The sequence below is a fragment of the Pinus tabuliformis genome, chromosome X (assembly GCF_031772625.1).
Source record: "Pinus tabuliformis cultivar Carrire ecotype Pingquan chromosome X, CPIR1, whole genome shotgun sequence".
Classification (NCBI taxonomy): domain Eukaryota; kingdom Viridiplantae; phylum Streptophyta; class Pinopsida; order Pinales; family Pinaceae; genus Pinus; species Pinus tabuliformis.
Window position 1 is genome coordinate 1,512,227,687 of NC_142308.1, and position 72,089 is coordinate 1,512,299,775.

Here is a 72,089-nt window from a genome sequence, read left to right on the forward strand (position 1 = left end):
GGCTTCCCTTCGTAGCCTCAGCCTTGTTATTGGCTTCCCCGATCGTCGCAGAATTGCCTGTCTTTTGTGTGATGTTGTTGCAGCTGTACATGTCTTTCCTACGACGAACAACGACAAAAAATATTCGCGAAGTGATATAGTGACCTCGTCGGAGAGGTACACTAATAACCGACGATGATTTCAGAATCATCACAGTTATTCGCCTTGCAACTGTGATGATCTTTGTTCAAAGAACCACCCACCAGCCAGAGTACACATTCCTTAGCCCTGAAGCTTTGATACCATGATAAAAATGGTAATGTTTGTATTAATAAAATAAAACCCACTCGTGAGCTCTATGAAAGAGCATCTGAACGAGGAGAGTCTAACTCTGCAGAATGCTCTACACTGTTCATGCACATTACACATTAGATAGAATACATGGTTTTAGGGAAGTTAGAACAACATCCTATGAAATAGAAACTAATTCCTATCGTGAGGTTAAGTGAACCAACTCTACCTATTCTAGGATACTCTCCATTATCTTCAACAATTATAAATAAGGTTGAATATTTTGATTGTCAATTTATAAAGGAAATTTTCTTAAAATCATAATTAAAATTAATTTGTTTATTAATATTGTTATTATGAAATTATAAATTTATAAATTTCTTTTTTTATTGGTGGGACCAAAAAAACTTAGTTTTATTTTTTTTTGAAACTTTAGTCACTCTTGTTATTCTATATGGATATCACATTTGGGATTGTAGCATCTCTAGAGAATTTTGGAGAAAGATTGAGCAAATAGAGAAGTGTTTTATAATGTATAATTTCAAAATTAAAAGCAACACACCCTATCCTATTCTCCTTATAGAAGTGGGTCATTCCACTATCGAGATCCTAGCTATTACTAGGCTTCATTTGTACAAGCACAAGCTCAATAACATAGGAGACCATAGACATCTTAAGCTAGCTTTAAATTCCATCCAAAACCACCTAATGGTCAAAATAGGTTGGTATAAAGACACAAGGGCCTCATTAAACCATTAGGAGATCGACTAGAATGTTGCATTGCAAAACATTAATAACATTCAAGATATTTTTACATTTAACTTCAAAGAAAAATGTGGGGTGAGAAAAAATTAGGAGCTAAAAGAAAATTAAGATATCATAAGGAGGTAATCAACATAGTAGAATATCAAAAGTATGTCTTTGTTTTAGCTAAATCAAAAAAAAAAAAAAATATAGCCAAGATTACAATGAACTCTCATGAGATCCATAGTGAAAGAGGTGGTTGGTCACTTCCTAAAACACCATGGATGGAAATGTTATGCCATCTCCCTCAGAATATGAACATCGATGATGAAAATCACTTCCTCTTAGAGTGGCCAACATACAACCACATTACATCTCAGTTTCAAAACCTTTGTTGCAATAGTGACCTTTGTTGCAATAGTGACCTTGGCATACAGCCACATTAGATGTAAGGTTCAAAACCTTTGTTGCAATAGTGACCTTCCTAGACTTTTACTTAGAATGAGCTCTCTAAGATTTTTGAGCATAGGAATAAAATCTTAAATCAAACTAAATAATTAGTTTTAGGTTAGGTCTCATAGATCAAAGTTTCTTAGTTGACTTTAACCACCACCATCATCATCATCATGTTTTCTTTTTCTCCAAAATCATAATTAAAATTTATTTTATTATTAATATTATTATTATAAAATAATATGTTTATAATTTTTTTTAATTACAAAATCATAATTAAAATTATTTTTTTTATTAATATTGTTATTATGAAATAATAAATTTACATATGTTTTTAATTACAATTCTGATTCAAAGGTACAAATTTCAATTTAATTATATTTTAAATTTTTTTAATATGAATATTTTTATCAAATAAATAATTTTAAAGTGATTAACATTTTTTTAGGGTGTATAATACTTTTTAAAAACCAAAAAAAACTAAACTTACACAATTAAGTTGAATATATAGTTATTTTTTGTAACCAAATTGGGTTATTTTGTTATTAGGTTGATCTTAATCCAAGATCAGCCTATATTTTGGATAGAAGAACAATGAGTTTATCTATAGCATGTTATCACTAGAATTATATACTCACCAATGAAATATTATTACCAATTTATTTTTATTTTTTTGTTATGGAAATAATCTGCATTATCATCCTTTGTTAATATTCAAATATGAAAAAAATTAAATAAACATTCTCTTCAACGCACAAAATATAATATATGTGTATATGTGTGTGGGGGTAAATCTAGTTTTATTAAGCTTTTTTTTTGTACTTTTATAGTAAAAGAAACATTCTCTTCAACACACAAAATATATATATATATATATGTGTGTGGGGGGGGAGGGGGTAAATCTAGTTTCATTAATTTTTTTATTTTTTTTACTTTTATAGTGAAAGGGTATCTACATAAATAAAAGCAGCATGTGTACTGATGGAACCATCCAAATTATATGGAAGGGATGTAAATTGAAATTTACAACACCATGATTGAAATGGTTCAAAGAGTTGTGTGGTAATATTAATATTAATATTAAGATTAATTTATTGGTGTGTGTATATATATATATATATATATATATATATATATATATATATATATATATATATGATCTAATTCCATGAAAACTTTATTTTGATTTGCATACAAGAGTATTATGTACACTTCAATGTAGATGGATTAGACTAGTGGAGTGGAGTCATGCATGGTAACCTTGTTATCATCACTAAGCTCATTTCCCGAAGTGCATGGATGAATTTTATTTATGCCTGGATGAGTTTTACTTATCTCCACTTGAGTGACACAAACTTCATGACTACTTCACTAAGAGACTACATGACTACTTCACTAAGACTACGTGTAATTTTCTTGAGTGGATGTCCTCATCTCTCTAAATTCAATCTTATGGTGCTTTGTTTTATATATGTAGACTATATCATATGTAATTTGTATTCATTTATTTATTTCCTCTCAATATAATTCATTTATTAATTTTCTTAATTTTTGGTTCTTCTTTCCGACATACAGGTTCTTTTCATGGCCTTCTAACTATATCCACTATGTTACAGGATATCAAAGTCCACATGAGTTGAGAAGAAGGAGCATAAACAATCTTTTTGTAAATACTAAAAATTGCATCTATTGGAAAGAATGGAGTTTATAGCTTCTACAATAATCACACCATATGACTATTTGAAATTGAAGTCAATAATTCTACTTGTACTTGGAAGTATACTCTTGTATCAAATAGCCATGGTAACTAGGATTGATAAATTTTGTAGCTGTGAATTCTAAATGTTTCAACTACAAAATGGTGAAGCCTTAAATCTCATATTCTTATAAAATCATTTAGAATTTTTGTTTCATGTTGAAGCATGCACCACTTCAAATGAAGTTTGGACCACTATGGAGAGTCTCTTTTGGAAGCATGATGGGATGCATGGTCACATCCTTGAAATGAGCTAAACTCATTATATCTTAGTAGTTTCCAAAACACTAAGACTAGGTGTAATTTTTAGTGAGTGGATGTCCTCATCTCTCTTAATTCAATCTTATGGTACTTTGTTTTATATATGTAGACTATATCATATGTAATTTGTATTCCTTTACTTATTTACTCTGAATAGAATTATTTTATTGATTTTCTTAATTTTTCATTAGTCTTTCCTACATACAAGTTCTTTTCATGGCCTTCTAAGTATGTCCACTATGTTACAAGATATCAAAGATCACATGAGTTGAGAAGAATGAGTATAAACAATGTTTTTGTAAATACTAAAAATTACATCTATTGGAAAGAATGAAGTTCATAAGTTCTAGAATAATCACACCATATGACTATTTCAAATTGAAGTCAACAATTCTACTTATACTTAGAAGTATAAGCTTGTATCAAATAGCCTTGGTAACTTGGATTGCTAAATTTTGTAGCTGTGAATTATAAATGTTTCAGCTACAAAATGATGATGCCTTAAATCTCCTATTCTTATAAAATCTTTTAGAATTTTTGTTTCATGTTGAAGCATGCACCACCTCAAATCAACTTTGGACCACTTTGGAGACTCTCTTTTTGGAAGCATGATGGGATGCAGTGGTCACATCCTTCAAATGAGCTAAACTCATTATATCTTAGTAGTTTCCAAAGCACTCAAGATTCTTCACAAGTTGAAAGCCTTGTTACTCAAGTCCAAAGGATATAGAATCCACCCATCCAAGAAATAAATCCGATTAGTTATCATCATATTATCCAAATTGGGTCCACAATATGCTACATTTCTCTCCACCTTTCTCACACTCTTGAATTTTAATAGCCTAAACTTGTAAGATTACCAAACTTGATGCTTGTATTGAGTCACTATACACCATTGCAATAAGATCATAAGGGTGAACATTGAAACTTTCAAAAGTCCATGCACTTATTTTACATGAAAGAGCCAATACCAACTCAAAATCAAATTACAAATCCCAAGGAAAAGAGAAGGTGAAGGGACATTCAAGAAAGGAAGGGTTTGGTGCACATCTAAATGTAAATGTATTGGTATTTCATGTGTAAATGTATTGGTTCAAATGTGATTCTTATGGATGTTATATACTCATTATTTTTATTGGTTATATGTTGATTATGGGTATGTTTTATCACAGACTTATGTATGGCTCTCATCATATTTTGATTACAAAATGAATGTACAATAAATATATGACGTAACAGATGATAATTCAACTATTATAATAAGTCATCAATACTTATTTATTTATGAATCTCATATAAATATAAAACCCCTATCATCTGGATTGCATACCAGGGCATCTTGGTTGGTCTACATGTCCATGTCAATGTGTGAAATAAGTATTGTGGTGGATTAGGAACAGAGCGGATACCACAGAAAATATATATATATATATATATATATATATATATAATTGATTATAAAGTATGTGCGTTCTTCTTATTCTATTTTATGGATTAAATACGATATCATTTTCATAGTAATCAACATAGAGAAAACGATAACGCTGGTAGATTTTAGAACCAATCACAAAGATTTAACGATTGGCCAGCGCGATTGCACTATGAATTTTAAAATTCGGAGAGCACATAAGAATGGCAATTCTACACTTAAAATGAATTTATGATGATGATTTATTTATTTATTTATTTAAATGTAAATAAGGTTGAATCTTTCGATTGTCAATTCATAAATGAAAATCATTTTATTTTATTCTATGAATAACAGTATAATTTTTTTTGCCGGTTTGGTTACATATTGCCCAGAATTTATTTATTTTTGTTTTATTTTCCTCTAAAATTATAATTAGAATTAATTTTTTATGTATTTAGTTATTATTTGATAATAAATTTATAATTTTTTTTATTTACAACTTTAATTCAAAAATACAAATTTCTATCCAATTAAATTTTTTAATACGAATATTTTTACTATTTTTTAAAAATAAATAATTTAAAATGATTAAGATTTTTTAGGTTGTATAATTTTTTTTAAAAACAATAAAAGAACTAAATTTACATAATTAAGTTGAATATTTATTGATTTTTTTAATTAAATTAGGTTGTTTTGTTATTAGCTTGAGGTTAATTTAAGATCGGGATAGAAGAATAATTGGCTTTATAAGATGTTATGACAAGAAGCGTATGCACTTCAATAAAATCCTATTACCAATTTATTTTTGTTTTTTTGTAATGGGAAGAATTTACAATATAATCTTTTATTAATATTGAAATATGAAAAAAATTAAATAAACGTTCTATTCAACACAATATATGTAGATTTATGGTAAATCTAGTTTCATTTACTTTTTCTTTTTAATTTTTACTTTTATTGTGAAAGGGATATCCACATGAATAAAGCCAACCTGTAATGATCTTACCATCCAAAATATATGTAAGGAATGTAAATGGAAATTTACAACACCATGAGTGAAATTGTTCAACTATTTGTGTATTAATATTAATTGATTGTTGTATGTAAAGTAAATTGTTCAACTGATTTACTTTACTCTAAGGGTTATAAGTAAAAAAAAAATTATCTCATTCAATGGAAAGTTTACTTTGATTTGCATATAAAAGTATTATGTACACTTCAATGTAGATAGATTAGAGGAGTGGAGTGGAGTCACCCATGGTAACCTTTACCAAGCTCCTCTCCACAAGTGTATGAATGAATTTTATTTATGCATGGATGAGTTTTACTTATCTCCACTTTCCTGAGAGATAAACTACATGACTACTTCACTAAGACTAGGTGTAAATGTTCTTGAGTCCATGTCCTCATCTCTCTTAATTCAATCTTACATTGCTTTGTTTTATCTATGTAAACTATATCATATGTAGTTTGTCTTCCTTGACAAACTACATGACTACTTCACTAAGACTAGGTGTAAATGTCCTTGAATGCATGTCCTCATCTCTCTCAATTCAATCATATAGTGGTTTATTTATTTGTGTAAACTATATCATATGTAATTTGTCTTCCTTTATTTATTTCGTGTCAATATAATTCATTTTATTAATTTTTCTTTCTTCTTTCCTACTTACAAGTTCCTTTCATGGCCTTCTAACTATGTCTGCTATGTTTAGATTCAACTACAATTAACACCATATCAAGGTCCACATGAGTTGAGAAGAAGAAGCATAAACAATATTTTTGCAAATTATAAAAATGCATCTTTTGGAAAGAATGGAGTTTATAGCTTCTGCAATAATCACACCATATGACTATTTCAAACTGAAGTCAATAATTTTACTTCAACTTAGAAGTCTAAGCTTGTATCCAATAGCCATGGTAACTAGGATTGCTAAATTTTGTAGCTGTGAATTCTAAACGATTCAACCACAAAATGATGAGGTCTTAAATATCCTATTGTTATCAAATCCTTTAGAATTTTTATTTCATCTTGAAGCATGCACCACCTAAAATGAAGTTTGGACCATTTTGGAGACTCTCTTTTGGAAGCATGATGGGGTTTATGGTCACATCCTTCAAATGTGTTAAACTCATCATATAATAGTAGTTTCCAAAACACTTAAGGCTTCTTCAAACTTTCAAAACCTTGTTACTCAAGTCCAAAGGATGTAGAATCTACCAATCCAAGAGAGAAATGAAATTAGTTATCGTCATATTATCCAAATTGGGTCTAGAGTATGCTACATTTCTCTCCTCCTTTATTACACTCTTGACTTTTAATGGGAGAAACTTGTAATAGTACCAAACTTATGCTTTTATTGAGTCCCCCATACACGATTAAAGTAAGCTCATAAGGATTGTAACATTGAAAAGATCAAAAGTGAATGCACTTATTCAACATGAAACAGCCAATACCAACTCAAAATCAAATTACACATCCAAAGGAGAAGAGAAGGTGAAGTAACATCCAAGAAAGGAAGGGGTTGGTGTGAGATAATGCTACCTAATTATGACATGTTAGTAGCAATAGAAATATGATAATTAAAACTAATTATTAGAGATATATAGAAATATTTTTAATACATAGTGTACAAAGATGAAAAGTATACAATAAATTTTCTTCCTATATAACTTTTACTTATAGAAAATTCTTCTAACTTTAAAAAATGATATTTTTCTAAGATTAAAGTGTTAGTTTTTCTCTAAAACATAATGCATATCGTTGTGTTATGCCCTAGCTTGGTATAAAAGTGACTCGATATTTTGAAATAAAATTGTATGTTTGTATATAACAAATGGATCTTGTGAACCATTATTTTTCCACACACACACACACACACACACACAGAGTTGAAAGTAATATATCTAGTTTTTGCACACAAATATCTATAATTATGTTTAGTTTCATTAGCAATGAACTTGCAACGCATGTAGAGAATCGTGGTAGAAAATTAGGATCTTGAAAAAGTGGATGTGCCTTTTATTTATTTAGACCAAACCAAAAGGTTTGTCAAATGAAACCTAAAAACAAAATGGCCACCTCATGCAGAACTTAAGCGAAAAATGTATTATTTCCAAACATTATTTCAAACTAGTAATGCATGCACATGAATAAAATGTGTGCATGCTAATAATGAGTATATGTTATATTAACATGCACACATTGTACAATCTACATGCTTTATATAATGCACATGCAATCCATTTCCATCCTCATCTATCTTTGTTTCGCTCTCTCTATATATATCTCTCCCTCCTTCCCCTCTCTCACTCTACCTCTCTCTTCATCCTATTCACTCTACTTATTTATGTCTCTATTTTTCCTTATTTATCCCTCGTATATGGGTCTCTCTCTCTCTAAGACCCCCACATCTCTCTATACCCCACACTACCTCTCTCTCTCTTTCCCTATCCCTTTATAGCTCTTACTCTCCTTGTGTTTCCATCCTCCATCTTCCCCTAACCTCTATCTCCCCCTTTACCTATCCCTTTATTTCCCTCTCTCTTCCTATGTCTCACTCTTTTTATATTTCTCTCTACCCCTCTCTCTTCCTACCCCTCCCCCTCTCTCCCTCCATCGCATCCCCCTCTCCCCTTATCTATTTGTATACCTATGCTTATGCCTTCCTCTTCTCCGCCTCTCCCTCTGATTTCCTAAGCCCCCCTCCCTTTTCCTATCGAATTCTCTCCCCTTTTCTCCACATGCTTCCCTCCTCTCTTCCCCTTTCCCTATTCGTTCTTTCCCCTCTCCTGAACTTTTGACTCCCTCTTTCTATCTCTGTTCCCCATTTGACATTTCCTCATTTCTCTCACCCCTCTCTTCTCACATATCTCTCCCTCTCTCCCTCTCTCTCTCTCTCTCCATTTCTCTTCCCTCATATCTCTCACACTTTTTGTGTCTTCCTTCACCCATCTCTTTATCCCTATTCCTTCTTCTTATCTCTCTCTCCCCCTTTGTATGTCTCCCTCGTCTTTCTCTCTCTAAATCTCTCTCTATATCTCTCTCTCTCTCTCACCTTGTATGTCTCCCTCATTTATCAGTGTCTCTCTCTCTCTCTCGCCCCCATTCTTAGTCTCGAACTCTCTTTGTTTATCTCTCTTTATCTCTCTCTCCCTCTCTGCCTATGTGTCACTTTTATCCATCTTCTCTCTCCCCTAACCTATCCCCCTTTTCTTATCTCTCTCCCTCTTTTCCCTCTCTCTCTCCTCACAAATGTATCCCTCTAATAATCGTCTCTCTCTCCCCCATCAGTGTATCCCTCCTACATCCCCCTCTCTGTCCCCTACCTAAGCCTATTTCTGTATGTCTCCCAATAACACACAAAATCTCTCTAACAACCTATTTTTTTCCCTCATTTCCGTTTCCCTATCCATATTTCTCCCTCCCTCTATGCCTCTCCCATATTCCTTATTGTCTCTCCCATTATCTCTTTCTCTCTCTCTCCCCTTCCCTAATTACAACTCTCTCTTCCTTCCCTCATCTCTCTCTCTCTCCTTCACCCCACCCTTGTATGTCTCCTTCTATTGGCACGTGGTCCACTAGGGTAAATTTTGTAATTAGTTTATTTAATTATGTAAAGTCTCCTCATTTTGAGGGGAGGAGAGTGAAGTTCATAAGAGTCAAAAGGGACTTTAGTCCCTTAGTTTGTTAGACGATAGGATGTTTTTTGACCAGCCTGTGGTCTACGAACCATGGTATTGTGAAGGAAGAAACTATATAAAGGAGACATAGCAAGTCATAGGAAGTAAGCTAATAATTGAAGTTCATTGTATGGGCGAGTAGTGTGAGGAAGAAAAGTTTGTTTTCTGTACTTAGGTGAAGGGGAAGGCTCCTATAGCTATGTGCGTGCAGAACTTGGTAATTATGCAAGTTCAGTGTGTGGTCCCTTGGAATTGTGTGCGCAAGGAAGAAGAGTCTACAACAAAATGATTATATCTAATAAAGACTATTTGGAGGAATAATAGCGTATGTGTGCTTTTATATTTACTTATGAAATTTATGTATATTCGCTTTGTTTTCTGCATTTATCTGAAGAAACACTTAATTTATGCACGAAAGTGGTATATCTACACGTTTTCTTGATATTATGAATGTTTAAGGTACTCCATGAAGGGTTAGATGCTATTTTTCATAAGTTACTCTCATTTCTACATTTTAAGGGTTAGGGTTCACGAATGTTGGGATAAAGCCATAGAAGTAACATAAACCCATCACACATACCTTTGTATATAGAAACTTGTTTTTGTGATCCCCCAATACTGCTTCAGATGAGACTACATCTTGTGCTATGCAAGCTGTTACACAAGGGCCAGCGGTTTAGGGTTTTCTTGGTTGCACAACTAACTCTGAACATCGGTGAGAACAACTCGAGCCAAAAATGGTTTCGTTCACAGAACCGAGATATATATGAGGAATGTGTGATGCTGAATAAGTTGCTCCCAACTAAGAAATAAATCGAGAAGTGGATAGATAGGAAGCTGCACGAATTTTGAGTGAAGGAAAACATAAATCTACGACTGTCGAAGGAAGACTGGCTAATAGATATATGTATAGAGATGAGCACACAATTTTCTTTTGCTCTTTTCTTTATGAATTACACCAGTGGTTGTTGAAATTGGCATATATCCAAGGCACGTGGAAATTGGACAACCCTATTGTGTGGACTCCAGAGTTGGTAAGGCATCTCAAAGCTTCAGAAAATAATATCGCGAGGGTTGTCGATTAGTGGATCAATAACATTTTGGGCGGATTCATCACTGAGTTCATGACCGATATATCGGAAGGTTATAGAGAAGTTGAATGATGAAAGCTTCTTCAAAGGACCTATAGGTAAGTATCTAAAATCCACGAAGACTTCGATTAAAATGTTATTGTGTGAGAAAAAGGTTATGCCATTAAATTAATGTTTAGAAGAGATATGACGAGAGCTAATCAAAGTGGAAAAACATTAAGAATAGATCTCGATGGAGTTTCTTAATATAGTTCTTTGTTAGGAGCGTCTGATAGTGATGAAGAAAGTAGTATTCTCAGGACACCTCTAGGTACGCTGTAAATGGTAAGGCAAGGTATCACACATATACCAAATCCATCTACTCCATCTCCACCATCATCTGTGCCTCACACACCTACACCTACACCTTCACCTCCACTATTTAACATGGACAACGCGATGAAGATGCCCATATTCAAGGGTTTAGGGACAGAAAACCCTAAACAATTGTGGTTTGTAGCAGATGTTGCGTGGAAGTCACAGCAGGTTACACATGATGATTTGAAGAAAGCGCAGTTGGTTACAACACTGCAGGATAGAGAACTAAGATGGTATATTAAGTATTTTCGAGCTCATCCAAATGTAAGATTGGAAGAGAAGAAGAAGGCATGTAACAATGAATTCAGGAAGCTTAAGTCACAAGCCCAGTCTCTGAGGGAGGTTAAAGAAATACAATAGAAGGTAAATGAGTCCGTATGGGAGTTTGATCATAAACTGAAGTGTCTATTGCAGCAGACTAATGTGAAGATCATGGATGATCAACATAGGGATTGGTACATTGCTTCGCTATTTATCCATTTGATATTTTCATTGTCACAACATAAAATTGGCACGCAGGTTGAAGCATTAGATTTTTCTACGAGATTGGAAACTTCAACCATTCAGGATACGAATATGGGGTTGCAACAAATTCAGTCGCAATTGGCTAACTTACATATGGATTCGCAGAGCCTCAAAAAGGGAAAGGAAGTCCAAACTAAGGTTCACACAAAGTTTTGGTCCTTGAAATGCAAAGGCCATGGTCATGATAATGACCATTTCTTGGTCTATTAGAATTACCTTATTGGGGGAGGCCCTATCCCCCTAAAGGTAGAAAATACCACTAGGTCGAGCACGAGAGTAGCACCATGGTGCGCTATTTTTTAGGTTATAGGAAAACATGTGATAGATAATTGTCATCTACTACATAAATTTCTATAGGCCCCCAACTGTTGTTTTGCAACTTCTTGAAATCTATAGTTCATGATGAGTGCCATTATCGAAGTTATGAATTGACGATGGATAGGACTCCTACGTATAGAATGCAGGTAGAGACTCATCTTCAAGACGATGAGGGTGCCACTGTGGCACATGGATGATTCCACACCGAGGAAGAGGAAAGGAGGAGGAGCTAGAAGGGGTCTTGGTCAGATCATTTGTTACAATTGCGGGGAAGTAGGTAATTTTGCACATGATTGTCAAAATCCACCAGACCCTTCCTCTCAATATTTTCGACAGTTTGACCATGTTATAGAAGATTTCCCATTACTTATCTCAAAGATGCAAGAAAAGAATACTCAAACACAACAGCCTATGCAAAACATACAAATGATGAGGTTGGAGCCTCGTGAAGAGGGGCCTAGTGTTAATATTGTTACACGAAGCGGTGTAGATACTGGCAAGTATAAGGGGAAAGAGCTAGGAGTCAATGTATGGGTTCACAAGACTGTTGATAAGGAGATAGGACTCGATGTAAATAAGGTGAAGGTAACGTTTATGTAAGCAAAGAGGAGCTTCGCAGATAAAGGAGCTTCTACATCAATGACTCGAAATATGGGAAAGTCTATAGAGACCAGCACTGTGAAGAAGAGAGACCCATCATTATTAGCATCATTTTTAGAAACCTTTATGAAATTCCTAAGGGATAAGAATGCAGTAAGAGGACTACAGGAATTGATAGATAATTTTTCTCATAAAAATAAGCCTCTATCAGAACAATGCATAGTACATAAGGTGGGCAAAAGTGAGAAGAGGATTGGTTGCGAAATGAGATTAGCTGCCTAGATTGGGGAATACGAAATGGACTAGGCAATTATTGATTTAGCGTCTGATGTAAATGTTCTACCAAAACAAACCTGTGGAAGAATGTGAATACCAATGATATAGTTGTCCTTGATCCAACTGAGAATGTTCAATCAACATAAGATTATTCCTATGGGGCACCTACATGGGGTGACTGTGGATATTGAAGGGGCGCACGCCAAAGCTGATCCCGAAGTGATTAAAATAGTGGACGATAATAACCCATTTACAACACTTCTTGGAATTAATTAGGCAATTGATATGAACGAAGTCATAAATCTCAAGAAGTGTAGTATGGCATTTGAAAAGAAAGAACTAAGGGTGATTGTACCATTAGATCCAGCCGAAGGTGCATGACATACTGAACCAATCTGTGATTATGAGGAAGATGATGCCATTCAGAAGATCTATAAGCTGACTGTGCAGGTTAGGAAAATCACATGGGAGAACGAAAACTCCTCTAATTTATATTCAGATGAGGAGCTCGAGCGCAGGTAGAACCGATTGCATGAAGTATCATCCTTACGTTGCAATAGGCTTACTAAATTGCTACGATGTATATCCACCGATGTACAAAATCTACCATATTATGATGATTAAGAGGATGTCAATTTATTTTTGGATAAATTTGAAAGGGATGTACTAGAGGAACATCAGTTCCAAGCAATAGACATTGCGTTGCACATGTCCATTGGTGGGGCATGCATGATAATAGCTTCCCAGATTGGAAGGAGTATCAAAGAATGATGAAGTTGAAGTTTGGGTACGCTAATACCCACATTACGGAGAAATACACACGGAAGGATGATCTGCGCAAGAACTTACCTCGTTGGACAAAATCATGGGGAGAAGAACGCAACTAGAGCGGGTTCATATCTTTTTCCACACTTTCGATACAACCTTGATGAATTGGTATCTCGAAATGGAGCTGTGACACGGGACCTCAAAATATTATGTTTTGAAAGAATGTTTTTGCTAACTTTTAGCTTTGAAGATGGGTTTGATTGTATATATGAAGTACTGCAAGAGATCAAACCTATTGTATTCAAAATGCTTGAAGAACTAGTTGAATGGGTACAACCAAATTGGGGTACGCACATATGCCATGCTCTCAAATGGTACAATGTGACCGTGGAGGATGGTAAGGAAGATCGTAGGAACATCGCCATTCCTGAGTCTGAAGGATAGAGCAAAGTCAAGGGACCTAAGGAAGAAATCCCTGATATATCAGAGACTTTAAAGACAAATAAGGTGAATATTTGATCGGAAGCACAGTCGAAGTTCACGAACATAGGTGACTATTGGGACGAAGATATAGGAGATAAGGTCATGTATCTATTGCGAGAGTATCATGACTTATTTTCCATCAAGTTCTTTGATCTAAAAGGGATAGTAGGGGATTTGGGAGTCATGAATATCACTTTGAAGCTAGATGAAAAGCTAATGAAACAATGCACCTTTAAGATCGATGATTTAGTGTTGTTATATGATAGTAAGTTCACAAAGTTCCCAAGAAAATTTTAGATGCATTGGCTAGGGCCATATGTTATTGAAGGAATTTACAGATTGTAGCATAGTTGAGTTCGTGGAGCTAAATGGGCAATTATTTCTGGGAAAATTCAATGGAGTTGATTGAAGTTATACAAGGGTGATCCTGCCACTATGCAATGAATATATGATTGCATGATAGCCTTAGTACTCGAGGCAGCTGCAAGGAAGTATGGGATTATAAACTACAGTGCCCAGAAGTTTGAAATGAAAATTGAAGGTGGTCTATGACAAGTTGAAGGAGGGCGTCGAGGGGACCTGCGGAAAAGGAGTTATACTAGGTGGATGAGTCGCACGTAGCATGGCAGAAAAATTACCATTGGATGCACTATAATTGATTTGATGGCAATTTCTTCTTTGGAAGGAGCAGGCAAAAATCATTTATGGCGCATATCTTTGGAAATATGCCACCAAATGTGCATTAATGACCATGAATTGGAGGGAACGATTGGATTTCAATTCAAGCTGGTCTATAAATATGATATACAACTCCATATTCAAACATTGTGCTTCCTAAGAGTTTTCCTTAAAAAAATCACCTTAATTTTCACCAAGTAAAGTTTTTTTTATGTCTGAGCCAGATTGGGAGGAACTTCTTTCATGACCAGAGTTTGTAAACTACCTGGACTCGAACCATAAGGTCTTCCTTAAGAGAATGAATGCAACTCACCCTGAGATGGAGCCAACCCCACCTCAGACAACGATGACCCAACCTATACCAACAGGATTTCCTACTACCATGGCTAGGTCACCAACGACTAAGCCATCTTCTTTTATGAACCAGAAGAAACATCAGCAAGTGCCAATGTGGCAATCACAGCGAAAAATCTGACAAAAATCTGCAGGAAGGGAAAGATGGATAAGTCCAAATTGTTGATGCAGCCATTGGACCTGGATGAGGAAGAGCTACAGGAGGGCATATAGGAGATGGATGCAGAGGAGGCTGAGCTAATAACTCAGCTGCTGAAGTACATGCCACCTAGAAAATCCATGGCGAAGGTGCCCAAATACCCAGATTTCTATGAAGTTCATGGTCTCTACGCCATTGCTACAGGAGAAGGTGCTATTTAAGGGACCATTGTTGGATCAAATACAAAATTTGAAAGTGGAGGATTGGGACCTAGGGGACCACGAGGAGTTTCCACAGTTGGCATTGAGTAAGTAGCTCAAGAAGGTCTACTATGAGGAGTTGGATGTCATGTGCCTTGAACCAATGAGTTGGGTGGCTAGAGTTGGGGGCTTGGGGCTCTTAAACATGTTGTGGGTGCCGCAATCCAGTCACACCATCATAACATAGTGTGTGCGCACCAATTGCTAACACTTGTGCATGACAGGTGTCTTTGGTTAGGAAAACCCATCCCGATCATCGAAAATTTTTCTTTGTCATGATTATCTTTATGAGGACATTTAGCAGCATAATGAACAACTCTACTATAGTGAAAACATTTGAAGGGTATCTTACCTCTGAATCTTTCAGAACTCATTGGAGTTTCTTCACAAAGTTTAGCTCGTATTCTTCTAATATATATCCTAATTCCTTGAGATCTTCCTTTTCCCTTCCCTTTGCCAAGGCTATGAAGGCAGCTTCTCTGATATGTGATGGACCTCCTTTCCTCATTTCAAAGGCAGTTAGAATTCCATGAAGTTGAACAACAATAACAGATTGTAGATCTTGCTTCTCTTCAATGGAAGATACCTTTGACTCAAATTTAGAGGATAGAGATCTCAAAGTTTTCTCTACTAAAGTAGCCTCCTTTATTTCTTCACCTGGATTCTTCATACAATTTACAATATCATCTACTCGTGAAAAGTAACTAGCAATAATTTCATCACTATGCATCTCGAGAGTTTCATATTGAATTCTGTGAGTTTGGAGATTAGGACGTTTTACCTGGGAGTCTCCTTTGTACCTCTGAATGATTTTGTCCCATATTGCATTCACTACATTGAACTGCATGATTTTGACAAATTCTGATTTTGATAGACTTCCCAATAATGCATTGACGACTTTGGTATTGTTATCATATGTTTTCTTTTCTGCTGGATATCTAGGGACTACTACTGGATATTGGTACCTTCCTTCCATAATTTCTCAAACATCAACTCCAAGTGAGTGAAGATAGGCTCTCGTTCTTATCTTCCAACAATGTAAGTTATCTTCATTGAAGATTGGTGGTCTGATAGATCCCATTCCTTCGTGATTTTTCACCTTGAGAGATCTCCCTTCAAGCGATGAAGCTTCTTCTCAAGGACCTTCTCGCATACTAATTGTTGGGAAAAAGACTGAGAGGGGGGATGAATCAGTATTTTAAACTTTCACAAAAATCATTTTCCTTTCCAAACTGTATACGCTATTATACTAAAACGAACCAGTGTATGTTTGTGCCTATAAATAATGAAACAAACTTATAGATAATAAAATTTGATAAATAGTTAATTAATTGTCTTAAACCAGAGTGTGATGCATTTATTAAGTAGTAAACAGATGTAATAAGAGAAGAATAAATCAACACACATAAGTAGCACACATGAACACCAGGATTTTTCAGGTGGAAACACAATGTAGGAAAAAATCACTACTCTTGTTGTCTCAATCTTCAATCTTCTTATAATAATAAGTGTTTAGAAGATTTGTACTGGTACAAAATTTTTCGAGTATGCAGGCATCTACCTACTGAAAGGGAGCTCCAACACCCTAGCTCTTGTATTGGCTAATATGTTTAACAGTACATAGCTGCCAACCTATAGAAAGCTACTACCTTAACTCTTCCTCTAGGGACCATGTTTCATAAAATTTTAGATTGGATACTCCCAGTACACTACAACACAATATGTAGGCCATGTTTCATCAAATTTTCATACTGGACACATCAATAACATTGAATCTCAAAATCAATCATCATTGCAATACAACCATCAAATACAACTACATCTATCAACAATCAGTCAATCTGAACAATCAAATCACTATCACTAGAATACAGAGGTGAGCCTAGAACACTGCGTCAACAACTAGAATCAACTGCAACCTCAAAAATCATATGCCAGAATGTATACGCTACTTCAATGAAGTAAACCTACATGTATACACTACTTTTTGTTACTCTACCTATGTATACCTCTAAAGATACTAAATTATAAAACCTCTGAACAAAAAATTGTACCAACCAATGACATTTTGAAGATCTACTATCAGATTGAATAGTTCTAAACAGATAGCAGCAAAGGTCACCCTTCTTACTCAATAAATCAATCAACCAAACTTAATCTCCTTATCCAATCAGTTTTGTTTTCAAATCTAATGAAGAAATCATTGACAAACAGTAGTAAAATGACAACAGTGATGAGATAGATCGGTCATCTTTGAACAACAAGATTTTCTTCTACATATGCTACTTGGAAGTGCCGAATTAGTGTGTATATGTGCCTTCATCAAGGAGAACTAGCGTATAGATCTGCAAATAATAACTTATAACTTGGTAGATATTCCAAACTTCAGAAATACCCAGATCACAACATTTAAAGGATAAAACATGTGTTAGCATTCCTATCTATCCCATCCATTATCAGATCATAAAATGATAAGTCATTTCAGGTCTCATTATCCTAATCCAACATTATATCCAAAGGTGCACAAGATATTTTAGATCATGTCATAACCATAGCCCTGACAACATAAAATATAATTCAGATAGAAGTATTCATGAAAAACCCTTTTACTTGGACACTCAGCCCTTTCGTCTTCTCCTCCTTATATACTTAGAGCCTTTTCCAATACCTTGGACCAAAACAACAATTACAACTTGTGTTATTCTTAGGCAGGCTCAAGTAACCATTACTCCGCTCAATATTGTGGGCTAATACCATGGTATAGACCCTTCGTATTATTTAACCTTAATTTTCCATCTCATACATGATTTTCCTCTTGTGAAAGTGTGTGCATACGTATACACTACTTTTTTTCTGTGAACCTGCTTGTATACACTACTTGGACTAGGTGAACCAGTGTATACAATGTAAAACATTATTTTTCTTCATTTGCATGATCCTTATCTGTAATCCTTTGTTCCATCATCCTGTTCTTCTATGCCATTTACCTGTTACCTCTTAATTGACTTGTTATAATGGGAGTTTCCCTTTATCAATTCTGAACTCACCTGTGAGTGGGTTGCCATCAAGGACATCACATATACCATAATGCCATCAATGTTATGTGACATTTTTTGTGAACAAAATTTCGATGATGATTTTGTTCAAAAATTAGCCTCAAAATAAGTCTACAACCTTTGAAAATAATAAAAACTAATATATATATATCAACTATGTCAATGTTATATGATGTTAAGAAATATATATGTATATATATATATATATATATATATATATATATATATATATATATATATATATATATAACTTTATATATGTACTTTATAATATAGTCATATAATTGTAGAAAATCTTGTAGATTGACAAGCTAATGCAATTTGCTAAATCAAGAGACAAGAATCTGCTTCTACTCTTTAGAGTGGAAGCCCGTAAACATAGAACAAGGAATAATCGATAGAGGAACAAAATCAAAGGCACATAATAGAATAAATATCTGGGTAATGCCACAACTCAAAACCCCACTATTTGTTTTGTATTACTCCGGAGAATCAAGATGATCTAATTATCAGTATTATACCTCGGCTTGTAAGGTAACTTTGCAGCCTAAAAGATCCTTTGTGACATAAATTGGGTAAAAATTCTAGGCATGGATAGGGTTTCAATTTCCTTAGGTTTTGCTGATGGTAAATTGATCTATTTGATGGAAAACTATGTCAAAACTTTGAGTGGAATTTTAGCTTTCTATTTCCTAGAAGAATAGATGAAAATTTTGATGGGTGGAAATTTAACTGTTTGTATTATTAAATTTAATTCAATAAGAATGCGACATGATTAAAGTACCACCAAAATCCCTATGGCGAAACAATATTTTAAAGATTTTGAACTGAACCCAAAAAAAAAAAACTCAAATTCGAAATCAGTAAAAGCTTAACTACAAATAAATCTTGAGTCTGACAATTAACAAAAACTTACTACAGAATTAGACTTCTCGCACACATAATAATAAGTGTTAGAATTGTAAACTCCATCTAGGCCGAACCCTGCGTCTGATTGAATAAATGAGGGTTTCGATAAGAAAGAACAAAAGGTAAAGATTTCCAAAGGGTTGCCATCAAACTCCACTCAGGAATGCCAATTACAGTATTCACTCGAAAATATCAATAATAATGTAAATACCCACAACCAGTCACAAGAATAAATCGTGATTGGGCAAAATATATTAAAACTCAAAAGTTAGAACCCTAGAATCCGTGTTGTCATACATTTGGAGGAATGGCATGGATGATAGTGTGATCAATAAGCATCATGTAATCTTAAAAAAAAACAAGTCAAGTTAAATATTTCTACAAAATAATTTTTTTTTTTAGATGCCCATAGGCCCTAAGGGTTGAACTTGGCTCTGATACCATTTGTAATAGTACAAAGTGAAAAAAAGTTAATTTCTTAATTAAAAACATAAACATATAAATAATTTCATACCTATATTACCTGTAATCGAAGTGTGCCAGATGGCAACAAGGTTTTGGGGACGATTCTCCACCCAACCGTAGGCTCAATTGTGAAAGGATCTGCAACAACTGGCCACCCTCGAGCCCTCAATCAATGTACTACTGCCAGTGACTCCTAAGTCTTAGAACATCATTCTCCCAAGGGAATGCAAGATAGAAACTCGGAAATATGGAATGCAGGAATGCCTCTCCTCTCTCTCCCATTTATTAAATAGAACAATATTGAAAGGGAAACCACATGCACACACTCCATGTGTCTACATGCAACTTTCTTTTGGTTTTTAGTTTTTTTGTTTTATTTCCTTCTTTTTGATAGTTTTATTTATTCTTATATAGAGCTTTAGTATGGTTATTACAATTTTTATTTTTATTATTTTTATTTATTTTCTTTGTATATATTTTTAATCTTATTTATTATTTAACATTTATGATTTATTATTTTTATTATATATTATTAAGTGATTTATTTATTTATATTATTAATTATTATGTTTGTATTATTTATTATTTTTATTATTTATTATTTATTATTAAGGGGAGGGATATTACATCGACTTACTTTCTCTGTTCTCTGCTCTTAGCTTTCTCACTTGCTTTTCTCACTGCTCTCTAGCTGCCTGCCAGCTTCTTCTGTCAGTTTGTGGCTTTAAAGCCAATCTACTTTCTGATGGTTCCTTTCTGCTTCCTGGCATTCTGGTTCTTCTTCCTCTGCCAGTTTGAATTCCCCTGTTCTTCGTCATCATTATTGTGTAACGCTTCACAGGGAGGTGGCCACCTGTTTCATAACAAACTAAGCATCAGTTCTCTTGGAAATGTTTGAACGGTCGCTATTTTCATTTAACTCCCAGATTTCCCGTGAACATGATTCCCCTGGCAACTCATCATTTACGTCGGACTTCAAACTTTATACAATTTGGCCAGTTTACCCTGTTGAATCCACTCATCCATCAGATTGCATGTCCGCTGTCGATCTGGAGCCTCTAGATCCTATGGTCTTCATCCATATCGGGTGGGTAAGTTTCATGACGCGTGGCACCTATTGTGTGGCATTGGGCAGGACTCGGTTGAAACCGCTTACTGCTCAAAGCCCTTCCAATATCTTGTCGGTTTTCATGTGGGACTTGCCTGTGACAAAATCGGTGAATTTCGTATAGTTTTGAATTTCCAGTTCCGGTTGCTCAGGGCTTTTCCTTCTCTGAGGCGTTTGCCTGCATATCAGATACCTCCCCTGTTTCCTCAAAAGACCTCTTGTTTCACTGTTTCGTGGTAGCGCACGTTACCATGGGCCAATGGTCTTCGTGCTTCACTGAGGGTCCTCGTTGCTCTACGTTGCTCACAATTACAACTATTCTAACGGTATTCTTGAGAAGCTCAACCTTTGCAAGTCTTTGAAACTTTGGCATTAATTTTACAAAGCTATGAAAACTTAGAGAGTGTTTTTAGGATCCAATTCAGATGATAAGGTGTGAGTTTTCTTGTCGCATATTTGGTGCTTTATCGTTTGACTATGTCATCTTTTGGTGTTTGAATATTTGGTATCTATTATGTTGTCTAGTTGATTAATTTAACATGGATGTTTGGAAGTTGTTTGAATGTTTGATGAGTTGGATAATATGAGTATGTGTTCCAATAATCGTGTTTTAAGATGATTGTATTAATACATATGTGTTGGGACAGTTGATGGGTACTTCAATGTAGTAGGTGAAAGTTGTAGAATTATGTCTAATGATTATGAGTTGTCTATGGATTATCACATGTTTGTTAGCCTTGGTAAAGTTTGATTTCAATTTATAGATATGATTATCTTGATATTCGGAAAATGTGGTTAACATGTGTGAGAAGTTGCAGGAAACATGCTTGGTATTAGCGTGATGAGATAATAATTGATGTATTTATATAACTAGTAGTTGGGTGACATGATAGTATATAGTAATATTGAGTTGCAGTAGGGTAAAGGTAAAAGAAAGGAATTAGGTAGGAATTCCTTTGCCTATGTTTGGATACCCTAATTCCAAAAAAATGAGTTCATTGCATAGAGGGAGTCCTCTTAACCTTGATTGTTTGATATTATCTGGATATGTGTTAGATTCATGAACATATCCTTGACAAGTATATTAGATAGTCTTTAATTATAAGTGGATCCGTCAAAGGATTGGAGTCCCTTGAGAGATGGCGTGGATGTGTTTAGTTTCAAGCAATGTGCTTGGAAAAACAAGGTAAAATGGTATGTTAGTATATTTATTTATGCACTCACAATTATGTGTTAGTTACAACATGATTTAGGGAGTTTCTTGGCAATAGAGATTGCCGTCAAATCTCAAAGAAGGCTCAGGTTGATCTTTCCCTATGAACCATGAGATTGAGTCATGGTGTTTGTTGTGAGTCTTTCTCTTTTGTTCTTTCATGATTTGTTGTGTTTGATTATTGGTTTTGTTTATGCCCGGGGCAAGGTGTTGCCACTTTGTTCTCGTGTCATATCGTTATTAACTTTCATGGTTTTCTTATTAGTTGTTTCTTATCTTTCCTTTTATGTTTTGAGCATTGGGAATTGTTTGGGAAAGAGGAAAGTTGATGGAGCTTGCTAGAGTTGTGTGGTACCCGAAAGGTAATGTAAAATTCAGATGAAACTATCTGCATGAGTAACCGTAGCGGATGGTAAGCTATGGCTACCAGTTCGTCTAGTCGAGTCCGTTGGTGTAAATGGATAGTGGTAGTATAGTCATGAGAAAGGTAATCAAAAAAGGTAAAGTAAATGGATCTAAGGTATTAAATGCCTTGGCTATGATTGGGAATGATTATTATCAATGTTGTACATGAATAAAGGAATTTCTCCTAACCTAGACCTTATGTTATCTAGTAATTATGTTATGATCATGATTACGTTGATGTTTATATATGTATACATGTATGTATGTATGTCGTTGTATGGAGGGATGATGATTTTTCTATGTTGATGATTATATACGTATGTATCCATGTATCTATGTTACTGTTTGACAGGGTCATCAGGAATCATTCTTATGAAGGAATGATTGCTTATGCATGTGAATGACATGAAGATGTTACTGGTCTTACGAGGAATCAAGTGGGAAGAGTAGCCTGACACATATATGAGGTCAGTATCATGTGGTTATGAGTCGATATTATGCGATTATATTATGTTTGTGTTATGGACATGTTATACCAAGGGATACATTACCGAAATGAATGTCGTGTAGTCTGCAACATGCTAGGATAAGCATGGATAAGGCACTAGAAGAAAAGTTCCTTGGTAGAGACAATGTGCTTTTAGATGTGAGGTATTAATGTTGTGCATATGTTGTATATGTTGTTCATGTTTCATCTGGGATGATTCTATGCATGTGTTATTGTGCATATGTAGTGCGTTTACATGTTTTTTATGCAATATTATATACACAGTGTTATTATAGATAGCGTTGAATGAATGTTGCATATTCAGTGTTGGGTACGGATGATGCTATGTACATATTGGATATATGGTGTTGTGTACATATTTTACTGTGTGCTTGATGGATATACACTTATGTATGCATATGGTGCTCTGCGCATGTTGGATATGCAGTTTTGTGTACATATTATGCTATGTGCATGTTTTATATGTAGTGCTAGGTACATGTGGTGTTGCGTGCATGTTGTACATGTGGTCCTATGTAGACATGGTGTGGTGTGCACGATTGTAAAAGTGGTATTGTGTACATGTTGAACAAGTGGAGTTGTGTACAAGCCATGCATCTAGCATTATGTACATGTGGTGTTGTGTACATGTCATGCATGTGGTAATATTTACACATGGTATTGTGTACACATTGTACCAATGGTGTAGTGTACATGTGGCATTGTGTATATGTTGTGCAGGTGGAATTTTCTACATGTGATGTTGGCTACACTTTGTGCAGGTAGTGCAGTGTATAGGTGGTACTATGTACATGTTGTACATATGGTATTGGTGCAAATGTTGTATCGTTTGCATGTCATACATGATGTTATGAGGGCATGAGGTATTGGGTATGTGCCTTGTGTGGCTAGATGTATTGTGTGGCATTGTACATTGGGTATATGTGTACGAGTTGTCTTGTATATCTGGTGTAGGTGTATGCATTTGTGGTGTAACATGTTGTGTGCAGATGCATGTCTTGTGATTTACATTGTGTACATATATGTGTTGTGTTATGTTGTACACCGGAAGAAAGAGTACATATCGTGTTGTGTTGTAAACTAGGTGTGTTTGTATGTGTTGTATGTTAGTTGTAGATGTATGTACTGCATGGTGTGGCATGTCGTGTCTAGATGTATGTGTGGGATTTATACTATGTGTGTGTGCATGTGGTTGAGTAGAAGGCACTTGTTGTTTTTCAGGTCTGGAAACTGATCCAGAGTGCGTACAAAATAAGAAGAAAGGCAGAAGTAAGGATCGATTAAAGGATAAGTATCAGTATATATTTCAGTTTTATCATGCATGTGATTTATGATTATGGTATATGATGATTACACGTGAATTATGATTTTGCTTTAGGACGGTTACATGTGATTTATGATTTAGATATATGATGGTGATATTTTGAGCTAACTTGGTGAGATATTTTTATACATGTTTATTTTGTCAAATATGCTAGTTTGACTTGTTGTGATAGAAAGTGAACAGGTTTGCAAATGTACCTTATTGATGAGCTACCAGTGAGGTATGATGTGAATTTATTTCAATTTATTTTGAATCTAATGGAATTATGTTTGTGGAACAATAATTCATGAACATGCTTGGTTGAGTGGTTGAAATAAAATACAAGAATTAGCAGTGCCAACCAAAGGAGTTGGAAAATGCAACAGTATGTTGCTAAAGAATTTCAGGAGTAGGGCCATTGTGGGACACTGGTACCCAATAGTGTCCATTGATTCCCGTGATAATTCTATGACTAATATGATAGCTTTGAGGAAGGGATATACCTTGGTTTTTGTATATTCCGGTGTGAGGAAGCCTTGCCAAGAGATGGAATACCCGAGATGAGGATTCCAACAGAACTTGGAAGGTGAGTGAATGCATGGAAGGAGTGATCATATTTCTTGAGGGACTATGTAGCAGAGAAGGGAAGGTCATGGATGGATTTGTCTTGGTGATTATCATTGCCATATGGAATGGTATGCACATTGAGAGTGCAACCTAGAACAATGAGCTGATAATTGTTCACTAAGAAGACAAGTGGCATTGGATTATAGCACTGCACATTAAATACAGTTTGACTATCGCAGTGGATTAAGGACTTATTGAGAAGGAGGTGAATCTTGGTATTACTTGATGGTGGAGGTGTGAGCCTCTACATTCCCTTGTTGTATTTGTATATGTGGTTATTTTAAATATCATAATGAGCTATGTTATAAAGCTCCGTTATACGAAATGTTTTCATGTTATCATGATCTTTTGTTTTAGTAGATGGTCATTGTAAAGACTACAATGAGTTGTGTTATAAATATCCATGGGCAGTAACTTTTGTTTTCAGTAGTCCTTTTGGTTATAGGTGTTATTCAACAACGAGGACAATGTTTCCCCGAGGGGGAGGGTTCACTAATATCCCTAGTGAAAATTCCATATAAAAGTATATAAGGCCACAATCAACAGGACAATTATTCAGAGTTGAATGGTGGGGAAAACATCCTAGTGGGTGTTCATTCGATTGTTGATGGCTAAGTAAATAGGCAAAGTCAATGGTAAAGGCATTAAACAAGCAAAAAGGTATTTTATCACATTTATTTATGAAAATAATGGAAATTAGGAGAAAAGGAAGGTGAAAGGTCATAGGTTGCATGTGAGGAGAAAAATGAAGGAAAGTAATGGAAAATGATGAAAGTAGGGGTCTCATTAATAAAAATTCTTTTGATGATCAATGGTTAGGGCTTGGTCAGTGTAACCTTTTGGTCAGTTTAGTGTTGGAGATATCTCTCATTATTCTATCTCTCTCTCTCTCTTACTCTTGGAGAGTTAGATTTTTCTTGGATCACTCTTCGAGGGTGTGGCATATTTGGATTCTTGGAGCATGAAGGCAAAGACAGAGAAGGAAATCGTAAGAAGGCATCAAGATCAACAACTCCATTAGATTTTATTGTAGGTATTGAGTTTAATGTATGTTTTATTCACTAGTTTCGGCATGCATGAAACATGCATGTGGTTTCTTGGTTGTGATCTGTCATTGGCATGGAGCATGGATAGGATTGACAGTGGATTGCCTAGCCTTGCCATTTCCTAGATAGCCATGGTGATTGTGGGTAAATTCGATTGTTTTGTATTTGGTTGGTTCTCCTGTTTCCTTTAGCTTGGGTTGCGTTATTAGTTCTTGGAAGCCTTAGTTGGATGAATGCTCTGCAAGCCCTGTAATGGCTTGGGTTGGGTTACTAATCATGGAAGCCCTAGTAGGAAAAATTCTCTGAAGCCCTATAATAGCTTTGATTGAGTTACTGGTCCTGGAAGCCTTCGTTGGATAAATGCTTTGGAAACCCTTGGTGGGTTGAGTTACTAGTCTTGGAATTCCTGGTTGGAAAAATGCTCTAGAAACCCGAAACATGTTGTGGGTTGAGCTCATAGTCATGAAATCCTTGGTTGGATTAATGATCCGGAGCCCAATAATAGCCATGGATTGAGTTACTAGTCCTAGAAGCTAGGTTGGAACAAACAGTCTGGAGCCCAAGAAGGATGGGAAAGAAACCCATCTGATCTTGGCTTTGTGATGTCTGATCATGAGGTGGAATCACTGTTTTATGGGTTGAGGTGGATGGTTTCTTGAAGCCCTTGATGAGTGTTGATTGATGTGCTCTATGAGATCCCACACTCATGCTTGGAATATGGCATGAGGCTGAATGGTTGAAGGGAGATTTGACTCATCCATTCTACTGTCGGGTGGAACATTATAGTCCCATCTCTCAATGGTTAATTGCATTCATTATTGAGAAATCCATTCCCTTGATTTTCATGTCTAAAGGTACTGATGTATTTATGGATTTCATAGCTGATATCTTTATTGTATTTCTGTTCTTATTATGTTGGTTATATATGCATTTTATGACAACAACTATGTATGGCTCTTAGCATGTTTTTACTTGTATGTGAATGGATAATATGCATATGGCCTAATAGATGATATTGCAGTAAATGACATGAGGGAACAATGGTTCATGGTGATTCTCAGGTAAGTATGAGGTCCCTACACTTAACATTGTTATTTACACCTAAAGGTTACATGTCGATGACATGTTTGACGATATGCTTGTCATGGCTAGTAGGGATCCAATCAAGGTCTTGAGCAAGTATTCTTTTTAGTACTTTCATTTCCTTGTTACCTTTCTCATTTGAAGTGATGAATTAGTTATGGGCAGTGTCCTCGGCTCTAAGACTAAAAATGTGGCTTAAATCCTAGGGTTTATAACATAACACTAACAATTTTGGTCCATAATTTCTTCCAAGTAGACCTATGGCAGCAAATTTATGTTGTTGGTCACTCCCTTGGCCATAACATGAGTGACTATGGCCCAAAAGACCTAAAACAACAGTGGGACCCAAGGACAGGTTGTCTAAGTGGCTCACTTGTCTTCTGAGGGTTCTGCTAATGATGTTGAGTGTTTATATGTTGTGTTTTTATTTGTTCCACTTCATTAATATGACTTGGGGAGTCCAATCATATCATAGTCTCCTCACGGGACATGTTTACCCATCTAGTCAGTTGCTTGGGTAGATGTGGGAGGAGGGTGTTACAACTGCAAGGCAACATGATTTTATTATGGTTATGGTTAGCAGGTTGAGAATGGTAGCTCACTTCATTCAGTGAGATAGTGAGACTACATGGTGTTCTAAAAAAGATTGTGTTGGAAAGGGATGAAATATTCACTTCCATATTTTGAAAGGAGTTGTTTTCAGGTTTGGGTACAAAGTTTCCCTTTAGTACAACTTATCATGTGCAGACATTTGGCTAGACAAAGTGGATTAATAGGACCTTGGAGGACATGTTGCGTACGTATGTGATGCATGGGTAAAGGAAATGGGAGGAGTATCTTCCATTATTTACTTCACATACAAAAATGGTTATCAAGAGTCATTGAGGATGAGTCCTTCCGAGGCATTGTATGGACAAAGTTGTAACACTCCCATCAGCCAGAGTTATCAAGTGAACAGGGTACTTATTGGACCGGATATGTTGGAAAACATGGAGCAGGAAATGCAGTTTATAAAGAAGAATTTAAAGAAAACACAAGATAGATAGAAGAGGTATGAAAATCAACAGAGGGTGTTGAAGGAGTTTTAGGTTGGGGAGAATGGGTATTTGTGCATCAATCCCAATAAATTCTCTTTGAGGATTGGTCCATGTTCCATGTTTGCACCATAGTATTGCGAGCCTCTCGAGATCCTTGACAGGATTGGAACAGTGGCATATCAACCTGCATTGCCTCCAATATTGAAATTCCATGATGTTTTCTATATTTCATTGCTTAAGAAGTATATAAAGGATGTTGATCATGTTATTGATTTGTTTGTATTCCAGGTGGAGCAAGAAGGAGAGTTCTAGCTAGAGCCTCAGTGCATATTGCAGTGGAAGCATCTCATTCTCAAGAATAGAGCCATAAAGCAATTTAAGGTGTAGCAGAAGCACTTTGGTCTTGAATAAGCTACATGGGATATGGTGGATCAAATGTTGGCCATGTATCCTTCATTATTTTCCCATTGAGGCAAGGAAGTTTTGGTTTGATGTTGGTATATGTTTTGCATATGTTTTGCTAATGTTTTAGTATATGTATGTTTATGTATATGGATGTAAATACCACCATGAGCTAAGTTATAAAGCTCCAATAAGCGGTATGGGTGTCATGTTATTATGGTTGTTATATCATCATGTAGTCATGATGTTTTTTTTTTTGAGCAAGTCTTTCATTGTAAGTACTACAACGAGCTAAGTTATATAGCTCCATGGGTAGTATGTTTGCTTTCAGTGGTTTTTTTGAGGTCTTGGTGTGGTTTAACACTGAGGATGGTGTTCCCAAGGGGGAGAGTTTTGTAACACCTATCGTGGAAAGTTCATGTAATAAAATTTATTAATGGAAAAATAACACCATGGTTAAGGGACAATTATCACAAGCTTAATGTTGGGCAAAGATATCATAATGGGGATAAATCGATGTGTTTTGGCTAAGGAAAATTGGAAAAGGATAAGGTAGAGGCATAAAAGGAAAAAAAAAGTTTTTGGCACATATATTTATGAAAATAAACAAAATTAGGAGAAAAGTAAGGTGAAAGGCAATAGGTTACAGGTGAGGAGTAAATTGAAGGAAAATAATGGAAAATGAACAAATTAGAGGCCCCATTAATAAAAGGGCTTCGGAGGATTAGTTGGTAACCTTTTCTCATTTCAAGTTTGGCGCTCTCTCACTATTCTCTCTCTCTCTCTCTCTCACTCTTGGTAACCTAGAGTTTTCTTGGATCACTCTAGCTTTAGAGCAAGGAAGGAAAATCAAGGGAAGGAAAGAAAGGATCAAGGAAGGAAAGTAGGATCAAGAAGATTCAAAAACAATAATTGCAGGTAACATTTTGCATGCATGATTTCTTGGATGGTTTGGACATGCATGGCTTTGCATTCTAGTGTATGGTCCTCTTGTTGTCAGAGGCATGGTTTTACTACATTATGATAGTGGTTTTGAGCCTAGCCTTGCTGTTTTCTGGATGTCTTGGTATGTTGGGATATTTATCTCAATTTTGACCTTTGGTTTGTTGGATTTATTTGAGAATAGAGGGTGAAGGTGGTCTTGAGTTTCATTCCCAAAGGCATAGGAATCCCTTGAATGGTTTTTGCGGGATACATAGTAAAGCCTGAGGGAGAAGTCTCTATTTAGGGCCTAACAATCAGAGTTTGGATAACAGTAAAGCCTAAGAGAATGGTCTTGATTTAGGACCTAGTGATTCGAGATTGTACTGCAATAAAGCTCGAGAGATAGGGAGACAGAAAAATCCTCAAGGATAGTGATGTATTTTGGATGCCATTCCAATTTTGTTTCAGTTGTGATCAGAGCATTGGGTTTGGTGTGATCACGGTTTGGTGAGGGTGGAGTTGGTTTAACCACTATATTCCCTTGGTTGTTCTTGGATTTCTATTTCTATGAGATCCCACATTCATGAGTGGAATATGGCATAGGCATGACTGGGTGAAAGAGATAATTGGTTCAACCATGTCTATGGTTGGGTGGTACGTGGAAGTTCTGAACCTGGTCAGATTTTCCTATGACTAATAAAAGATCATTTCTCTTACTTTTGCATTGGTATATACTTGGATTTAATAGATATCATATTTATCATATTTATATCGTTTTATGTTGGTTATAATCATGGTTATGTCACTGGTTCATGTCATGGTTATTTCATGTATTTACTTGTAATTTTTAAAATGATGGATGAAAGACCTAATTGATGGTATAACAATTCAATGGAGAAGGTGGCGATCATTTTGGTTATGTCTCATAATTTATTTCAGTCATTCATGCTCTATCTTGTACCCTAGACCTGTAGGTTGCATTGATGCCAAGTGTCTGATAGAATGCCAGTCCCAGTTGGGGATTCACAGGCTTAGTCCTGAGGTTTGTTGAAGAATCAAGGGAAATTAGGTGTATTGTGATTCTTCGTGACTTGATAATAATTTGTTGAGTCTTCTTACATCTTCACTTGTTAGATTAATATTCTTCTTATTATTATCAATTCATGTGTGTGTACTTCATCAAACTGCTACGAAAACATAAGAATAAGAAAACAAGATGTTGGCTCTCTGCCAGGGCCAAAACCTCTCTTCTCTTGAGAGGAAAACCCTCTCATAAGTTTCTCTTATTGAAGATTATATTGATAAATGAAAAACCCTTGACCCTTGACTATAATTTCCTCTAAGAAAAAGTCAAGTCCTTTCTTGTTTCTGCAGTTTATTCCCCAACAATTAGTCTTCTTCTTCTGGCACTTCATTCCCTGACAATTCATCCTCCTTGCTCTGGAAACTAATGATGGACCTTGTTATGTGAGCTCTAGGAGATATTTTTTATTCTTGATCCTTAGTATGCAGAAGGAGACCCTTCTTTCTTTCCCAACCGAGCTCTTTATTGAGACATAGTTGTAGACTTGTTATTGTAGCATTCCAACCCTATTTCTTTGCACACCAGGGGATTTCTTATGAGATGGACCTCTTCCTTCTTTGCTTGAGTGAGCTCCTTCTTCACTTGAATGAGAAGCCTTATAGGCCTACTTTTCTAGCCCAAACAATGAGATATGTATGACTGTGGTGGAGGGTTGCTATAACAACATAGATACCCTCTTTATCTTCGCACGTGTGAATCTAATGGACCTTAGAATAGTCCTTTAAAGTTTGGTGTTCTTCCTTCCCACTTCACTACACTAGAGGCTCCCTTTCTCCTCTCTTTTTCACCCTTTTATTGTCACTTCACTTTGCTGATTTGAGAGGTAGACTACGTTACCTTGATGGAGTGGACATCCTCTTATATATAGAGGTTTCTCCTTTCTTTTAGGGTGAAAAGAGGCCAACTTGTAGACATGAGGCCAAATTGTCATATATAATTCAGATTTCTTCTTTGGTAATGTATTTGCATGGAGGAGAATTCTTGACATTTCTTAGAGGTTTTCATTTGAATCTAATACATAAATATACATGGTGTAACATGCACTTAAGGTTCTTCAACATTTCTTTTGACTCTTTGACTTTCCTATAGCACTTTGACATGTTCTAGACCTATCCAATGAGAAAGAAACTCATTGACATATATAACAAAAATAATATTTATCTTCTTGAATAAATACTAATATTAAAATTACATATATGAAGACCGAGTCTAGTTATATTTCCTTCAACAAGGTTGAATTTTGATTTTTTATCTTTTCATCATGTCTTTGAAAGATTCTAGAGGTTGTGTTCACTTGGTGGGGCCTGGCCTAGTTTCAATGTTAGTTAGCCAAACAAATCCATACAGTACTGACCCTTTCGGCATCAGCCCGTGGAGCGCAGACCGAAGTCTCACTCGAAGCAGTATGGGGGGATGTTGGAACCATGTTTCCCCACCGTGAGATGGTTGTGATGTCAGTTTATTCCTTCTGTTCCTGCTTTCATGTAGGTCGTTAAGTTCTAGAGTTCTGTCTTCCTAACCCCTTATTCCACCCTTCCATACCCTCGTGAAAGGGAACGGCTCACTTTCACACAACCATAACCTTCGGTTTAGATAATTTCACACTGCTAAGGGAGCATATTGCACAAATTCCCAAGTTATCTTAAGAGTCTTCCTTATCTTATTAAACAATCACAGTTAGCACCACGTAAATAGATATTCTTACTTGTGTTCAATTAACCAATGGACTTACATACATTCTTGCATCACATAATCATTATAAATTAAATTCATACGCAATTAACATGAAGCATTAACAAGAAACAAAGACATAGAATTTGTAGAATTCTTCTCTTTATTGATATCTTCTGATGATTATAGAATCTATCCACCCTGCGCAAACAACTACAGGGGTCCGCACACTCAGCTACGGACTTCTACCCTAGGCTTGTGTGCACTCAGCTGCAGAGCCTCTTCCTATGCTACGACCCAAAACATAGACTTCTCTCTTTGTCACTCAAGACTTCTTCTACAACTCATGACTCCTATCACAACTTAGAGCTTACTTACTTAGCTCTTTTTATACAATCCCATGGTCAACGGACCATGGGTAGATCTATACAACCAACTTTACTTTACAAAATAAGAGTGGACAACCCTTTATGACTCATGACACCTTCATGCTTTGTGACCACAAAATGTGGTGACTTTACAACTTTATTACAAAATTCAACCCAAAACATGGGCTTTTAGACCCAAAACTATCCTTGGGGAGATGCCGCTCCCAACAGGCCCCCAACACGAACATCGTGACTCACTGTCAAGTCACTCAAAAAGAATGGAGATCTTAGAGTGGAGACCTCGCACCTTGACCCATATGACTGCAACCTCAGTAGTGCACTGTGCGGTCAACTACTTCACATCTTCAACCATCTACTCGGTCACGGCTCCTGACCTATCGGACTGAATATTTCATTGAGTTTCTTGCAGAGTCACAAGCTTTCCTTCAATATAGGTGGTCACCAAGTAAGCCTCATCCAGTGAGGGCTTCAGTCTTGCCTTCAACACTACTTCCTTTTCCAGCATTGCATCCACCTGTTCCTTCAGTTGCTTCGCCTCCTATAGCTTTGCCAATATCTGTGTGAGTGCGACGGTTCGTCTTATGCCTTGGACCCCATCATAGCATTGTTGCAACTCGTGCTCTTTGGTCTGCAACCATTGTACATTAGGGTTCTCCTGCAAGCTTGTCAGGGCCTCGAATGACTATTCAAAGAGTTATGTGTTATTTGCTATCGCACTGTCAACTGCTGCTACTGCTTCTATAATAGCAGTCGCCCACTTCTCCTTTACTTCTAGCAGAGCTGAAGGCTAGGCCTTCATATATAATTCTTTGATCTACAAGTTCAACTCCAACTGGACCCTCGCCATTTATGTATGCGCATCACGCACCCCCGTGGCCAGCTTGCGGACGCACACCTCGACTGCTTCTTCCTCAGGAATGGCCAACTTTGGGACCATTCGGCATGCCTGCTCAATGAAATACATTGTACACTTGTTCTGGTTGGTCACCTAAGTCATAGCAGCCATGGGAGAGTATCGTTGTAGTGCCATCTGCTCATTGTTAATCCATTGTTTACAGGTTACTTGTAGGGCACGGTCCTTACTGGCCCTCAACTCTACAATCACTCCATCTTGCAAAATATAGGGCACTTTATCGGCGAGCATTGTTGTATTCAAACCTACTCCCTTTAGGGCATTGATAGTTGGCCTATCTGCTTCATTCCCTTTGGTCAGTGCTCCATCAGGAAGCACTATTGCACTGGAGACCTTCGCGGGCAACATCTCCACATCTTATAAAGTACAGATGGCAAGGCTGGGAGATACCATGTAGCCTATAATGCATGGGTTTGCATCTCCTACAAACCTATATGGATAGCCCCCAATATTATTTATTGTTGTTTCTCAAACTGTTGTAGGGCCTCTGTGGTGACATCCTGCACCGTGTCACCGATTTCATGAAAATTACCCTTTGTGAGGGTGATTGGGTCCAATGATGTCTTAGTAGCCTTTGATTTGTTCCTGGACCCTACCTTCTCTTACTCGCTTAGATTCTTGATGTGGGCAGACGTTGCCTACGAGTTCACACCATCTTTCTCCTCCTCTGCTTAGGTGAAGGTGACCTCATGCCTTTGTCAGAGCCTCACTCTATTCCACTTGTTTTCTTCTCTGTCTGCTGAGCAGTATCATGCTCCACCTGGGCCTTGTCAGCAACCTCCTTCTTTCTCTTTTCGGCCAGCTGCATCATCTTTATCTTGGCCTCCTCCTTCCTTCTTTGTGCGGTGGACTTTCTCCCTCCCATTGTAAAATCTGTTGTAGTGCACCATTCTACCAGCCATCGATCAAGTACTACATCAATGGAATCATCTGTTGCAGGTAAGGCAAGTCATACCATTTCTGCGTAGGGTCCTTCTGTGCAGAGATGGCCACATGGTGAAAATCTACCTTAAACTCTCCATAGCCTTGTATGTTGGCAAACACTGTAGGTGAAAACTGCGGCTTGTGATTGATGGCCGTGTGGATGTTCATCTACATCAAGATCCAGAAGACCTTGCTGTCCTTGATGCACTGCACATCCATGGTCGTGCAAAGCGAAGCGTAGTTCACTACTTCTGGTAGGTCTATTGTGATCAAAGGGAATTGGCTATCCTCTGGTAGATCTCATGCTACCAACATAATATACAACAAGAGCCATGCGTAGTGGAACATCTTGCTGACCTCTTATGTCTCGCGAAAGTTTACTAGGAATTCTCTATGGAGATAGTGTGCCCAATTGAACTAAACTTCTTCAGAGCATTGGGCTACTAGCGCGATAACAAGCGCTGGCACCTCATTAGTGTGACACTTCCTCATCACCTTCTCTGCTAAAATTTGTATATTCGCATTTACAACAGGGTCATAGATTCTAGATATGGCATATTTGCACATCTTCTTTACCAGCTTAAACTTCTCTTTCATGGCCTCCGCTAGGGCCTTCTCACCACCTTTTCTGCCAAATATTATTTATGGATTCTCTCCTGTGTAGGCCAGCCACATGATCCTGTGGATCAATCTATCAGTGATGGGTATTGCCTCCTCTAGCCACACACACCCATCATGCACTAAGCATAGCAGCTTCTTGATGACCAATATGGTAACCAGGGTGCAGTTGTAGTGTGACACCCAAAGCAAGTTGAGAAACTCGGCCTTGTCTACTCCTCTCAGCCACCTCCACAGCTCCAAGGCAATCACTCCGTTGGTTGTATCGATAATGTGATGCATCAGCCACTCAGCCCCTAGGTGTGGGAACTTCTGATTGTCATCCAAGTTCCAATATTCAAGTTTTAGCATAGGAACCCACCCCAAGCACGGTCCTTGAAAGATAGTTTCATTATGTAACAGAGGGGTTTGTAAGGGGACCTTTCTCTGATTGATGTCTTTTCGTACCTTGGTCTGGCCTTTACACGGAGGGACATACTTAGACAAGCGAGTGATAGGGTCAACACTCTGGGCATCAACTTCCTCCACATCTACTCCCGCATCCTCCTCATCAATATTTCTTCGATTTCTTCCTCCTCGAGCTCTAGATTGATGGCATTTCCCTTCTCTTGTGCGGTACACTTCGGTGGGTTTCTTCTTCATGATGCATGCACTGATATTACAGGCGGATTGCCCCTTTTATCCTTTGCGCTCTCCTTTGTTGGGGTTGGCTTTGGTCTCGGTGTCCTTGGTGATTTGGGGACTTCCACAAATACTTCAACAACCTCAGGAGCAACTTCTTTAGCCTCCATCTCAATTTCCAACACCGACTCCTCTGCTTCAATATCTATAGCTTTTGTGGGCATTGACATGATGTTCTATAAGAACCCTTATGTCTCCTTTGGCAATCTCTCAAATACTGAACTGCCTATCAAAACTTCGAAGTGCTCGTCATTCATGTGATCCTAAGAGCTCAACAAATCAATTATCGAAATGCCAAGAATTTTTCACTAGACAACCACCTATAATTTATAGGGCATTTTGAATTCAAATCTAACCATTCCCCCTAAATTCCATTCATTAATTCTGGATTGGCAGCTGATTTTCAAGGATCTAACCCATAAATTCTATCTTAAATGCTTGTCTCCCACTCCATTTGGCCGCATTTCTACCATCAAATCATGAATAGTGACTTTAATAGTCACTTTTTGGCTGACTTGCGCTATTTCTTCCTGGGTGGCATAGCTCCCTTCACGTTGCCACAAACCCTATGACACTTCCTTACTTCTCACAAACCTCCAATTGCGTAGCTCCCCATCCCAGGCATTGTAGTTTATAGTCCTACACCTTTTTTCAGCTTCTTGGACCACTAAGATTGAGCTACCTTCATATAATCACATGGCCGAATCACTGGTGTATGGTGTCAAGCAACTGCCATTCACCTCTCCTAGGAAGGGATCTCCACTCAATTTGACCATATGAACCACTCCTCCATTGGCAATCTCCTTAATGACATAGGGCCCCAACATGTACGTTCTGAATTTCCCTGGAAATTTATCAAACTTGTTGTCATATACCAAAATCAATTCATTTACCTTAAAGGTGCACAACTTAATCTGCCAATCATGCCAATATTTTTCACGTTGCTTTTGGCCATGTTGGTGAAATTCAACTAGAAATATTTCTTTCTCAAGCTGAGCCATCTATGGGAGCCTCTCTTCCAAGGCTCTATGATCCATCATACCTATGAGTGCTGCTATGTGTAGACTAGGCACAATGTATTCCATGGGCATCACTACTTCAATGCCATATACAATCCTAAAGGGTGTTTTTCAAGTCAACTTCTTTGATGTCATCCAATAGGCCCATAATACTGCGGGTATGCGTAGGTCCCTGTTACACTAAAAAATGTCACCACGACTATTTGCAGTTAGTATGGCTCCATCCACTGTCATACTATCCTCCTTGGCAAGTCTCATGCCTCTGCTTTCCATGTCAAACTTCAAGAAAGAGAGAAAAGTCATTTAAAAGTCAATTATCTCTGGTACGCAGTTTCTCTTAGCCTCACCTGCGGTACGCAACCCAAGTTCACAAAACCTGCGTACTTGTACGCTCTGTATGTAAAGGGATGGGTGCGTACTCCTGTAAAGGTCAAAAGGCGCAAGTTTCACTCTAAAAAAGTTACTTGTGGTCATTTCTAGAGTCTTCTAGAAGCATGTTTGACGTGTATGAAGCGCCTCCAGATGGTTCATGTATCCCTACCAAAGAGGAACTTATCCCATTAATAGGGGAGCTATCCCATCCAAAGAGGGGCTTATCCCATTGATGGTGGACCTGAATAACTTCCTCTAGAGCACTATAAATACAGGCATTGGGCCAAAGGGAGGGGAGGTTGAAAGCTAAACATTCCTAAGGGTAGATGCTGCTGGAATTAGGACTTCCTTGTAGAAGCTTGTGAGGAGAGATTACCATCTTTACTTGTTTCCATTGGGAGGTGGGTGAGCTGATCAGAGTAAGGGAGAACTCTTGTGGACCCTGGGAGGAGCTTGCACAACACCAAGGCTCAGGTTGTAATGGTTCCTTTTGTTACCTTTTAATACAAATTAGTGCATTCTTCTCAACAATTTGTTATTAATGAGTTGTTTCATATACTCCTTGGTCTATATGTTAAATATGTTTTATTTTATGTGATATTCAGGTGCTATTTAATCGTTTTATTGTTGGTGAATGCAGGTTTCGAAGGGAAGGAGGAGCTCATCCAGATCAACGAAGCTGGACTACTACAACAGCGTTGGATTACAGGTAGGATCTAAACACTTGATTTCTCATATTGTAAAAGCATATTTAGGGAATGATTGCTCTTATTTGTCTTGTTTGTCATTAGAGAGTCTTAGGCTTTCTAGGAAGGTCAGTTGTGTCCGCACTAACGACTCTTTCCGCGTGACAAAATGGTGACTCCACTGGGGACTCCATGAATGTGTTTGAGTTCTTTTTGATTTGATATTTTCGTCTGAGAAAAATTGCTTGTTTTCTCATTTTTGGTTGTCTAGCTGTGTATTTGGGTGGGTTAGCTTAGAGTCAATTTAGTTTTTTATTTTTCTTAGTCTTGCCAGCAGTACGCAGTCTCTTGGTTTAACACAGTGCGTACTTGTACGCACTGCGTCTTTGTGCACAGTGCGTACCCGTACCTGTGTGAACAGATGACTTGCGTACCCCTGTCAATTTTCAGAAAATTTCAATTTTTGCTTTTTGCTCTTTTAGATTTTGCTTTTACTTTGTTTTTACTGCCCAGATCCATCAGTTTACTGTCAAAGATCTTCACCTGAACATGTCCCGTTAGTTTCGAGGGTTTTGGTAGAATTCATAGGGATTTTGCCTTAGGGTTTGATTTTTAACTGCTCCTCTAGTGACTTTGGCGTTAGAGGTTGTTAGACTTTGGATCTCCCTGGTTTTGATCAGTCCTCTTAGGAGTCGGGCCTGTCATAGAAGTCACCCTAGTGAGAGACCTACCTTTGTGTCTTCTCTTTGTGAATCTCGAAAAGTTTGTTTGTTAAAGCCTTGAATTCCATTCTTGGGAAAAAAAGAACAAAAAGATTTCGATTTTGTTTTTTGGTTAGTTTATGATTCTGCATGAACTCATCCTTAGTTTCATTTTGACTAAGTAAAACATCCGAGAACCATCCTTGTAGGCTTTTGTTCTCATTATTTTTGCTTTTAGGTAAAATTCCTTTTTAATTTGCTTTTGAGTGATTTGATTTGATTGTATTATATTTGTTATATTCGATTTGATAAAATAGTTTTATATGCTTTATTAACATAGAAAAAACACAAAAATTCTTTTGGAAAAAGTTTTCTTTGGTAGCATTTGTAGATTTTGGAAGAAAAAGGAAATTTCGTAGAGTAATTAGTGGTCATGAGTTGTGTGTTTTGAAAAGATAAAGAGAATTGTTTCTTTGATTGTCTTTAGTAAGAAAGTTGTTTTCTATAAAATTTTCATTTTCCAACTCTCTTAGTTAGGAGATTCATTGAAAACTAAAAGTAGTGTAAATCATCTTAGGTGCATCTTTGTAGTGGTTGCGAGTCGAGTCTACACACCACCAGTTTCATCTCCACTACCTTTTGTCTTTAAGAAAAACCATAAAATTAATGCTTAAAGTAAAATCAACGTAGCAACTTTTATTTACTAGGGCTCTGAAACACCAATATAGATTAGGCTAGTGTCTTGGAGTAGGAGAGTAATTAACTCTCCAAGACAACAAAACAAAACAAGTAGCTTATCTTGTGATAGAATAAATTCAATTATCTCATTTGTACTCTGGGAAAGCTCCTCTTAAAGGAGAAGCACGAGCTCGTGTCCGAACCAGGGAGGGGATCAATCCTCCCTTGTTGGGAACGACGCCAGACACGCACGTATTACAAACGGTAAACCTTGGATTAACCATTGTCGAGGAGCCAGGGGTCACTTGTCGATAAACCTTGGATTATTGTCAAGGAATCGGCAAGGGGATTGAGCTTGATACTCTGCCCTTGCGTGATGTCGGAGTGTAGACTGTTCCCCCAGGGGCATTTGTTGCGGTTGGTAACCTTAGTGACCATTATCTTTAGGATTCTACCGATGTGACGGTGTAGGGAAGATCCCATTGTACCTGGAGCAGATGTCGGCTAGACTCACTTGGATTTTCCGGGGGGTTCACTTCACTCGAGACGGTCAAAGTGGAAGAACTTGTGCCGGTCTATTCATTAAGCAGGTTGTCGGGGTAACTGTTCCACCCGCCACTTCTGTACTGAATCCAGCGATGTTGGGTTTCATCTCCAACTAGCGTTTTCGGTCTGGAAGGCTATTGTTTGTGTTTGGTTTGACGCCCTAGATTCTTTAGGCGTATGATTCAAATTTGTGTGTTTGGTTGGGGAAAGTCTCCTGAGGTTGTTTCTGTGACCGAATTGTTGAGAATATCCTGTAGACTTTGGGTTGAATCTCCTCAAGAGGTCCCAAGTCATTACGAAGGTTTAAAGGTCCTTGTAACTCCTCCTAGCGGCAGTAGAGTAGGTTCACCAGAAGAAGGAGAGTCTTTGTTGGTAGTCCATCAAGATTACCAAAGTCTAGAGATAGGTTATAATCCTGAAGCAGTTGAAGTTTCTGAGCTTGCTGGTAGTTTTTCATCTACTAGTGATATAGGCGAAGAACCTGAAATATCTGAACCTGTTACTCCAACTTCTAGTGTACCAGATTCACCTAGGGTAGAAAGAGTCATCACCGAAAATCTTCCTACTGGTTTGATAGCTATTGAAGAACTTGCTCCAGAGGAAGAATTAGGCATGACTACCCTTGAAGATCAACCTACTATTGATCTCAGGGAGCGTGAATCTATCTTTTACAGTCCTCCTAGAAGTACTACTTGGTACCTTTCGTTAACCAATTATTTAGACAACTCAGGGGTAGGTCTTTCTCCACCTTGTACTCCTTTTCCACCTGGAGGTATTTATGCTCCTGTAAATATGTCTGGTCAGTCGTCCGTGTTTACTCAATCTCTCGAATCTTTCTTGCACGACAGTCCTTCTGTTCCCACCGGGTACCAATCACTTTCTGGTACCTTTGCGGGGGCATCTCCTCAACCCATTGATCATGGGTTATTAGCTAGAAACAATGGTAACAAACCGTTGGGTGTAGGGAACATTTACATGATGTCAGGTTCAGTTCCCGTTTCTCAACCTCAAGGTGGTCAATTACCACCTGGGGGGCAGCCTCAATTAACGCCTGGGGGGAAACCTCAAGGTACACAAATTGTGTCTGGGGGGCAGCTTCAAGGTCAGTATGTACCCGTGGTACAATACATGCCTCAAGGTCAACCCCAGCCTCAATATGTACCCTAGGGTCAACCTCAGTATCAATATTTACCTCAAGGGTATCAACCCCAAGGGTATCAACCTCAAGGGTATGAACCTCAAGGTTAAGGTCAACCCCAGTATCAGTATTTACCCCAAGGTTATCAACCTCAAGGTCAATACTCGAGTCAAAGTTATCAACCACCTCAAGGTCAGTCATATGTTCAAGGTATGGGAACTATGCCTTTCAGTTATCAATCCTATCCTCAATCCGGTTATGGATCTCAGTATCCTCAACCTATTACGCGTCAATACCCCGAAATGATAGTGTGGGATCCATCACAAGGTCAATAGGTGTTGCAGCCAAGTATACAGTTGGTACCTCAAACTGGACAACCTGTAGTTTCTGGTCCACCCCAGCAACCGCAACCTGTCCAGTCAAATGTTCAAACTTTTGTAACTTCGGTAGTTACTCAGCTGCCAATTTCACCTAGTACTCCATCTCAAACGGCTGCTGCAACTACCGCAACATCTACCGCACTTACTTCTGGAGTATCGACAGCTCCGGTTTCTACTGTCTCTGCAACCACTCCTCAGACATCTTTACTGTTGTCCGGATCTACGATTCAAACCACGGTCCAGATGCCTGTAGGGCAGCCTGGTTTAAGTACTGTTGTAACAACTCAACCTCAATTTACCCACCAACAGTACCAGGGACAGTACCAATTCGGTCCTGCTGTCCAACAACTGGTTTACCAGTATCAACCGTATCCTGGGTACACTTATCAACAACCTCAACAACCCCAGTACAGTCCGGTTAATCCTGGTTTTCCAGGAGGATATAATATCCCTAATGCGATTCCTGTTCCTAGTTATCCTGGATATCCTCCTCCTGGGACTGGTCTTGTGACCCAGAGTTTTAGAGATCCTAACCGGCAGTTACCGTTTATCGCAACTTTGGATTTACCAGACTTAACGCGCCTACCAAACGATCCAATTCAATAGATTCCGTTCTGGCCGCCAATGCCAAATAAGTTGCCCAGTGATATACCCAAGTTCGAAGGTAAGTCTCGAGAGGATCCGTCCAATCACGTGATGACTTACCACCTCTGGTGTGCTTCAAATTCTATCTCGAATGATTCGATCCACATACGTCTTTTCCAGCGTACGCTCATTGGTCTTGCGGCCAAGTGGTACATTGAGTTACCACGAGCCTCTTTTTACAATTTTAGCCAGTTAGCTACCTCGTTCCTAACTCATTTTCAGTTTCTGTTCAGATACGATAACGGCACGGAGCTATTAAATTCATTAAAACAGTCGACCTCCACTTATATTTCCGATCATATTCATGAATGGAGACGTCGAAGATGTTTAGTGAAAGTTTTTATTCCGGACCAAATCTTAGCTGAATGGTTTGTAAAATCATTATTACCGAAGATTACTGAATATGTAGCTAAGGCCGGAGTAGTTGCTGAGGAGCAAGTCATTGCTCCAGCCTAGTACCTTGACTTAGTTTACACTCAGTCGGGTACGTTGCACGAGAAGATCCCAGATCTTCCTAAGTCGAATCAAATTGCTGCTTCTCCTTCGAGGTCTCATGCTGCTGATGGCATGATTGGTACGGTGAATACTAAAAGTAAGAGGAAATCCTCAAAGAATTCTTCTCCAATAATAACCTTACCGGAATCCCCGACAGGAGAATCTTCTCCTGAAATTACTGCCGATATTCATGGTGTAGAGTCATCTACGGCTAAATCAAAAAATGGTGGTAAGAAGAAATTCAAGAAGAAGGACAAAGCAGACAAGGCTCCAAAGGAGAAAAAAGAGAAGTCAGAATCTAAAGACGAAAAGCGCAAACATCGCTATCCTTGTTTAATTTGTGAAGAAGATCATTTCACAAGAGATTGCCCTCATCAGGCAGAGGTTGTGAAAATCGTTAAAGGTTCCCCAACTCCTGTTGTTTTGAAAGATCCATTTCCAAAGAAGGAGAGTAAAATGATAGGCTCTTCCTCGATTGTCAGTGAAGAGCCCATATTGATGATGTCTCATGTACGGATGGCGACTCGATCGCAAGATTATGGTAGTAAGAATCCTGTTGATGGCAAAGAAGCAGAATCTTCTCATTCTAATCCATCAACCTCAGCTCCCGGTTCCGATCCACTACAGATCGAGAAACCTAACCCTGACTTGATAATTAAACCGCCCGCCAAGGGTATACTTCGAAAGTCTGCTTTCAATCCACATGCGAGAGCAGCTCAGAATTATAACACTGTTGAGGATTTAGCTATTTCACCCTCAGCAATGTCGGCTTTGGAAGTGCTGCAATCATGCCCAGCACAACGAAAATTACTCTTGTCGGCTATAGGAACTGTTGATATTCAGGACCCGAACCTGATAATCTTTGATCTAGAAAATAGTACACCGCGTCGCCCTCATCAAATGGCTTTCCAGATTCCAGTGATAGTAAAAAGCAGGCCTATTCATTGGACTGTAATTGATGAAGGAGCTTCTACGTGTATTATGTCGATTCAGTGTTGGAGATCGCTTGGTTCTCCTTCACTGAACCAATCCCCGACGATTCTTAAGGCCTTTGATGGTTGTGGGTTCCATCCATTTGGCATTCTACAGGATTTGCCTATAGGGGTTGAAGGAAAAACCGTTAGTCTGGATGTGGAGGTGGTTGATGCCCCTCTAGACTACAACCTTCTTTTGGGTCGCAGTTGGTCTTATGCTATGACAGCGGTTGTGACATCGGTCTTCAGAGTTATAAAGTTTCCACATAATGGTAAGATCGTGATGATAGACCAACTAGCTTACTTTTCATCCGACCCAGCCTCTTCAGAGAGTATCCAGCATGTCGGTAAAACGACTATCCCTTACAGGGATGTTGGTGTAGGATTGGTTAAAGATTCTGGTTCACTGGGAACTTCTCCCTTTCCTTCCATCAATGCAGACCCTTCATTCGCATCCATTCATATGATTACTTCAGACACTATTATTTACGATGATCCTTGGATTGTCCCATCTGAATCTGAAATAGACACCCTCGGTAATGCAATGACTTTGAGTCCATATGAAATTACTTATGAGGTCGTGCAGTCTTTTTCCGACTCTAGTTCAACCCAATTCGACCAAATGAATGTGGTCCATGAGGAATCATTTTTCACGTCAACCTCGGAACGGATAACGTTTCCCGAAGTTGTGTCATCTGACGAACAACTTCGCGAAATCCTAAGTGTAGACGATCTACCATGGGAAGATCTTCATCATAGATCTTCGTTTTTACCTGAGGTTGATGACTTTGGAAATGATTTTTCATCAATTTTTACAGCTGAATATGTCAAGGACGCTCAGAATCCCATGAAACATCCTGATTCAGAGTTGAATTTGGGAAACATTTCCCAAACTATTGCCATCGACATTTCAGTCAAAACCGGAGTTATTGAAAACATTCATATAGGTGCCTCATGTACAGATAACGAAATTCAAACATACAAGGTCCTATTTCAAGAATTATGCAACGTGTTTGCCTGGTCCTATGAGGAAATGCCAGGAATTGATCCCTCCATTGTTGTTCATGAAATCAAGACCTACCCAGACGCTAAACTCGTTCGGCAACGTCTGCGTCAGATACACCCTAGGAAAGCGGTTGCGATTAAAGCAGAAGTCGAAAAGCTATTGAAAGGAGGTTTCATTTATCCGATCCCGTTAACGGATTGGGTATCGAATATTGTTCCGGTTAACAATAAACAAGGAACAATAAGAATATGTATCGACTATAGGGATATAAATCGTGCTTGTCCAAAAGACAACTATCCTACACCCTATATCGATCAAATAATTGATGATTGTGCCGGCAGTGAAATATTTTCCTTTATGGACGGTTTTTCCGGTTACAACCAAATTAATATTCTACCTGCCGATCAACCAAAAACGGCTTTCATTTGTCCTTGGGGGACATTTGATTATTGAAAATTACCTTTCGGACTTAAGAATGCCGGAGCCACTTTGCAACGGGCAATGTCTTACGCGTTTCACGACATCAAGCACATTGTGCAACCGTATCTCGATGATTTGCCTGCTCATTCTTTACATCGAGCTGACCACCTTGTCCACTTACACGCTATTTTTATGAGGTGTCGGCATTATCGAATTCGATTGAACCCACACAAATGTGTCTTCTGCATAGAAGTGGGACGATTGCTAGGATTTGTTGTTTCAAAAGCCGGTATCCGCGTCGATCCCTCGAAGGTCGAAGCCATCATCAAATTGCCTCCTCCTTCGAGTTTGCGCCAACTCCAAAGTTTGCAGGGGAAAGCAAACTTTTTATGTCGATTCATTCCTAACTACGCCGAAGTTACAAAGGGTTTCACCCGGTTGTTGAAACAAAATGCTCAATTTTCTTGGGATGAGATAGCTCAGAAATCTTTCGATGCACTTAAGCATGCGTTAACCCATGCACCGTTGCTGTATCCGCCCAATTACAACCAGGATTACTTTTTGTATCTTGCCGCCTCCCACTCCACCATTGGAATGGTCTTAGTTCAGGAAGATGAATTTGGAACGGAACATGTGATATATTATCTTAGTAGGACGTTAAATCCCACTGAGCTAAAATATTCGCATGTGGAGAAATTGGCCCTGGTAGCTGTTCAGGCTGTCCAGTGTTTTCGTCATTACATTCTTCTCCGTAAAACTACAGTGATTTTGGATTGCAACCCTATGATCTATATTTTGACAAAACAATTGCTAGGGGGCAAGTACTGCAAATGGATTGTTATCCTGCAGGAGTTCAATTTGGATTTTGAGAAGTCCAAGTCTAAGAAATCCTTAGTTTTTGCGGAATTGATGTGTGACTTCCCGCGTGCTGACACGGAGACTGTGGCAGAGGAACCCATTGTAGACGAATCTTTGTTTCTTATCAGCACTTTAGATCCGTGGTATGGGGATATAATCATCTATCTCCAAACCCAATCCTTTCGGCCTGAAGCTTCAAAGTCGGAACGCCGGAAAATTCGATTCCAGTCCCAACAATACAAAATTATTGGAGATACTCTTTATCGTCGTGGGACGGACTTGGTTTTTTGTCGTTGCTTAACTCATGAAGAGGCAGAAAGGGTTTTGAATGACTGTCATTCTGGAGCATGTGGCGGTCATATGTCTGGGTATGCCACAACTCAGAAGGTGTTGCGTGCTGGCTATTTCTGGCCGTCCATGTTGAAGGATTGTATCATTGCGGTTCGAAAATGCCACAACTGTCAAGTGTTTGATCACAAGATGCGCGCACCACCTGCTCCTCTCTACCCTATAATAGTCGTTGGTCCTTTTGCTAAATGGGGTATCGATTTTATTACATGTAACCCTCACTCGGCCGGGGGGCATGCGTATATCATCCTTGCGGTTGATTATTTTACTAAATGGGCCGAGGTGATGCCTACATTCGAGTCAAGCAGCAAAACAACAACGATTTTTGTATTCAATCATATTATTGCTAGGTTTGGTGTCCCACAAGTGATAATCACTGACCATGGGCGCCATTTTCGAAACATTATGATGACAGAACTTACAAGCCAGCTTGGTTTACGCCATGATAGTTCTACTCCTTATTATCCTCAAGCAAATGGTTTGGTTGAATCCATCAACAAAGTTCTCGTTATCATGATCCGACGAATCATTGGTATTCATCGGTCGAATTGGCATAACATGTTATTCTCAGCGCTTTGGGCGTATCGAACCTTAGTAAAAACATCAACAGGGTTCACTCCTTTCCAACTAGTTTATGGTTTGGAAGCAGTGTTGCCCATTGAATGCGAAATCCCATCACTTCAAATGGCTATCGAACTACTCCCAGCTACTTCCGAAGAGGAGAAGCGTCTGTTATACTTAGCTAAATTAGATGAGACTCGACGTGACGTTGCTTTGGCAATCGAGACTCACGCAAAAAGGATGAAAGCTCAGTATGACCGTAACTTGACCCCTCGTAATTTTTTGGAAGGAGATCTAGTGCTATTATATGATCAAGCTAACGATAAATTAGGTGCTGGAAAATTCGTTCCCATGTGGCATGGGCCCTACATTGTCAAGCGAAAGCTGGCAAAAGGGGCCTATGAGCTGGTAGATTTTGATGGGGACTCTTTGGGTAAGCCCAGAAATGGACTTTACCTAAAGAGGTATTATGCTTAAATGGTGGGTATGGAGATGTAGTTAATCCTAGTTAGGTTAATTTTCCTTTTAACTGGTATGTTTGCTTAGTTTAGGCTGTGTGCTTAGTTTAAAGAGTGTGTTTTTGTCGTTATTTTGGCTTATCTTGGTTTTACTCTTGATATTGCAGATGTCGACGCCTCTCCAAATGTACATTGGATTTGCTGATGGTGCTTGTCGTAGTACATGGAATATCTCTTCCGCAGCTTGGGTTATCTATTCGCCCTCTGACGAGTTAGTTTCTATGCATGGGGTGAGCCTCGGTCAAACAAAAAACAACATTGTAGAATACAGTGCAGTGATTGAATTATTATCTGAATCTATTTCGTTTGGGATTCGGAGTTTGATAGTGAGGTTAGATTCTGAACTCGTTGTATTACAGCTCAATAGAGTCTATGCCATTAGAAATCCAGTGTTGTTAAGATTGTTTTTGAGGGTGCGTCTCTTGGAACGTGAATTTGATTACATTGAATATCAGCATATTCCAAGGTCTTTAAATACATTAGCAGATGCAATGGCATCTCGAATGTTAAATAGACATTTGTAACAATCATAAATGTAAATTTATAAACATTTCATCACACATGTTTAACAAAATAATCCAGTAATAATGATATATATAGATAGGAGTGTGTCAAAAATATACATCGTCTTCGATCATAGGCTGAAAAACACCTTATGGTCTGCAAAAATGATAAGTACAAAAAACCAAAAATGTCATATGTGTCTACAAAAGCGACTAGCCAATCACTGGTGGTGCTCTCTATACGAGACCACTGCCCGCGCTACCCTACACAGGAACCTCCTGAAAGGTCCTGGGACTGCGACCACGTAGCGCTGAAGTCGGATAGGAATGTCATCTATAGTGGTCTCTGGTATATTCGCCGTCAGACGCTCTAGATCCTGTTCCAGCTCGGCTAAGGTCTCTGCGGCCGCATCCTATGGGGCTGGTGCTGGTACAACTGGTACTCTCCTCTCAAAAGCCCGGAGGTTGGCCGGACGTCGTGGACCTACATCTGCATTTTGAAAATTTGTGCTGTCAGTTTTGAGGCGATATATAAAAACAAAAAAAAAATACATACATAATTTAAAAACTTGTGAAAAATGAAATACATCTGTCGTCCCATTGTTCTCCCTGTGGAAGAACCATGTCCGGATCATTGCGAAAATCCATTTCGGCATACGGAAAATCCTGAATCGCAAAGACCTGGCCCTCTAGCCAGTGAAAGTAACCATCAGGAAATCAAACAACTGCTGCTCCCTCGTCAGGATGTCGGGCCATTACCGCAACCCATCTCGTCAACTTAGGCTCCCGAGGAGCCCCAACTGGAACTGTAAGACGTTGGGGGATCAGCATTGGAACTCTCTCTAGGGAAAAGCTCACAACTAAAGTCCCGTATCCAAAGGTCTTCAGTTGTCATCTCTTTGCCCTAGTTAGTTGGCCCTTCATATTGGCCAACACAGCATCGCACCAGTTGAAAATGGTGCCTTGGAAGCAGTCTATAGCCATCCGCACTTGGGATCTAGTGGCTATGTGCGCAAAGTCTGGTAAATGTAAAGGCAATTACCATGAGTTCAGGTCGAGATATATATTTGATTTCTATCCCCTTCTCCTGGTTTTGATTATTGCACCACTCTAGCCGGAGACTAGCAAGGGATTGGCCACCCGGCCTAGTCCCGAATAGAGAGAGTTGCTCGCCCCTGTTAGGCAAACCAGTGAGAAAGTATATGTCAGAGGACTCTATCTTGAGCTGGTTTTCTCCGATGTTAAAACATTGATCCTGAATATTCCACCTTTCAACCAGCCACTCTAAGAATGGCACCTGGGCCCTCATGCCAGGTATGGCCCAGTACTTATAGAGACTGCATGCCTTTAACACATCAATAGAAGGTTAATTACCTATTGCGGCCAAATCAACGTCTTCGTGCTCTTTTTGACGCCAATCCAGCATGGCGAGTGACCTACACACCAAGAAACAATAGTTAGAATCCATTAAATAAAATTTGGTTGGTTGAAATTGGAGTTTGGGGTTTCAAAATCCATGTTTCACGGGGTACGCACCCCGCGTTCAGAACACAGAGCGGCGGTACGCAGCTGGTCTGAAGGCGGGCTGCGTACCCCGACCTTTTTCCCATATACAAAAAAGTCGGGGTACGCAGGTCGCCCATGGGGCACCTGCGTCCCCCGAGAAACGCATCTTTAAAACCATAAACCTTCCAAACAATCAAACTAAAACTTGAAATGAAATTCTAAACAGATGAAATTGAAGAGGAGGATGTTGTGAAATACCTGAAAGAGACGGCGCTCGATTCTGACGGTCGGATTCTCCGCAAAGTCCACGGGAATTTTTCTTGTCAAAAGCCCTTTTCTCAACCTCAACAGTAAAATGGTAAAAATGACATGGTAAAAAGTCTATTTATAGGTTTTTTGGATGAATGAATGCTAAGTTTATTTATTTTTCACCATGAAAGGACATTTTTCAATGGATTTTTACCCATCTTAAACAGGTATGAGTAATGTATCATTTTTGTGCAGGACAAAAGGACTTTAGAGAAAAATCATCATTTTTCACGAACCAAAATCAGAGTCATCTTTTAAGCTCTTTTCTGACTCCTAAAACATGAAAAGATTGCCGAGCGTTTCTTTTACACTCGTTAAAACGGAACTAAAAGACGGTCCCCTTATAGCTCTTTTCTGACCGTAAAAATAGGAAAAGATTGTCGTGTTTTTCTCGTTTCAAACTCGATACGGAAATAAAACGACGTGTCCTTGATCGCTTTTTACTTTTCAGGTCAGAGACACTAATCATGAAAGTACTCCTTGGTCGTAAGATCAAGCGGTTCTCTCAGGTATTATTTTATACTTTTTCGGGCTTGAGAGACACAAATTTATGAAAAAGTTCACCGTGGAGTCTTCTTTAGTTTTTTCAGACTCTCTAAAAATGAAAAACAGTGAGTTTCTCCTATGCTGGACTCGTTAAAATTTCACAGTAAAGGACCTGTTCGATTACAAACAGGAACGGACCACTCCTTCTTAGGGTCCGAATGTAAACTAAGTTGGACTCATCCAAAGGATGAGCTTATAATCAAGCATATGTTATCCTCCTCAAGCTTGTAAAAAATAAAGAGGTACTTGCCAGAAATGGTGGGGGAAAAGAGAGAAGAATGAACCGATTTGTTATCCTTTGTTACAGAAGAACCTTATCACCGCTCTTGAACATGACACTTTCCGTTCACCTGGGTTGGGAAATCCTTTGACTTAAAAGTTGATCAAACCACTTTGAAAGTCTTCAACCGTTTCTGGGTATTAACATTGGGTCAATCGTCACCAAGCCATCTGTCGTGTCGTTATGTGTTCAATAGGTCTCTGCAAATAAACCATTCATATGCAAAATACTTGTCATCCATTTGACCATCCCTGAGTCAGTCCTTACAACAACATTTCTTCAACTTGAACAATGATTTCGTGTTGTGGGATTGCCTGCAACGGGTCGCTTTCTATCGACATCAACACATTATCTGGAAAGATGACTTAGAAATCGACAGTACCTTGAAGTCTGCATGCATCAATGGCAGATTTCTTGCCTTTGACGACAGTTTACATCATTGACTTTCTATCAGAGGATTCCATGACGTGTTCGACATCAATTCATTCATTCAGATTTCATGGATTGTATTGGGTACTTTGAGAACCATTGACATCACTGGTGGTCTCTCTCACACTTGTTAACGGTTTACATCATTGACTGGTAATCAAGTGGTTTCTACCATGCTCGACATCAACTCATTTATTGACATGGATAGAATCGTACCAATTCGGGAGGTAGAAATGAAGACCCTGGATCTAGTTTCCACTATCCAGGCTGCGAGGAGTTTTGTATTCATTATACAGTAGACTAATCATAAACATATGGTTGCGTCCATACTGTGTCTACAAAAGTCTATGATTATGATGTACTGCAGAATCATTCCTGTATCAGAGCAGTAGATAGTCAATTAGTTAAAGTTTTCAATCTGAGTATGGGAATGCCTACCTCAGCGATGATATTATCATATATATGTATTTTGTGTTGAATACTTGCAGGTTCCGACTGGGTCCTCCACAAGATACTCCTTGAAATGATAAAGTACTTCACCCTTCCTAGATCATAAAACCCTAATCTACTACAGGCTTCGCACTTTAGGGGGAAATCTGTTACACTAAAAAATGTCACCATGACTATTTGCAGTTAGTATGGCTCCATCCACTGTCATACTATCCTCCTTGGCAAGTCTCATGCCTCTGCTTTCCATGTCAAACTTCAAGAAAGAGAGAAAATTCATTTAAAAGTCAATTATCTCTGATACGCAGTTTCTCTTAGCCTCACCTACAGGTACGCAACCCAAGTTCACAGAACATGCGTACTTGTACGCTATGTATGTAAAGGGATGGGTGCGTACTCCTGTAAAGGTCAAAAGGCGCAAGTTTCACTCTAAAAAAGTTACTTGTGGTCATTTCTAGAGTCTTCTAGAAGCATGTTTGATGTGTATGAAGCGCCTCCAGATGGTTCATGTATCCCTACCAAAGAGGAACTTATCCCATCAATAGGGGAGCTATCCCATCCAAAGAGGGGCTTATCCCATTGATGGTGGACCTGAATAACTTCCTCTAGAGCACTATAAATACAGGCATTGGGCCAAAGGGAGGGGAGGTTGAAAGCTGAACATTCCTAAGGGTAGATGTTGCTGGAATTAGGACTTCCTTGTAGAAGCTTGTGAGGAGAGATTACCAACTTTACTTGTTTCCATTGGGAGGTGGGTAAGCTGATCAAAGTAAGGGAGAACTCTTGTGGACCCTGGGAGGAGCTTGCACAACACCAAGGCTCAGGTTGTAATGGTTCCTTTTGTTACCTTTTAATACAAATTAGTCCATTCTTCTCAACAATTTGTTATTAATGAGTTGTTTCATATACTCCTTGGTCTATATGTTAAATATGTTTTATTTTATGTGATATTCAGGTGCTATTTAATCGTTTGATTGTTGGTGAATGCAGGTTTTGAAGGGAAGGAGGAGCTCATCCGGATCAACGAAGCTGGACAACTACAACAGCGTTGGATTACAGGTAGGATCTAAAAACTTGATTTCTCATATTGTAAAAGCATATTTAGGGAAGGATTGCTCTTATTTGTCTTGTTTGTCATTAGAGAGTCTTAGGCTTTCTAGGAAGGTCGGTTGTGTCCGCACTAACGACTCTTTCCGCGTGACAGTCCCTATCATTTCGTTGAGTGTTGCAAACATTGGTGACCGCATTCTCCAGCACTTTTTTGAATACTTCCACCGTCCCATTAGCGTGTGGGTGAGAAGGCGTGCTCTTCTGCTGATATAACTCAAATTTCTTCATCAGCACGCTTACCATTTCATTCAAAAATTACTACTGCAATTACTCATCAAAATCTTTGGACACCCGAAACTATGAGGAACTATGCAGCAACCGGGCTTGTGCAATCCCTCGCAAGTTTGCCTCCGCCCGTTGACTCAAATACTCCGTTGCAGTGACCATGTACCACTCTCCAGTCTTCTTTCCTTGGGGCTGAATGGGTCTCACAAAATCTATTTCCCATTTCTCAAAGGGTTGTAATGTCATCTATGTATTCAGAGGCAACTCATCCCTCTACGATGGCCTGCCAATCCTTTGACACACATTAGACACTTTGTAGTAAGCTGTTGAATCTTGATGGACGGTTGGCCACCACAACCCTGCACGTAGAATCTTCTGCACGGTTTCTCTCCTTGTATAATGTCCTCCCACGACACCCCCATGAGCACCTACGAGGATACTACTCCATTCAAACTCTGGTACATATCGTTGCAATATCTCATCAAACCCGATTTTGTATAGGTGCAAGACAATGACAGAAACATTTGTCATGCACACCACTAACTCCTTATTCTGTTGGACAATGTAGCCTTTTGCAGTAGTTCCCATCGTTAAGAAGTGTATGATATCTTCAAAATGACCATCCATAATGTGCACTACAAAAAGTTTCCCGTCAGGAAATCCCTCTTCCAAATTAGTGGTCTCTTTCCCTGTTCTGATGCGCGGCAGATGGTCTAGTCCTACGTTCAATGATCAAGGCTGTATAGTAACTTCAAAATCATACTCCTGGGACAATAAAAGCCAGCTACAGATTCTCCCCCCGAAAACAGGCTTATTGAGCATGTATTTCAGCGTAGAATGATTTGTATACATCTTAAAATGGGCACCCAGCAAGTAGTGTATAAACTTATGGACCGCGTATACCATGGCTAAACCTTCATTCTCAGTCGTGGAGTATTTCTTCTCCTCTTTGGATAACCTTCTACTTGCAAATGCTATAGGATGGTCCAAGTCTCCTCTACCAGCATGTGTCAGTACTGCTCCCAACGCTATACATGATGCGTCAACATGTACATGAAACTCCTCTTTCCAATCGGGGAAGATTAGAATCGGCGTGGTGACCATATTTTCCTTCAATACATCCAAGCTTCTCTTTCAGTCCTTATTCTAGTAGAATGTGACATCCTTTTTCAACAACTTTTCTATAAGTGTGGTGATCTGGGCATAGCCTTTGATAAAATTCTTCTAACATCCTATATGAGCTAAGGTAGCGCACAACTGTTTCACACTCCTCGGTACTTCCAAGTTAAGTATCAACGCGATCATTGCGAGATTTACTATCAGTCCCTGTCTACAAACCATGGCCCAGTAGGGTCCCAAAATGAACACAAAACAATCATTTCTTCAAATTGAGCATGATTTGGTGTCTTCAACAGGTATCTAGCATCATGCATAAAGTGGCGACATGGCGTTTTACCAACCCAAACAAAGTCTAGGCATCAAGGCATACTTCCAAGAAGTTATGAATAAGTTCCTTGAATGTCCCAACAACTACGTGTGAAAAATTGGAGGTGCATTCTTCAATCCAAAAGACATTACAGTGTACTGAAAGCACCCCCACTCAGTTATGAAGGTTGTCTTGCTCCTATCCTCTGACGCGATTTTTATCTGATGGTACCCATAGAACCCATCAATGAAGGAATATGCTTCCTAGCCACCTACATTGTCCAAAAATTCTTTAGTGAATGTTGTTTAGAAAGGATCATGTACACAAGCATCATTCAACTTCCTCAGATCTACCCATATCCTTATTTCATCCTTCTGCTTCTTTTCAAGTACCACCATTGTGCTTAACCAAACAGATTCTTCTATAGGCTTAATGATGCCTGCCACGAGCATCTTGTCTAGCTCTAAGCAGACCTTGACCTTATACTTTGGATTGAGATGGTAAGGTCTTTGCTTAACCGGCTTCGTGACAGGATTCAGCGTGATATTCACAACACCTAGGTCCTTGATTATCCTTTTTATATCCTTAAACTTGGTAGGGAACAAATCTTAGTATTCATGGTGCAATTTAGTTACCTTATCCACGGTCGCATAGTCCCAGTAATCTCCAATCTTCATGAATTTGGGCTCTGCCTCCGTACTAATATTTACCTATTTCATTTTTAGTGGTGCAGTTATATCAGGATTCTCAATCTACGGTCCTTCAACCTCACAGTGACCTTTTGTTTAAGGGATGTTAACCTTTCGTAGATCCTCATCTTCCTCTTCAACAGTTACATTATAGGGTTCTAGCGCATGACTTGGCTAAGTAGTCCAATCAGGCTTAATCAGGTCCAAAGGATCCTGCGGTATCGTAATTATTACTTCTTTTACCTCTTGTAGCTCCTCATCGATATAGTCAAACCCATATTAAAAGTTAAAAGTCATTATGAATCCTTCGTGCAGAATATAACATCCACCTGTACCATGGCGAAGCTCCATTTCTAAGTACCAGTTCATCAGGATGACATCAAGGGTGTGACAAAACAAGTGTACCCATTCAAGTTGGGGCTGATCCCCATAAGCCTGAGCCCATTTGGCCAAGTGTGCATGTGGATCATCATACCCATCATATTTTTCCATGATTCAAACCTTTGGCTTCCCAAAGCATGTTCTCATCATGCATCTACACTCACGCCAATCATCAAAGTTACCCTTGTGCATACCCCACCATCTTGCGGGTGTAGCGCACAGTGTCGAGTCAAGAGCTTGGAAGCGCTGCTTCTCTAGTACCTCCTAGTGAAATTCATCCAAAAATATATCTACATCATTCAGGCCATCATAAGTGGGAAAATTTCTTACCTCTAACGATGCACAGTGCAGTGATCAAGTCATCATGTTACAACTCAGTGTGGTTACTTCATGTAACTGATTCTACTAGCGCTCTAATTCTTCATTAGAGTCTGAGGTGCACGAACTCTCGCGATCCCATGTCACTCATCCACCTACTATTCGATTCACCCAATCTTTGTCTCATGCTATTATCTTATAGATACAATCAGAATCGTCATCACTCTCATAATCATGGATTGGTTCAGTATAGTGCAATCCTTCAGTAGGATGTAGATGTACTATTACGTGGAGCAATTTCTTCTCAAATATAATCTTTTGCTTCTTTAGGTTGATTATGTCATTCATATCAGTAACCCAATCAATGTTAAGGAGTGCATGGTAGGGGTTGCTATCATCCATAATTTCTATTACTTCAAACTTGGCCAGTGCACTTGCGTCTTCAATATCTATAGTCACCCCTTACATCTTCCCATGGGGATGATCGTCTACTGATTTTCCATCCTTAATTGAATCGGAGAGGAGTACAACACGTGTCTTCCCATCCGTTCCAAAGTCTGCTTTGGTAGGACATTCACGTCTGACCCCAGAGCCAAAATAACCTGATCCATTTCATACTCTCCTATATGCATGGTCAGTCTCATCTCTCGTCTTGTTCTTGTTTTATGCTTACCAATATTTCATACCATGCGTGGTTCACCCAGAGTGTTTCCAGCACATCTATTTATAAGCTCCTGTAATCCCTTCATATCCTTGCTATCACAAAACAACTTCATGCAGGTTTCTAGGAAGGCTGTAAGTATAGAAAGGTCCATCTCCTCATCCGGCTTATCCTTCCTACCTGAGGTGGAGGCCACGGAGAAGCTCTTCTTTGGATCCATGAATGTTTCACGTGTGTGCTCCAAATCAAATTCATCCTAATTCGTCAAAGCTTTGCGAACCCATGTGCTGTCTTCGACTTGTTTCCCCTTATCATGCCCTTTTTCAATTCCACTTCGGAGCACTATATTCACATTTGAATCCTTTTCACGAGGCTTAGACCTCATCATGTGTAGGTTGTGAGTTGGCTAAGGTGGTAGTGCCCCTCTGTCACATATCCTTTCTATCAGCATAGGACAATCCTCCGTTTCATGATCAAACATGGTGTAGTATTTGCACGACGGACACATTGGATCAGTGCAGTGACAGGCATAGTGTCTTGGTCCTCCACCTTAGCCTTGTTTGTACAAAATTTTGCAGCAAATGACAGTTATCCATCATTTGTTTTCCTGCTACGTGACATATAGCACACCACAATGCAGGCCCCGCCCTTGGTCTTGCTTGAGCTTCCGACCTCAAAGGAATCAGTCCCCCTCCTTAAATGTAGTTCACAAAGACTAGGAAATGGTCTTTGTCATGCCCCTGACTCTTGCATTTAAGGCACCATACCTCTTCGTGCACCTCCGGTCGAACTTTTATGTCCTGCTTCAAACTTTGCATTTCCATGCAAAGATTTGAAATTGCGCATGGATCTTCTGAACCCCCAGATTTGGATCCTACATTGATATTTCATGCGGCCTCATTGCAATCTCCAATGCCTCTGTCTGAGTCATTATCTCTTATTGTGACAGTGCAACCCTTAGGTGTGGCATGAGTGAAGCCATGAACCATTCATGCTGATGTCCATCTATTAATTTCATATTAGCTTCATGGATTTTACATTTCAATCTCTGATCTACTTCACGAGGTATCTCACCTGGTTTCATCTTGATTTTCCTGAACCCCACAATCAACTATGCCTCAGATTTAGGCCTATTGAATTCTTTATTCAGCGTGGTCTAGATTTTCACCACCCCAGCATTTGGGTTATCATTGGAGTATTTAATGTACCAGGATAGTGCGCGATCCTCCAAAGCACTAAACAATGTTTCCTTTTTCATGTGATCATCTATAACACCTTGAGCTTCCCATACAACTTTCACAACAAACCAAAATTGGTCTGGGTCGTCATTTCCCAAGCCTTTGAACAAAGGCATCTTCACATAATTCACCATGGTGAACTCTGGTGGAGGTGGAGGTGGTACGGGTGAAGTCATAGCTGATGGTCGTCAAGTTGGAGGTGGTGTGGGTGGAGGTGGTAGTCACGGGAATCCTTGTCTTGTTAATTGGATAGCACTTCGCAGATAAGACTACGCTACTCCCTCTTCATCACCCAATGGAGGTGAAATCAATGGGCTATATTCAGGACCCTTTCTTCCTTCATTCCTATAATTTTTTCTGTATCACATTGCTTCGAACATCCAGGTAGCTGAATAACCCATTTTTTGCACATTAACATATTAATCCAGGTATTCAAAAACTTCAAGTACTTACCTTGCAGACCATTGAAAAAGCGCCACTCTGCCTCGCTGTAGTTGATTGACGTATCGACCACAAATTCACTCAAAAATCATCCTATGATGCAATCGAGCCAATGATCGATAACATAGGTGATCATATCCTCAGAGGCTTCCAATCTCTATACTAACTTCGGAGTCCATGCAATAGGACTGTCAAGTCTCCACCTTCCTTGGCTATCTACTAGCTTCACAATCCACTCGTATAGCTCAACCTGAAAGGAACAGAAAAATATCTCATATATTTCTGTATATAGGTACCTGTCCAACCACTTTTCCTTTGCTAATTGCAGATTTTTGTTCTCCTGTGCTGCGAATTTGTGGACCTTTCTATCCATCCAATCTCCAATCTCTTTTTTGGTTGCATTCCAGTGATACGAAATCACACATCTCTTATGTAGATTTTGGTCCCCACCACGGAACCATTTGTTGGCTTTGTGGGGCCTGACCCAGGTTCAGCATTAGTTATCCAAATAAATCCTTACACTACTAGCCCTTTCGGCATCAGCCCACGGAGCGTGGACCGAAGTCTCACCCAAAGTATTATGGGGGGATGTTGGAACCAATTTTTTGCACCTTGAGATGGTCGTGATGTCGGTTTATTCCTTCTATTCCTGCTTTTACGTAGGTCATTGTGTTCTAGGGCTTTGTCTACCTAGCCCCTTATTCTTCCCTTTGATACCTCCACGAAAGCATACGCTGACCTTCCTGTAACTCTAACCTTTGGTTCAGATACTTTCACCCAAAGCTTCCCAAGTTATCTTAGTGTTCTTACTTATCTTATTAAACAATCACAGTTAGCACCGCGTAAACATATATTCTTACTTGCATTCAATTAACCAAAAAAATTACATACATTCACGCATCACATAAGGATTATAAATGAAATTCATACACAGTTGACATGATGCATTAACAGGAAATAAAGACATAGAATTTGTGGAATGCTTCTCTTTATTGATATCTTCATATGATTACAAACTCTATCCGCCCTATGCACATAGCTAGAGGGGTCCATGCAGTCAGCTGCAGACTTCTACCCTAGGCCTTTGCGCACTCAGCTGCAGAGCGTTTACCTACGCTATGACTCGAAACTTAGACTTCTCTCTTTATCACTCAATACCTCTTCTATAACTCATGACTCATATCACTACTTAGAGCTTAATTACTTAGCTCTTTTGATACAATCCCATGGTCCGTAGATCTCTAATGTTGTCTTCACCTTACAAAATAAGGGCGGACAATGCTTTATGACTCATGACACCTTCGCGCTCAGTGACCACAAAATGCACATAATTTACAACGTTATTAAAAATTCAATCCGAAACATCAGCTTTTAGCCCCAAAACTGTCCTTGCCAAGATCCCATTCCTAATAGGTTGTAACAATCTCTCAGTAGAGATCAAGATTCATAGCTAGAAGTTAGCTCAAATCTTGTGGATGTGAGCACATGTCTGCTAAAAGGAGTTTATGGAAAATGGCACATATGCCTATGAGAGTTAATTTCACTTCTGGATGTTGTCTTACCTATAGCATGGGAGAAAACAATGGTTAAACATGTTAAAACACCAATGTGACTCAGGGACAAGGTGTTTGAGTGGCTTCCATGTCTCTCGAGGGTGTTGTTAGTGATGTGGATGGATTTTTTTAAGGTGTTTCGTCGATTCCATTTCCTTAAGGAAATCAAGGAGGTTGAATCCCTTATACTGACCTCTCTTGTCACATGTTTATGCTGGCTGGTTGGTTTCTTGGGTAGACATGGGAGGAGGGGGTGTTGAACCATTGTCTGTATCTGTAGGAAATCTCCCTGAATGTTGTGTTTGGTGTATTATAGTCAACAAGGTGGTTGAATTGGTTACCAATGGTCGGATTGCAACCTAGTGGGGACATCCAAAATATACCCAGAGGTAAGTGGAAGTACAATCTATCGTACTATTGTCTAATGCATAACCGTACCATGGGGGAATTTATATATACTCAAATATATGTGGATTTTTTTCCTATTCATGTGAAGGTATGTGGAAGAACGTTCTAATATACTTCGATGTACGTTGAAAAAAAAAAATCGATGGAATGCAATGTTTATAAGTAACGAGAGCTCTTATGTTTAACAATGACAAAACACGTCCTCTAGCCTGGAACACTACATGTGTCATCAATCTTCCAAATGATCCTTAGGTAAATTGAATAAATTTTAAATCTGATCTTGATTTAGGTTTCGGTTTCAAGGCTCACGAAACAAATTCACCTGAACTTCCTATAATGCAACTAGCATGATTAAAAGAACTATGTTTCATTCAATGAAGATATATCGAAGGGAAGGAAGGAGTTTCATTCAATGATGCAACAGATAATGTTCTTCCTAATTAATTTATTCAAATGTAGTATTCCAAGTCAATAAAAAGCCCTAATGCATGGAGAAAATGAATTTTTTTTCTTTTATTTTTCCCTTTCAAATTTCAGATGGAGTGAAAAATGGAATACTACTAGATTATTGAGGCAAATAATTCATAGATACTAGAACTAAAAATGAAAATACTTTATCAAATCAACAATCAATGATCAAAACCCTAATTTACAATAAGAAATAAAAATAATCAAACTCTTGTCAAAAGGAAATCGCAGTCAAATTAAACATACTAATGCCTTTATAGAGATATAGACCAGGTCTAAAAAATCAGGAAAATACACTGCATCATAATAGATCTAAGAGAAAGGCATAAAAATGACAATTTTGTATCCTACAAGGACCATCACAGGTTATATATGACAACTAGTGAAAGTCATCACACTCATAGAGAGAGACAAGTGCGTTGGGTCGCTCTGTCTAAGAAGACAAATTGCGCTAGTGTTTATTTAGCTCAAAAGGAAAAAATCAAAGTTAACAAGCTCATAATTATACTTTCCTAATATTGATAACTATCTAAAAAAGTCAAATTCAATCATTTTCAATGGCCCTAAAATACTAGGCAAAGGAAACCACTAAAGGGATATCTTGTTCCCTAGTGGAGTTGCCAAGTTGTTTGAAAGATAATTCCCTTGCGCAGACATAAGCAAACTCCCTAGATCTAGTGGCCCTATCTAGAAATAACAAAGACAAAGAGAGATATTTTTCCTTAAATAAATGAGAACATGGAGGATATACCTACCCAGAGTGTGTGTTGGAGTCCAACTCATGTTCTCCCCTTGTCCTTGCTTGTATGTTCTAGCTCCAACTTCAGATGCTATAAATGGAACCTTTAAAACAACTAAAAGAAGTAAGAGAATTGAAATATACCAATAACATATAATAACATCTCTAAATGATGAATTATGAAAGCATTGTTCTACATATGCATCAATGAGACATAAGTATAGGAAAATAAATCACTTTTTGTATTAATGAATTGAGGATAAGATACAACCCTTTAGATCATGACCTTGTGGATGTATCCCAACTCTCTTTTCTTTCCTTTGCCACAAAACAAACCTTCAATCACAACTCGAATTCATGGCTAGATAATGGATCCCTAGGCACAAAGCAGTAACATGAGGGAATAACTAAGAGTCTCTAAAAGCTAACTTGAACTCTATGGGAGGCAGTGAATTTATAGGGTAAATGGAGTGGTTTTGTATTTCCCAATATATGACTTAGATCCACATATGAGGGAGGATAAGCTATAGAAATAAGAGATAAGACCTCAAGAGTAGAATTTTTATTTTTTGGTCTAACAGTAAGTAGTCAAAATAGCTAGGGAAGCTTCTGGAAAAAGAAAATTTGAAATTATTTTTCATTTTATCAAAATTCAAGAGCCATTGCACTCACTGTGAAGGTAACATGCAATGGTGCGTGCATATGTTATGTGTACAACTTTAAACAATGCAAGTTGCGTGAAGGGAAAGTGTGATGGGGGCAAAATTATGTTTTCAGGTTGTTTAAACACATAATTATTCGGTTTTTTTGAGAGAATATGTTCTAGGCTTTGCAGGGATGAATGAAAAGTGTTAAATGATGATGATCATTTCAGGCCATTTCATTAGATGTGACAAAATGACCTATAACAATTTGTGTTCAGTGTGAAAATTGATGAAGCAAGGTCCACAATTCTTTAAGTAGAGTTCATGGGTCTAGTTTGAAAATATATAAAATGTGGTCCTATTTGTTCCTTAATTTTTTTGACAATTTTGATCATAATATGGCCGTAGAAATGATATAGGGATAGTTTAAGAAACAATATCCAAAGTAGCCATAAGTCAGCAGCAGGAAGAGGAAATTGACAAGCAGAAAAAGAGTAAAGTGAACTAAGCAGTTATCACATAAATCAATAAGCACAGATGAAAAATGGAATGACAACATTAGGTGATCATGAAACATAATGAACGAGGTCAAAGAATAGTTAATTTGTGTTTTGTCAATCCACAAAAGTTAAGATGAACCACATCAAGGGAGGAGATCACTTGATAGTTTCAAATAGCCAAAAAATATATAAGGAGGTGCAAGATGTGTTACACTAACACATAGGGTGGAAAAAGGGAATTACATCCTACTGGAATTTAGATTCATGCTTTCATATTGTATTTTATATCTATAAATTATATTTTGGAGGATGAACTATGATAGATCTGGCCGTGATATTGCATATTTGTAGTTGTAATGTTGATTTGGCCAGATAATAATAGAAAAAGACCACTGAAAGGGATATTTATTGTGCTATGTGCACGTGTATGGGTGCTTATGAGTCCATTTTTAAAATTTAAATCTCCATTCAAATTTTATGTGTAATATCTTTGTTACTTTCTTTCATGTCTATTGATTCATAATCTGATCTATAACACTTTAATGGTTGTTTCTATAACTAATTGGTGAATGTCCCTACACACCTTATAAAACCCCAATAATCCTCTTAAATCTTGGTGGCACTTTGGATGAGACTTAAATCCCTTGTGGAAGCTCAAAAATTTTGATGCAAAGGTATACTACAATGCCAGAATGGTTTCACCCCAGAAGTAGAAGCCTAGTCACTGATCCAGGTGGATATTGGTGGCCACCTGCCAGGTCCACCTGGACCCCCACCATTGTCTTTCTCAGCATTTTCAGTTTCCTTAATTGTAGCACAGTTTACTATTTTTAGCAGTTTTTCGGGTCCTGAACTTCCGGAGCCGTTTTGAGGCCCTAAACGACGTTTTTTTGGAATTCTGGGGCGATTGAGCCCTAATGTTGCCTCCCAAAGTGGTAGTACTCGGATAGATCTTTCTAACGAGCTATCGTACGCGTCAAACGGAGATCGTATGCCAAAGTTACGACCCCGGGAAATTGATGTACCAATTTACCCAAACGGGGCCCACAATTTGGCGTTTCATCTTCTAGGGTTAGGATTCGGTATGTGAAGGGTTTTCCATTGTTTCTCAACAATAAATAGGCCTTCGAGCCTCATTGTAATACAGTTCAGAACAGTTCAGAGGCATGTAGCCATCACATCTCTTCTCAGATATAAGCTACCATCGCCCTAGCTAGTTTATTGCCATTTCTGTTTGTAAGCATATGTCAGTATTTTCCATTAATGAAATGAAGTATTATTTCCGCTGCATCTTTGTGTATATGGTTATCTCTGTAATTTGTTGCGTTCCTGCTTAAATCTGGATCAGTGGTATCAGAGCGGTCTGCTTTTTCTCTGTTTTTCTTTGCATGTCCCCAACAAGGTCGGGATATAAGGAGTTAGGGCTTGAACTGGTTGAACCTTTGCAAGACCAGCCTCGCAAATCCCGACGGCCTCCCATGGCGGACGAGAAGAAAGACGAGGGGGCAGGAGATCCCATCAAAATCTTGCTCGAAGAAGCGCTCGAGCGACAACGGAACGCGATGATGGACAGCTTTGCGCAGATCCTTCAGCGGCTACCCAGAAGCGGCGCATCGGCTTCTAGCAGCTCCTCTGGAAACGCCACACCCTTTAAGGTACAAGTTAATTTTGAAATCCCCATATTCGAGGGTCAGATAGACGCCGATGCCGTAGATAAATGGTTAAATCTGCTAGAGGGTTATTTTTCTGTTCATGAATTTTCGAGTCGGGAAAAGATTGTTTTTGCTCTTCTCAAAGCAGCCCCCCACGTCAAGGACTGGTGGGAAACCTACTGCGAGCAGAAGGATGAAAGTACTGGCTCACTATTTTCAGCCGCACCCACCTGGGATTCGTTCCGGGATGCCATCAAGGAGCAGTACTACCCTATCGGAAGCTATGAGGATGAATACATAAAGTGGACCACGCTGCGGCAGGGAAGGGACCAAGATGTGCCGGAGTTCACCAATCTTTTCCATACCCTTCGCACAAAGTTGGGTATCAAGGATTCGGAGCAACATTTGATACTCAAATACCGTGGCTGCCTGCACAAGTACATCCAGGAAGAAATACAGTTCCTAAACATCCCCTCGCTCGGCGCAGCATACCGGTATGCCGTCAAAGTCGAGCAGAAGTTTAAACAAAAGAAGCGAGACTTTGGATCTGCGAATCCAAAGCAGGGGAAAGGTGCCCCTAAACCACAGAACAAAGGACAAAGCCAAGGCGGGACAGCCCAAGACAACCAGCTGAAGCTGCAAGCAAAGAGCAACGCCGCGAAGCCGAGAAAGGACACTGGAAAATGGTGCGAGTTCCATAAGAGCTCCACTCACAACACAAGTGAGTGTCGGGCCAAACAGTCACTGGTGGCTGAGCTAAAGGTTTCAGAATCAGATGCATGTTCCGACTCTGAGTCAGAACCCGATAAGGGGTATGAAAAAGGGAAGCAGATCATTGATGCGGATCCCAGTGCCACTGTTGCTACCGCAAAGATCCAGAAAAATGAACCCGAAGATCCAGAGGAGGAGGAGCGTCTCTTCCACTCCCAGATGTGGGTCAAGGGCTCCCCGATACAGTTCATTGTTGATAGCGGGAGTCAAAAGAACCTCATTTCGGCAGAGGTCGTGAAGCGGTTGGGCTTACCGACCACAGCACATCCACAACCTTACACCATTGGGTGGCTTTACCAAGGGCGAGATCTTCGCGTGAGCCAGCAGTGTCGCCTTCCATACAACATCAAGCCCTTCACGGATGAGGTATTGTGTGACATTGCTCCCCTTGAAGTTTGTGATGTATTACTAGGACAACCATACTTGTGGAAGCGACATGCTGTGTATGAATCAAGGCCCCGTGCTGTTATTATTACATTGGGAAATAAGTTGTTCATGATACCAGAGGTACCACCACCTGCCGCCATCTCTTTGATTACTGCAAAACAATGCAGTAAGATCATTTCCAAAACCAGGAAATTTGTTTTCCTGATGATACGCCCTCAAGGGAAGAAGAAGACAGTGGCCGCGGCCTCCAAACGAGGTCCCTCTGCACGGTAGCTACAAATGGACAAGATTGTGGAGGAGTACAAAGACATCTTCACCTCCCCGGCAGGGGTTCCTCTGCACTGTCAAGTCAAGCACTCCATTGATCTGACCCCAGGTGCGCCGCTACCCAATGGACCAATTTATCGACGCTCCGTTCTGGAGAACAATGAAATCAAGAGGCAGATTCAGGAGCTCCTACAGAAAGGTCACATCCGTCCGAGTTCTTCGCCCTGTGGGAGCCCGATAGTGTTGGTACAGAAGAAGGATGGGACGTGGAGACTCTGTATTGACTATCGGGCGCTGAACAAGATCACTGTCCGTAATAGGTACCCGATCCCACGGATTGATGACCTCCTAGACCAACTAAAGGGGGCGAAATATTTCAGCAAGATCGATCTGAAGTCAGGATATCACCAGGTACCAATTGAACCCTCAGATGTGTGGAAGACTGCCTTCAAATCCAAGGAGGGCCTCTTCGAATGGTTGGTCATGCCTTTCGGATTGACAAATGCTCCTGCAACCTTTATGAGGCTAATGGATGACATCTTGCGGCCATTCACCAACACCTTTGTAGTAGTATACTTGGATGACATTCTGATCTTCAGCCAGAGTTGGGAAGAGCACCTCCACCACATCCGACAGGTTCTCCAAACACTGCGGCAACACAAGCTATGTGCCAATTTGGAGAAATGCACTTTTGGCATGACCGAGGTCCAGTATCTGGGATACATCATTGATGAACAGGGGGTGCATGTCGATCCAGCCAAGGTCCAAGTCATTCGGGATTGGCCCTCTCCAACCACTCTAACAGAGCTCCGCAGCTTTCTAGGTCTTGCCAACTTCTACCGCAGGTTTGTGTTGGGATTTTCTCATATTTCTTGGCCCTTGAGTCAAGTCACCAAGGGCGGGGCGAAAGCAAAATTCTTTTGGTCTGAATCTCAACAGAAGGCATTCAGGGAGTTGAAGGATCGCCTCTGCACGGCACCAGTGCTCGCGTTACCAGATTTACAACAACCATTTGAGGTCGAGACAGATGCCTCTGACTATGCTATTGGGGCAGTCCTTACTCAACATGGACATCCAGTGGCATATCACAGTGAAACACTTTCAGACACAGTCCGGAAGTACCCCACTTATGATAAAGAGATGTATTCCATTGTACAGGCCTGCCGACAATGGAAGCATTACATTTTGGGGAAGGAAACGGTCATCCACACAGACCACCGACCTCTGCAATTCATACAGACCCAAGGGAAATTGCAGAATGATCGCCATCAGAAGTGGTCTACATACCTGCAACAGTTTCACTTGAATATCAAGTATAAAAAGGGCAGCACCAATAATGTTGCAGATTGCCTCAGTCGACCACCGATCATGGCGCTAACCACCGTGCTCAACTCTTGCGGGCACGAGACTTCTGATTGGCCACTTCTCTACAAAAGCGACCCAGAATTCGGCCACACATACCAGACACTCTTGGAGGGTCGGCAGGTTGCAGATTTTCACCTCCAGGATGCCCTATTATGCCACCTCGGTCACCTTTGTGTTCCTTCAAGCGAGCGTGCCAAGATGATTTGGGAAGCACACTACAGTCGGGCTGCTGGGCATTTCGGGGTCGAGAAAACAGTGGCAGTACTGCAAAACTATTTCTATTGGCCGAATCTTCGACAGGATGTTGGGAAGTACATCCGATCATGTACTGCCTGTGCCATTGCCAAACCGACCATTAAGAAGCAAGGCCTCTATACCCCGTTGCCTACCCCTAGTCGACCTTGGGAATCCATCTCCATGGATTACATGTCAGGCCTTCCTTCCACTAAGCATGGAAATGACTGTGTTTTCGTGGTCGTCGACAGGTTCTCAAAGATGGCCATTATGATGGCCTGCAAGAAGAATATCACAGCAGAAGCCACTGCTAAACTCTTCTTTGAACGAGTGTGGGTGCACTTTGGGATCCCACAGTCTATCATCTCAGATCGGGACAGTCGGTTTCTCAGCACATTTTGGTCCAGTCTCTGGTCAATGTTGGACACCAAACTCACGAAGTCCACAGCCTTCCATCCTCAAACTGATGGCCAGACAGAGGTTGTCAACAGGATGATTGTGCACATTCTGCGCATGTATAACTCAAAGCATCCACGCACATGGGACGAGAGCCTCCCCTATGTTCAGCACAGCTACAACCGAGCTCTTCACAGCTCCACTGGCCATAGCCCTTTTCAGGTGGGTTTAGGATTCCAGCCACTATGCCCCATTGATGTGGCCATGCCACTTGCAGCTACTCACATGAATTCAGCTCATGTCCAGTCCGAAACAGATAAGGCCACCAGCTTCATTGAGCGCATCCAACATATTCGCCAGCAGGTCCATGACATTCTTGAGAAATCAAATGCCAAGTACAAGCAGCGACATGATCAACACCGGGTGCCACACAAGTTTCAGGTGGGCGACAAAGTCTGGTTGCATTTGCAAAAGGAACGCCTTACTGGAGCCTATCGGAAATTGAGACCACTTCGATATGGTCCTTACACCACTACTAAGGCTATGGGAGACAATGCATTTGAGCTCAGCATTCCCCCATTCCTTGGCCTGCACCCAGTGTTCAATGTGGACCGCCTTCGGCCATACTTTCCACCATTGCTAGACACATCCGACATTGCAGAACAGCTCAAACCCACAGAATTAAATCCAGATTGCATGGAACAAGCTGCAACTGATCGGATCATGGACACACAGATCAAGAACACTCGCCAACAGCATATCCAACTGTATCGAGTTGTCAAAGCAGGCCAACTCCTTCAGCAGGGCAAGTGGCTCACCAGGGAACAAGTTCAGCAGAGGTTTCCTCATCTCATGGAGGAGCTCAACGCAATGGGGACCATTGCTTCCTAAGGGGGGAGGAATGATCCAGGTGGATATTGGTGGCCACCTGCCAGGTCCACCTGGACCCCCACCATTGTCTTTCTCAGCATTTTCAGTTTCCTTAATTGTAGCACAGTTTACTATTTTTAGCAGTTTTTCGGGTCCTGAACTTCCGGAGCCGTTTTGAGGCCCTAAACGACGTTTTTTTGGAATTCTGGGGCGATCGAGCCTTAATGTTGCCTCTCAAAGTGGTAGTACTCGGATAGATCTTTCTAACGAGCTATCGTACGCGTCAAACGGAGATCGTATGCCAAAGTTACGACCCCGGGAAATTGATGTACCAATTTACCCAAACGGGGCCCACAATTTGGCGTTTCATCTTCTAGGGTTAGGATTCGGTATGTGAAGGGTTTTCCATTGTTTCTCAACAATAAATAGGCCTTCGAGCCTCATTGTAATACAGTTCAGAACAGTTCAGAGGCATGTAGCCATCACATCTCTTCTCAGATATAAGCTACCATCGCCCTAGCTAGTTTATTGCCATTTCTGTTTGTAAGCATATGTCAGTATTTTCCATTAATGAAATGAAGTATTATTTCCGCTGCATCTTTGTGTATATGGTTATCTCTGTAATTTGTTGCGTTCCTGCTTAAATCTGGATCAGTCACTGTCGTAACTTTTCACCAAAAAATGGTTCCATTGCGAGGACACAAAAAATAGTTCCGATTTCTGATATGAACAAGAGTATTCATGAATGCTGGGAAGAAAATGTGATTCTTTCATTCTTCAACAAGAACAATTAAGGTAAAAGAATATGTACTATGCCTGTGATGAGATCCGTTTTGTTGAACCTTCTTGTGACCAATACGAGATATGTAGGGTTGATTACCTTGAGAAGTTGTATCAATGGGCAAGAGGGTTGTCAGATTCCCTAAGACATTAAAGTCTTTTTTGGCTTTATATAAATTTGACTAGAGAAGATCTAGCCACATTATATCGCTTGGAGCATGAGCTTACAAGAGTTGTCATTTTCTATGTGTAAGATACACTAGAGGGATACATTACTAAGTTTTCTTGAGATAATCACTTGTCCTTTTCAAAAAAAGAAATGCTTTTCAAGTTTGGGTTAAGAGGATGATTGTTAAAATAAATCTCTTTTTAGACTAAGGTCTTACTAGTAGAAGAAAGATTGCTACCATTTCCTCCACCTAATATGGTAGATTAAAACCATCAGATTGGGGGGTGAGGGGGGGCTTGGGGGAGTCTTTGGCCTATTATGGAAGCTAATAAAGATTTGTGATGGATAGAGAAGAGAGGTGGAATTCAAGATATTTTATGAAAATGAAAAGGGCATGTATATTTGAGGACTCGAGAGGAAGGAAGATTTAAAATATTCAAAGGAGACAAAGAGGGTTGAAGCGTATAAGAGAAGTGTTGACCAAACCAAAGTTATGAATTGGAGGATTGAGAGGAGATGAGAGCTCTAGAAAAGGAAGGGAATCTATAGGAGGTGAATATGAATATTGGAGTCCCTAAGACGATCACCACCAAGAATCATGGGAAACCCAAAATCTTGACTCGAAGGTTAGGGTGACTAATTTGTGTATCCCTATAGATGAACATAATCATTTCGTGATGCACATGTTTTACTACAAGGATAATTGTTCCCCCAAAGATAATATTTGGGAAGGTAAAAAAATGGAAAATTATCCTCCATCCCTTGCGCTAGTGCTCTATCATAATTTGATAAGGTTTTTTCCCAAGCTCATTAAAACTTTGAAGTTTCTCAAGGTAGATACAAGTAGTGGTTCTTCTACCAGTAGTCAACAAAATTTGGGACATATTTATTAACCTGGTCTATAATTATTTGTTCTAGTTTATTCTAACTCTATTCCAATGGTTGGAAAAGTAGTGGGTTCCTTCACTTGGTACCTTCACTTTTATGGGCAAGGTGATGAGGAAGTAGATCAACATTGGTATTTATCTGAGGCCATTAGGAGGTCTGGAGGGACTCGAGATGAAACTAAGCTACTTGAGCTTCAAACTATGTTAAGGGGAAGGGCCTTTAAATGGTATATGAATTTCACACCATATTAAAAATTTGAGTGTGGATACACTGAGGGAGGAGCTTATTAAGGTGTTCAAACTACCTCAGATAGAGAAACAAGGAATGTTTGATTTGCGTGATATTAACCACAAAGAAGGAGAGATTACATGGGAGTGTATGCATAGGATTAAGGATGCTCTAGGTAAAATAACTTGTACCATTAATCTAGATTATAAAAAAGGATGGTTTATTCAAGCTTTATTTCCTTTCACAATGATACCTTTGACAAAACAAAAGATCAATTCCTTACGAGAAGCATTAGAAAAAGCAATGAATATTGAAGTTACGATGGGATATCCTGGTCACCTTAAACCAAATTTTACTTCCACTAATCCTACTTTGAATGATCTACAAAACTAAATTATCGTTCTAACTAAAATATTAAAGCAGGTAAATACTACAAAATATGTTCGTCCTCATGTTTGGTGTATTCGTTGCTACATAGATGGACATGATGTTACAAAATGTATCACATCGTGAGGTGAATGACCCTATAGTTTTCTACTAGAGCCCAATAAGTCCACAAGGGCTTAAATGTTTGGGCCCTCCATGGGAAGTGGTGGATTTTTGATTTAGTGTTTAGTGGCTTCCTTCAGGTGGTGGCCCAAGAAATGTTTTGGAGTTTGGAGCCTCTAGCAAGGTCGAGCCTGTATATAGTTTTGGAAGTGGTGGCTTCCATTAGGTAGTGCCTTGAAGAGAATGGTTGCTGAGATACATAAAAAGTTAGGGATTGCATACTCGTGGTTATGAGAATATGGTGCAAGAAATATTTTTAATAATAAACAAAATGAAGAGAACAAAGTACAATGCCTTTTCTCCTGGAATGGTTTCCACCTAATATTCAATGTCCCCTTTTGTTTGATGATTTTTTTTCTCATTGTTTATTTGTTCATGTGTATTGATGCTCTTGTTAATTCATCATACTTGTGTTTAAATCTAATATTATATGTTTTGTGTTGCTTATACTATGTTGGTAATTAATTTATGATTCATTAAGTTGTAAGAAAAGGGAAAAAGTGTTAATTGGTGATCCATTAGTACAATATTGATTCACCCCACCTCTCAGTATTATTAAGAACCCAATACGTAGGTGTGACTAGATCAATGACCTAAGGTAACTTGCGAGTCCTCTTAGTCTATCATGAGTCAACACGTTGCGTTTGAAGTCGAATCTATTGTCATGGGAGCCACGCTTAATAAAAAAACACCTATGAACAACACGATCATAAGAAAGTCCTAATCTACTAACTAATTTTTATTTGGGGCTCCATGATGTATTATAGATTAAGCCAAGGAGAGAGGTCTGAAGTAGAAACCACCCATAGAACAAAACACCCTAATTTTCTACTGGAACTTCAAACGGAACCTCCCACTTGGAGAACACACACTAGTGTTTAAACCTTGATCTAGGGAGGCAACTATGGCTCGTAGCATAACTTAACTACATATTTGTTTCAAACTTTTGATGTCAAGAGACAACATAGAAAGTGATGTAAAAATATCCATCACATGACACCATTAACCACTGTATAAAGAGTAGATATCTCATATTGGCTACAACGAGACTTCTTGACAGGAACTTTAGATTTGTGTCATCTATTGAATGAAGAACCTGAGACTTAATAGAAACGTGATGGATATTTTTTAATCATTCTCATTGGTGTGAAATTGAAACTCATGACTCGGTCTAAGATATAAATTAACCTGTAAAACTTGGATGGTCACACTTAACTAGTAACCTATAACTCATTCTCCCTCAATAGTAACTCAATATGAACCTACAAATGTTCAATCCTTCAATAGATTGACTATTGCAATAAGAATTTTCATTATGTTGGGAGAATAATATGCAAGGATTGTAGGTATTGGAGGATTCAAGAATATTCACCCATGAGAGATTTATAGCACAAAATTCATAGATACCAAGCATAGAATGGACAAAGGATATTTTCACACCATTGTCATTAACATGAAAACTTTTACAAACTGTCTTGACTATAAAATGATTATCCAATTTAATCTCTCTCAGGAACCCTTCGTGGAGATTCATCCCTTATTTTACTCTAACCTAAATACCCTCTTTAAACTAA